This window comes from Elephas maximus, chromosome 10, assembly GCF_024166365.1.
Source record: "Elephas maximus indicus isolate mEleMax1 chromosome 10, mEleMax1 primary haplotype, whole genome shotgun sequence".
NCBI lineage: Eukaryota > Metazoa > Chordata > Mammalia > Proboscidea > Elephantidae > Elephas > Elephas maximus.
Window position 1 is genome coordinate 107,505,545 of NC_064828.1, and position 69,981 is coordinate 107,575,525.

The following is a 69,981-nucleotide window of genomic DNA, read 5'->3' on the forward strand; positions in this document are numbered from 1 at the left end:
CCTGGAGGTATAGGTAGTCGGAGTCGACTCCATGGCAGCTGGTTTGGTTATGGTAGCGTAGCTGAGCTGACACATAAAATAACCATCAAAGACACAGCGATCTCTCTCCTCCAATAAATGCCTACGGAACACTTCCCAAGGGACTCCACCTCCGCACCCTTTGGCTCTGGCACATAGTAGGTGGTGAATGGAATTGACTGGAAGCTGGGAGTCCCTGACACGAAGGGTGTGGATAAGCGGGAGGTGGGGTCAGCACAGCTGGGATGCCGGAGACCATGGCAGCGGCAGCAGACGGTCAGGAAAAGGAGAGGTTACAACCTCAGCTTGGCTGAGTCCAATCCAGCTTAAGTTGGCACCACTCACTTGCCTTTAAAAAAACTTTCCAGAACCCCTGCCCTGGCTTAGGGTGCACGAGTGTGAGATGGTGCTTCTTGCTTTCGAGGCCCCCACAGTCCAGAAGGAGCAGAGACAACTCTTGGTCAAGTACAACCATGGCAACAACAGGAGTCCTTTACCCAGGCTTGCCGTGGGCCGAGACCAGTCCAGTCGCCAGATGACAGGGATGACCCACTGGGCAGGATGTGGGGGAAAAAACATAAAAACACAAGGCGGAAGCAGCTGCTTTCAGGCCACAGGATAGATACTACTCAGTGGAGTGGGCAAAGCACTTAATTCATGATACTTTTAGTGAGAAGCTACTCTGTGCCAGGCCCTGAACACAGAGGTCTCCATCAAATTGCTCCTTATCCAGGGCAGAGGTAGTGGGTAGGCAGGTGAGAGACCACAGGGTTATGTGTGGGCTTAGGGGCAAACCCAGCCAGGTTGAAGAGCAAGGATGCAGCAATAAGATGAGGTGCGTGGGACAGTACGTGCTAGGGCAAGTTAGGACTGTTAGCTGGCCCCGTCTGGGCTCCTCATGCCTCTGAATCAAGGGGCAAGGAAGGGAGGTAGCGTACTAGCAAGGGTGATTGATCCTGAGGACCAAGGGGAAACTGGGCTATCACTACACAGCAGATGTAAGGAAAAGTACATCTGGAATACAGGCAATTCCTTCGGGCGTCTCTTAGGCCTAACATGCCCTGTGATTAAAGTCAAGGGAAAGCTGTAACAACCCAATTCAGGCAGGACTACTAATGGCCCAGACCTTTCAGGGATGAAGGTTGGGTCATCCCACCTGGCAAAGAACCACAGCCAGCTGAGGCTCTTGCTGAGAGCAAAGGGAATATGGAATGGGTAGTAGAAGAATGTAGTTATTAATACCAGACAAGACCTGTAATCAGTTGCAAAAATAAGGACTGTAATTGCTTAATTGTTATGAGTATTTCTTCATTATTTTCTTATGAATATATGTGTGTACACACACACACATTCATATACAGCAAACATCTTTGTTTTCTTCCCTCTATTAGCTCTTCCTTATCATATAACATAAGATGTCTTAACTTTACATCATAGTATTTCTGTTACAGGAAATCAAGGAGAAGAGTGAACACCACCCAAGGACTTTGCACCCTCTCCTGGGAAAGGGTTAGTGCGTTTTCAGTTGTACACAGGATCATTGTTTCATGTTGGGTGGAAGTATGGCTTCGGCACTGTCTTTATTCAGAGATGAAGTATGGTTTAAGGAGATGTGTACGGATGCCACGCTGATAAGGGGTGGACTGTGATGGTTAATTTTATGTGTCAACTAGGCTATGGTTGTTTGGTCAACCACTAGCCTAGATGTTGCTATGACGTATGTGTGATTAACATTTCAGCCATTTGACTTTAATTAAAGCAGATTACCCTCTATAACGTGGGTGGGCCTCATCCAATCAGGTGAAGACCTTAAGAGTAAAAACCGAGGCTTCCCAAGAGAAAAGAATTCCGCCTCGAGACTGTAACACAGATACTCCATTGGAGTTCCCAGCCTGCCACCTGGCCTATGGATTTTGGGCCTGCCCACTCTCACAATCGCATGAGTCAATTCCTTAAAATCAACCCATCTATCAATGTCTCTCTGTGTATGTATATATATATATATATATACATAATTGGCTCTGTTTTTCTGAAGAACTCTAATACAGGTTTCGACATTAAATAACATGACTTGCCCAGAGAACAACAAACACATTTTGGTTTGGCTAGAAAGAGGCGGTATGAGGGGCAGTGGTGAGAGGTAAGAACAGAGAGATATGTAGGGGTCAGATTACAAAGGGCCTTGCGCTCTAAGCTAAGGAGGTTAGACTTCTTTGAATCTATGAACATAGGTACGAGAGAGGGTGTTTTAATAATGCTGGGAGTTGACAGAAGTCTTTCTGGAGTACAGGGTGTTTAAGCAGGACCTTGTAGAATGCTGAGAGGACAGAATTGGCTGAGAAGACCTAACTGGGCCCAAAGATCAGAGGTTTGAGCCCTGCCTTTGGGTGTGCCACTTCGCCAACTGCTCAGACACAGGACCATAACGAGAGAAAGACTGTGGAAGGGTTCTGTAGAGTGAGGCATAAATATTATCACTGCTGTCTTTCCACTGTCAACACGGCCTAGCAGGAAAATGTCAGGAGCCTTCCCCAGCACGAGTCAGAGGCAGCCCCCAGAGGCCAGGTCAGAGCAAGGCCACGGATCAGGTCCCATTCCACCGTCCTTCAAGACACAGCTGCCACCTCTCTCCTCTATTTCCCATAGCTGTGGCTGTGATAATCCTGGGTCGAAGTTTGGAGTCAAGTTATGATGGTGGGAAGTGAGAGTTGAACAAAGGACTTACGTAGAAAATCTGGTCCCCAAGGTCTTCAAACCCAACAGCACTTAAACAGTGCCTGGCACTTAGTAGGAGCTCAGGGAAGCAATGTCCTGTGGTGGGACTATCACCGGTTTTCCATGCTGACAGGCCTGGGTTCAAGTTGAAGTTCTGCAAGTTATTAGCTGTGAGTCCTTGGGAAAGTAGCTTAGCCTCAGTTTTCCTGTAAAAGGAACCTCCTCGTGGAGTTGTCCTGGGCATCGAGTGAGATCGATCTTCCATGTGGAATCACAATCACAGCTCTTGGCACATAGTAGGTACCCAGCAAGTATCAGTTTCCTTCATTCCATTTTTCTCTCTCCCTTCCTCTCCTCCCCTCCTTTCTTCTTCCCTTCCGTCTCTCTTTCCTCAAAAGCGTTTGGTGTGAGAATGACTTATGTTAGGAGTTATGGAAAGACTTTTTAAGAGATATAGACTTGACTCCCATGGAGCACCCCAACTTGCTGGGGGACCTCTCCCTTGGCTAAGAAATGGAATGACGTTACGAGCAGACGAAGCCAGGATGGGTGGAAATGACTGCAGCTACAACGGCGTCTCGGAAAACTCTGTGGTCCGAGTGGAGAGGCTGGAGGTTGTCTCAATGCCCTGAGAAGAGAGAAGGTCTTTCAGAGGGGGCAGCCAGCATGGGCACAGACCCAGGGAGTGAGGAGGCCAGGGTGGGAGTGGGGCCGGCGGTGGTCTGGGCCAGTCTCCTAGCAGAGAAAAATGGAGGATCTAGCTCAGTGGGCTCTGGAGGATTCGACCACTAGTCTGTGGACACAGGCATCCCTGTGGTAGCAGCAGGGAGCCGCGGCTGGAGTCGTGCAGGAGCCTAACCTGATGGCCTTGACCCATCAGGGTGATTTCTTCTGCAGCATGTGAAGGGTAGGCGGGGTGATACTGCAGAAGAAAACCACCCCCAGTCTCAGGGGCTTGAAATGACCAGGGTCTGTTTTTCCCCCATGCAGAGTCGGCTGCAGGGGTGGGCTCCTCCCCAGGCAGCTGAGACTACCCACACAGGCTGCTCTGGTCTGACAGAGCCTGCACCTTAGCCTGTGTGTCCCCATTCCGCAGCAGGGCTCTGCACCAACCCTTAAACACCTAAACTGAGCTACACTTTGTCAGCGCTGGGCCATCTCCTCTGAACCCTTCATTTTGCCTGTAGGGACCCTCAGACCAGCAAGGGTGGCTTGGAGCCAGGCCACTGGGGACAGGTGCCTGGTGCCAGCAGAGCTGCCTTTTGGCCAGCAGGATGGGTGGGCCCACCACTCCTGGCTGAGCTCTTGGCTCTGCCCATCCCATACTGCCACCCTGGGTGGGGAGACCTCAGACAGGAGGCCCTGGCATTTCTGAGAGCCATCCCTTTCTCCCAGCACTTAGGAACAGGTTTGGGAGCAAAGGTGTGGGTGGATGTGTAGTCCACCTGCCACTCAGCTGTCAGGGGACAGGAAGAGAAGGAAGGTGGCAGAAGAGAGCGGAAAGGAAAGGGAGAAGACAGAGCTGGAGGAGGAAGGTGTGAAAGCCCCCGCCCCTGCCGGCTGGCATGGGGACAGTGCCCACAAGTATTTCCCAGGCTGCTCCTCTGCCTCGGCCTCACCTTCCTTCTGGCCTGTCCATGGGCAGGGACAGCAACCGGCTCCGACTCCTTGCTCACTCGGAGCGGCCCTGCTTGCGGCCCTGCCGGCGTTGGCACGGTGACAGTAGCCAAGTGTGCAAACTTGTGCCATTGTCCCCAGGCCAGGGGGAGCCATGGAGACTGGCTAATATGACACAGGAAAATGTTTGCTGATGGCAATTCTATGGGCTTTGTCCACCTCTTTCTCCATCATGACGACTCGATTTAAGTTCCTAACTGTTTGACTACAAATGCAAGGGGACCGTGCAACGCCAACCTTTTGTCCGGCCGCGCTGAATGGGCAATTCAGGCTTTGTGCAGCTCAATTGAGGAAGCAAACATAAAGACAAGATTCCAGAGAGCTCCGGCTCCCTTCCCATGGATATCCCAGGCCCTCGTTAGTCAGTCCTGCAGCGGCCACCTTTCCCGACTGCAGACTGCCTCCCTGGCCACCCCTCCAGTGCCCAGTCCACAGAGAGAGAAGGGGGAGAGGGAGGGAGCCACTCAACACTCAAGGACAGGGAAAGGAGCCCGCCCCGGCTTACCCTGTCCATCTGATTGTCCGTCTGCACTGGAGCATGGCAGGTGGAGGCTGGCAGTCTTTGGGGGAGGTTTGCAAGCCCGGCTTCACCGGGCCCCAGCCCCTCCTCAGTCCTGGACATTTTAAACACGCACGCAGGCGTGCACGCACACTCATACACAGGCACGCACGCACACTACGCCCTCGAGAAACCAGGGAACCGAGGTCAAGGGGAGGAGGGGCATGGAGGCCAAGGGGGAGAGTGGGGCTGAAGGCTAGAAATTTACCGGGAAATGATTGCATTTGGGAGCTGTCTTTTTTGTGATGGTCCCCATGGTGACAATTTGTGACGGCAAAGAATGTGGGAACGGGGCGCCGCCGCCTGATTGGGATGCTTTGTATCTGGAGAGGCGCTCCTGATTGGCCTGAGGGCCCCCCAGCCCCGGGGACTTGTCCTCCATTCAGCCCACTCAAGGCCTGCACAACTGCTTCCCGCGACGGAGCTCGGTGGCCGCGCGGGCCGGCCCAGGTCTGCGGGGGAACCTGCCGGGCCGCGTGGGCGGGGGCCCGGGACCCGCACCTCCGGTCAGTGTGGGGGGCCGGCCTGGCTGGGTGGGGGGTGAGGGGTGGGCTGGGGCCCCAGGGGAGGGCCGAGGTGCTGTGGGTGGTGGCCGAGGAGGCGTGAAATTGCTGCAGATGCTTCTACGGGGGAGCCCCGCTGCCCGCAGCCTGTGACCAGCCCTCAAGGCAGGTCTTGACTTGAGTGCCAGAGAGGGGTCCCGCCTGGTCCTGCGTGAGAGCTGGGGGTGGAGCGTGGGGACTGGGGTGGGGGACAGTGCTCAGAGGGCTGGGGGGGCGGGGTAGAAGGGAGGAGGGCACTACTGGGGAGGAAGGGGGCTTGGCCTTGCTGGAAAGTGGAGCAGTTGCTTCTGCTCATGAAATAAGACCTGGCTGACAAGTCATCCACATTGGCTGTGTTCCCGCCAGCAATGCCACTGGGTAGCTGGGCCACCTTGGGCAGGCTGCCTGACTTCTCTGAGCCTCAGATGGCAGAAGGTTAAATGAGGCTCTCTGTGCACCTGGCTCATTGCAGGTGCTCAGGAAAAGCTTAGCAGCTGGAGTGGGCATCCAAGCTGCCAAGGCTTAGTTTAGGGCTGCGGGATGCTGGGGTGGGCACCATTTTTGCAGCCACGTGGCCTTTGGGGAGTGTCAGGTGTGGTTGCTCACAGAGACACCGACGACCTGCTGTGTCCCCAGGTCAGCTCGGTGCCCTTCCCTGGAGCCACTGCCACCAGCAGGACCCACTCCCTTCATGGACAGCCCTGTGCAGTGGCCCTCTGGTGATGGCATCCGACAGTGACGTGAAGATGCTGCTGAACTTCGTGAATCTGGCGTCAAGTGACATCAAGGCAGCCCTGGACAAGTCCGCGCCCTGCCGCCGCTCCGTGGACCACCGCAAATACCTGCAGAAGCAGCTCAAACGCTTCTCGCAGAAGTATTCCCGCCTCCCGCGTGGCCTCCCCGGCCGAGCCGCCGAGCCTCACCTGAAAAGGGGGCCTGAGGACCGGCTCTCAAGGCTGCCCCTTGACAGCCATGATCCCAGCCCCAGTGGGGTTGGGGGCTGCAAGGAGAAGGCTCTGGGGAACCCTGGAAGGGAGGAATGTCTGTCCAGGCAGCAGGAGCAGACCCTGCAGGGGCAGAACCCAGAAGCTGCCCAGCCTGGCCAGGTGCCCATGAGGAAAAGACAGCTGCCTGCTTCCTTCTGGGAGGAGCCTCGGCCCACCCACAGCTTCCCCTTGGGGCTGGAGGGGGGCCTGGGCGCCAGGGAGGGGCCTCCCTACGAGGGTAAGAAAACATGCCAGGGCTTGGAGCCCTTGGGGCCTGAGACGGCCCCGGTTCCCATGTCCCCAAGGGCACTGGCGGAGAAGGAGCCACTCAAAATGCCTGGGGTCTCCCTGATGGGCCAAGTCAACGCCTGGAGCTGCTGCCCCTTCCAGTACCATGGACAGCCCATATACCCAGGCCCTCCAGGGGCACTGCCACAGGGCTCTGTGCCCAACCTGGGCCTGTGGAGGACAAGCCCGGCCTCCACAGGGGAGCTGACCCCCTTCTGCAAGGACGCAGATGGCCCGGGGCAAAAGGTGTACCGCCCAGTGGTCCTGAAGCCCATCCCCACCAAGCCCGCTGTGCCCCCACCCATCTTCAATGTTTTTGGCTACCTCTAGCTTGGCTGGGAGAGCCTCGGCCCCCACCTCAGGCTCCCCTAGTGAGGTAGGTGCGGACAGCGGGCTCTAAGCTGCTCAGCGGTACAGCCTCTCCCCATTGTGTGGGAGGGGTGAGGCAGGACGGGGCAAGGGCACCTCAGGCGGTCACTGACTCTGCCCTGGCAGCCCTGGGGGCCGAGGGGCTGGGCTCCTGCCTCATGCCAGAGTCCAACAGGTGACCTTGCGTTCCTGCTGCAAACCAGGGCGGCAGGAGGGGCCTTCGCCTGCCCGATGCCCTAGAAACCAGACTCCCACATCTGTTCATCTGCCACCACTGTGCAAACCAGCCTCAGTTGTCATTTTTGTTCTTTGTAAATACTAAGAGAGTTAAAAGAATAAAGACGTTTCTTTTGCAGTTTCCACATCTTGGGTGTCTCGAAGCTGAATGGTCCCCAGCCTGGGCCCCAGGGTTCCCAAAAGCCCTGGAAAATGCAGAGGCTGGTTTTCATGTGACGTGGGGCTGGGCTGTCCTCTCGGGGGCCCCTCGCTCCATCCGTAGGAAAGAGGAGGTGGGATGAGAACAGTCCCCTCTGCAGTGTCTTCTGGCTCCGCTTATGGCCTCAGAGCAGAGGGAGTGCCGAGGTGCTTCTGCCCGGCCCTTGGTCAGAGGGGAGAATCAGTTCAAACAGAGTTTCAGCCCCTTGTGGACAAAGTAGCAGGTCGTTTGACCGAATTATTCCTTTTTTAAGCGTAGCCTTTGATTCTATGTCCACAGACCAAAAAAGAAAAAGGAAGTGAAACTGTGTGGAGAATGCAGATTCCCAGATGAACTACGGCTCGCCCTCTCCAGGGCCTGGTACAGCACCTGGCACACACCAGGCACTCCACTGATGTGCCTGGGACAGTGCTCAGAGGGAGGCCCCAGCGGCAGGGAGGGGCCTGGGTTTGCCCTGAGGGGGCTCAGCTAGCAAGCCACAGAGGGCCTCTCCCTGCACGTGGGCCCAAGTGTGGGCCTGCCAGGGGCGCTGGCTGCTCATGGTGTCAACACACAGCTCGTAACTGACACACCCAGCACGGGGCCAGCCCTGGCTGGGACTGTGGTGCCCAAACTAGCAGTATGATGCTGGACAATTCCCCCCTCTGTACCTCAGTTTCCACATGTGTAAAATGGGGGACTAGCTAGGGGAGAGCAAAGAGAGGCATCTACCACTTCACCCCACAGGCATCACTGACTGCCCACGGGACTCCTCTGGGGCCCGAGGTGGCCTCAGAATCCTTCCTAACACAGGCGCCGGTGAGGGCTAAAGGCCTTTCCTACTCTGCCTTGTTTTTGCTCCAGGCTCCTCTGGAGCAAGGAGTCCCCATAGAAGGGGTGCTCACTCACAGCGTGGCCGGTTTCTGGTGGTTTCTGTCCCATGCCCTCAGATGCTCTGGAGCCATGGAAGCTGGTGCACCAAAGGCAGAGCTGTTTTGAGCAATTGTGTGGCACACGGGTTGGGAGGTCCTCAGGTGGGACTCTCAGCCTCAAACTGCTCTGGTCTTAAGGAGCAATGAGAGGCTGTCGCCATGGCGGCTCTTTCAGATCCATTCTGATGTGTCTCAGCCCCTCCTAATGCCCAGAGTTAGGAGCACACACCCTGGACCAGATCATCTAGGCTCGCATCCCAGCCCTGCCACCTACAAGCTGTGTGATCGTGGGCAAGTTCCTTAACCTGTGTGAGGAAACCCTGCACAAATCACAAGTGACCTGGTGGCGTCTGGGGGTCCTGCCACACACTGTCACAATCATGTTCGCAGACAGTGTGGCCCACAGAGACACAGTGCTCAGACCATCCAACCAGCCACACTCCCAGGGAAGGAGCCCAGCTCCCGAGAGGCAGGGCTTTGTAGGTGCTGCCCGAGCCTGGACTATCCCTCTCACCTACTTCTTCAGCCTCACATCCTCCAGGGGGCATCTCCCTGGGGCAGCGTCCCCCTCCGACCTCAGATGGGGAGAGATCCTGGCCCCTGCCTGTTAGGACTCCAGCATATAAGTGATCTGTGAAATGCCTAGTTTAAGGGTTTACCTGATACCCAGCCCACTCCAGTGCACCCCAAACAATCCCTTTCTGGCACCCTGTCATCCCCGCTGCAACGTCTGAGATTAAATGCTCTCCCCCTGAACTGCTGGGCCAGCAAGGCATTTTCCAGTCAGAGTCTCCTCCTAATCACACGCTGAACCCTATTTGGTAACATCCCCTGAGCCCTCGGGGCTGAGCACCCCCAGTGGCGGAGCGGGGGGAGATCCTGCAGGCTCTGCCTGGTCTGCAGCAAGGCCACCTGAGATTATGTCCCTGAACTAGTGGGCTGAATCCCCAGGGCCTGCTGTGTGTGCCCAGGCAAGCTCCCTCCCCTCTCTGGGCCTTTTTCTCATAGGTACTGTGAGGAAGTGGGTATGACGTGGCCAAGTCCCCGTGGCTGGGAAGTACTGCTTGATGGGTGTTTTCCTCTTCACGCAGACCCTGAGATTTATTGATTTCATGAAAACCCAGAATGTCAAAGCCAGCAAGGCCACTAGGGGCCACCCAGCACCACACTCTGCTGTAAACCAACCCAGTGCCGTCTCTGTACAGATGAGGAAACTGAGGCCTTAGAGGGGCAGGCCAACGGCAGAGCTGGGCCTGGAGCCAGTGCCCCTCACTCTTGCAGGCCATGCTCACGGAAAGAGGCCACGTGGTCAGCAGAAACTGCATCTGACCTCCTAAGGCTCTACCAGGTCCTGGCCTGACATGGCACTCAGCAAGGCGGCCGGCTCTAGCATCAGTGCAGAGCAGCCCAGACTCAGGGGGCTTTCAGCACACTTGCAAAGACTGCAGATAAGTCACTGTAGTTTCCCTAGAAACGGACACACCAGCTCCGGGACCTCGCTCTGCCCCAGCTCACTCTGTGCCCACAGAGGGAGGGGACAGGCTGCTCACACACCCAAGTTCAGAGTCTTTGCCGCGGCAATGATGGCCATCATTTCAGCACCTTTGCTCACAGAAGCATCCAGATCATTTTTATTGTTTTTCTCCCCCCATGTCTCACTTTTGTAGCAAAACAGGAGGAGCAGAAAGTGAAGACAGGGTGCCAAGGAACACATGTGTGCAGGACAACCCCAGTGTCGGGAGACCCTGCTTGTGACGAAGCTCCCGTTTCCATGGTGGCTGAACCAGGAGAGAGAGCCCCCCCACGCCCACCCCCAACACAAGCCAGCGGTCTCTCCTGGTGCGTGAAGAACACAGCCTCTTGCTGTTTCAGAAGGCCAAGCAAAGGTGACACGTAACTCTGCCCCCACCCCGCCCAGCCCCCACTCCCGCCAGAGGCAGTGCTGAGGACCACAGGCCTTGGGGGAGTCTGGCGAGGGGACTGTGCCAGGCAGGGTGTCACCCGTGCAGTGTTTATTGTACTGAACACAGCCCTCAGGGACCGAAGGCCTCCCGGCCCTGGGCTATGTCTTCATGGCGAAAGCTAAGAAGACAGGCGCAGGGTTTCACAAAGTGGGAGAGGCACCGGGAAATCTGCAGTGAGGCTGTCCAGGAAAAGCAGACTTGTCCCTAAAAGTTCTCCAACCGAGTTGGGGGCCGGGGGGGGTCCCCTGATGGTCCCCCTTCCTCAGCTGGCCTCTCTGGCCCCAGGATCAGAGGTCTCTGCCATTCCCAACGGCAGAGAAGGTCTGGGATCTACTCTCTGGTTTGAGAACAAACATGACTTTTCTTCTACTTGACATGGTCTGTCCTCTGCTCTGGGCAAAGCTCTGGCCCAGAGACCTTCCGAGACCACGGTGCAGCCCCAGCTGATGGGGAGGAGGCCTGCAGCCTCATCTATCCAGGTCCCCTCAGACTTGGGGATGCCACCATCCTGAGACTTAGCAAACACAAACTGAGATGCCACTCCATCGTCCCTACGGCGGCTACTGGGTGTTCTCATACTTCAGGTATCTAATCAGCCTGCCCGGCAGCGGCAAGGTGTCTAGGAGTTTTATCCGATACTTCCCAATGGCCTTTCGAACCCGCAGCCGGCAAAGGTGAGCCAGAGGTCTCGGAGGTTCTAGAAAAAGGAGGAAAAGAGAGATGCTGATTTGTTGATTGCAATCACCAAACGGCGTGCATTCACCACCCCGGCATGTGGGGCGGGTGCCTCGACTCCCCCCAGCCCTGAACCCCAGTCCCTGCCAACTGGAAACACTTGCAAAGCACCTTCCAACTTGTCACTCATCATATATCCCCACAGCCCACGGAAGTAGATGGGGTAGGTACCAAAACCCCACTTCACAGGTGGGGAAACAGAGGCTTAGCAAGGTGACAGGCCTTGTCCAGGATCGCACCGGGGATGGGAGCCGGCAGCTCCCAGCTCCCAGCTCCTCGCCCCCTGCCCTATCCTCTACACACAGCCTGGAGCCCCAAACATAGCCTTAGCAAGGGGTCAGAGAGTGGGACCTCTAAGTGCCCCACAGCATGGAGTTCAGCTCTGGGCTTTCAGAAGGTGCTCAGGGGCCAGGGTGAGGGGCTGGGCAGCTCCCACTGGGCTGCCTAACCTGAGGCCTCCTAAAACCAATTCCCATTGAGTCAATTCTGACTCACAGCGACCCTATAGGACAGGGTAGAACTGCCCCGTAGGGTTTCCAAGGAGCGAGAGCCAAGAGAAGACTGGGCGTACGGTGTGTGTGGAGCGGGTAGAGGCGCCAGGTGGCTGAGCATCCGCCTAGCTATCATCTGCGCTGTTCACTGGGCCCGGGAACTCCAGGCTGGGCCGGTGCCCACCACTATTGTGCTGCTGACACTTCTTCTGCCCTTCGATCTACCTCAGGGCAGACCTTCCCTCTGGGAAGCTCAGCACCTTTCCTGGCTGAGTTAAAACTGCACTGGTGGGACAGGGCCACAGGGGCGGCGGGTGTTCCTGCTAGCTACAGATTCTCCATGTGGTCCTGGGCTCATCAGGCCATCTCTCGGAGCCTCTGTCAGCCCTTCTGCCCAGAATAATGACGTCAGCTTCACTGCATTAAATGAAAACCATGTGGGAGGGTGTCTGCAGATGGAGGGTGGGCATAAAGTAACCAAAGTGGGTACTGGTTAAGAGCTACGTGTTCTGCTTGTTAATAAATGTTCAGAGCACACTGAGGATTCTCCACGGTTTTCCCTGGGACACTGTTTCGTTCTCAGAAATTACCCTTCTGCAGAGGGAGTCCCTGGGTGGGGCAAATGGTTAAGTACTCGACTGCTAACCAAATGGTTGGCAGTTCAAACCCACCCAGAAGCACCTCGGAAGAAAGGCTTGGCAATCTGCACCCACAAGGTCACAGCCTTGAAAACCCTAAGGAGCAGTTCTACCCTGCACACAAGGGGTCGCCGTGAGTCGGAAACGAACAACAACCCTTGCCTAGGGAGAAGAGGGGGACGGGGACAGTGAGGGGTGCAGCCGACATCTAGTGTGGACTGCTCCACCCTCTAGTGACCAAGGGTCATGGTTACAGCAACCAGCTACTCATTAGTTCAGTAATGTTTACTGAGCATCTAGAACTGTGCCCCATGTGAACAAGCAAGTAAATGCCCCTGCCCCCTGTAACCTTATCAAAGGCCTCGGTTCAAGTTCTTTACAAGCTTTTGGGCAAATGAAAAATCCTGTGGTAGTTTCGGGCTCAAAGAGGCGTGGGGATCAAGGAGGAGCTGCGGTGAGTCAGAATCAGGGCCTGGCGAGTGGAACACATGGGCAGGCAACAGTGGTTCATGCTTTCAGCCACCTGAGAGAACGTCGCAGCACTGGGATATAACCACGTGCTTCAGGTCGGTCTGGGGGACACGTGATTGACAAACACTTTGGAAAAGAGGACTGTGCCCTCAGAGCCGGAGAAAGCCCTGGGGGAGCTGAAATTCCCCTGGGCAGGTGCCTACTTCCCACCGTCAGCTGTGGTGCCTAGTTTAACTGTTTCTGACACCTCACCTGCCCAGGTGTGCTCACAATGCCTTCTCACCTTCTCGGTCTGACTCAGCCAGGCTGCCGCATCTACACTGAACACATTAGCTGGACCCTGGCCGAATCCTACTTCACTGTGCCAGGCCCACACATCTGCACACACCCAGAGCTGAGAAGCTGTGCCAGACCAAGACCTTATGACCCAACCACGGGCTGGCAGAGCAGGAAGGGAGCCGGACGCTGGATCTGCCCACCCTCCTCGCTGTAGATGAGGATGCTGAGGCCCGGACAGGGGCGGGCCTACAGTCACACAGTCCCTGGCAAGGCTGGGCTCCAAGCTCAGGGATTCTGCTCCTAGATCCAGGCTGCTCCAAGTGTGGCCCACGGACCAGCAGCAACGCACCACCTGGGAGCGTGCTGAAATGCAGACCCTCAGGCCCACCCCAGACCTGATGCATCAGAATCTCCATTTTTAACAAGATGCCTGGGTGCCTTATATGCACTTTATGGTTTGAGGCATCCGAGACCACTGCTCTCTCCTCTACTCCACCACACTGCCACCTGGTGACCCACAAACACAGGCAACTTAACCCCCTGGGACCCACAAACATGGGCAACGTAACCCCCCGGCTCTGATCCCCCTCATGGAGCTGGAACTGTTTAAAACACTGTGGGAAGAGTTAGTGGAAAAACCATGGATTGGGAAACCTGGGCTTGAATCCCAGCTCTGCTACTAACTAGCTGTGTGACCTTGGCCCTGGAGGTTCAATCTCTCTGAGGGTCAGTTTCCCCGTCTGTAAATCAAGGAGAGACTGACACACTGTACATGACACAGCACTGACCGAGCACATAATAGATGCTCATGAAATGTTAGTAAGTCATGGCCCTGGGTCCTGGGCTTCTCCAGTGAGCAGGGATGACCTGCCAGCAGCCACGGTGGCAGCCCTACCTGCCTTCTCCTTGATGACCGCCCAGTCCTCAAAGCTGTCAATGTGCTCCTTCAGCCGCGAGCAGAGCTGCACATTGCCCACGTAGTCCAGGAGCACGTCAATGATGGGCCCCGCCCAGCGGCTCACCTCCGGGGCCGAGAGGATCTCGCAGAACTGAGAGAGAGCACACGCACCAGCTTCAGGAGCTCATCCTACAGGTGAGGAAACCACCGAGGCCAGGGAGGGCAGAAGGCATGTCCAAGGGCAGACACTGAGCACATCCAAGTTAGGCTCCAGTTCTAGAAATCCTCCACACTCTCTAATCAAAACAGGCTGCTGCTGCCAAAGGGGAGATGGGCAACTTGGGCAAGTCATATCAATGACCTCTCTGTGCCTCAACTTCTTTGTCTATAAAATGGGCATACTAATACCAATTGCCATTGAGTCCACTCCAATTCATGGCAACCCCATGGGTTTCAGAGTGGAACTGTGCTCTATAGGGTTTTCAATTTTTTAGAAATAGATCCACAGGCCTGTCTTCCAAGGTGCCTCCGGGTGGGCTCAAACATCCAACCTTTTGGTTAGCAGCTGAGAGCGTCAACTGTTTGCACCACCCAGGGTCTCCATAAAATGGGTATACAAAGATAAACTTCTTTGCACACAGTACCAAAAAAAAAAAAAAAGCAAGCCCAGTGCCGCCAAGCCGATTCCGACTCATAGCAACCCTATAGGGCAGAGTAGAACTGCACCATAGAGTTTACTAGGAGTGCCTGGCGGATTTGAACTGCCGACCTTTTTGTTAGCAGCTGTGCCACTTAACCACTATGCCACCAGGGTTTCCACACAGTAAAGAACAAAAAAACCAAACCCGGTGCCGTCGAGTCAATTCTGACTCATAGCAGTAGGCACCCACAAATGATGGCCGTTAGCCATTATAATTATTCCAATAGAAGGAGGTTTCTAACTTCCCCTTCATCCCTAGTTCTGACTTTTTAAGTCAACACCACGGACAGGTCCTGCCTCTGGATCACTGACTTTCTGCACCTCTTCAGATCTTATTCTTACCTGCTCTCTTCCCCTTCCAGATCCCGGTCACTTAACATCCTATTCAAGCTGTAGGTTGCTGGGGGTAACAAGCTCTTCAATTACACAGAGTTCCCTGCTAATCCCTTGCCCCACTGTTGGTGCCTTAAGTTCTCAGAGACCAAAGACCAAGAAAAGGATTTAATTGTTCATGTGACTCCGTAAGTTCTGCCTACGTTGACTCCAAAGCATTTAACCACTAGCCCACACTCCCTCCAAGGTGGGTTAACCACCAACCTAGGCGCCTCAGAAACGGTTAACCACTAGTCTACACTGCCTTCAAAGTATGTTAATCTCTGGTCTACACTAACCAAAGTATGCTACCTCTTCAAGTTCACACTCTCTCCAAGGCATGTTAACTACTAGTCCACACTGCCCCTAAACCGGTTAACCACTAGTCTATGTTGCTTCTAAGGCTCGTTAACCACCAGGCTAAGCTGTCTCCAAAGCAAGCTAACCACTGGGCTACACTGCCTCTGAACACGTTAACCACTACTAGTCTTCACAGCTTCCTGAGCTAGTACCGCAGAGGTCCTTACACCTACAGAAGAGTTCAACAGACCCCGTGGCCCCCGTGCCCACCCACTTAGAACAGTCCAACCCGCTCCTGCGCCCTGTGGTCTAGACCACGCCCACTCTCACCCCGCCCACCCAGGCCCCGCCCCCGCGCCTTCCCCACCTGGGCCCCGCCCCCGCCCACCTGCACCACGCTGGGCCCCTTGTCAGTGGTGGGCGCGTCGCTGAAGCGGTTGGAGCGCGCGGGGGCTGGCGGGTGCGGGCCGTTGCCATAGAGGCACGAGAAACAGGGCTCGCCGTCACAGCCGAGGTCCATGAGGAACTTGAGCAGCGTCAGGCACTTCATGGCGAACATGATGGTGGCGGGGAAGGCGGTGGGGTGCGTGGCGATGTAGGCGTCGATGTTGGCGCCGTGGTCCAGCAGCAGCTGCATGGTGCGCAGGCAGCCGTGGCGGATGGCCACGAGCAGCGGGTTGAGGATGTCGCGGTTGGGGTCGGCGCCGGCCAGCAGGAGCATCTCGGTGGCGTGCACGTTGTTGTTGACCACGGCGAAGTAGAGCGCCGAGGTGCGCCGGTCCTCGTACAGGCGCGCGCGCTCGGGCGCCAGCGGCGCGTTCACGTCGAAGCCGGCGTTCAGTAGCCCCTCAAGCACCGTGTCGTGGTTGCGCTCGGCCGCCAGGTGCAGCGGGCTGATGCCACTGCGGCGCACGCGCGTGCGGCTCGTCACCGGCAGCAGCATCTGCACGATCCTGCGGGCAAGCAGGGCACGCGCGGTCACCGGGCTGTCGTCACGATGGGGCCGGCCGGCCGGCCAGCAGGGGGCGTTGTGGGGCGCAGCCCAGCCACTTCCCCAGTTACAGTGTGTGGAGAAGGGCCTGTGACGGCCGCCGACAGGGGGCGCTGAGGGGCTCAGCCCAGCCACTTTTCTAATCGCCGTGTGTGGGGAAGAGGGCGTGATGATCCTACCAGCAGGGGCCGCTGTGGGGCCAGCCATTCTCACGATGACCTTATTGAGAAGGGGATCTGTTGCTGCCTCCCCGTTACTGGAAAGTGAGGCTCAGAGAACTTCAACAACCTTCTCAAGGTCACATCGCCAGTAAAGGATGGGTCTGGGCTTCAGACCCAGAACACTTAACCTTCAAAGTCTGAGTTCTTATACGCCTCAGTGAGGGTGGACTGGGGTATCAAGAGTCTCCCACCAACTTGTTTTAGGCTCAGGGGTGTTGCCCATTCCTAGCTCAATAATCTGGAGAATTGACTGGAGGGTCCCAAAACTCAAGGTGTATCTAAGCTACTCCCTGCAGCTTGCAGTAGAATCTAGGTGAAGTTTGGAGGCAGACTCTGCCCAGGAGGGTGGGACAGTTAGGGAGAAGGCGTGGGAACACTCAGCCATATCTGAGAGCTCAGTCTGCCGGGAGCCTTCTAAAGACTTTAATCCTTACAACAACCCACAGAGCCCATCTCATCATTTCCATTTTGCAGATGGGAAATATTAAGGGTCAAAGAGCTTAAGAAACTCGCCCCAGTCAGGAGATCTGAACCCACCTCTGACTCCAGGGCTGAGCTGTCCTGTACCCTTGTGGCCTCGGTGGAGCAGCCAGCTTTTAGGGAACAGGAGGGGACAAACTTGTCTGGCCCAATCATTCCTCCCGAGCCCTGGACCGCCGTCCGTGACCATGACCTCACCTGCTCCCCTCTCCTGTGGGCCTAAATGCCTCCTCCCCTGAAGGCTTATTCTGCCTCTCCCTGCCTTTGGCCTGGACAGCACTGGACAACCACTGCCCAGCCTGAAGCCCCCTGCAGCCGCAGCTGGGCTCTCCTGCTGACTTGGCTACCACTTAATGTATATTAGTTCATTAAAACCTCCCAACAGCCCTATGATGTGGGCACTAGTGTTATCCTCATTTTACAGAAGAGCAAATGGAAGCCCAGAGAGGGTGTGTGACTTGCCCAAGGATGCACAGCCAGTAAGTGAACCACAGCTAGGCAGTCTGACTTCTCATGTAGCAGTCAGGGTGACAGCTGATATGTCAGGGACTTTGCAATCTTCACAACCCGGTAAGGTGCCTGCCACGTCTTACCATCCCTCCAGCCCCATGGGGAGCCAGAGCAGATCTGTGGCCTTCATTTTAGCATGTGTGGCTCAGAGACCTGGAGTGACTAATCCAAGACCACAACGCAGCTTCTGGGCTCGACCCTAGGGCCCTTGACCCCTTGTTTTTGCTCTCTTCCCCCAGGCTCCCTGCTGCCCACGAGGACAAGCCCCTGCCACCCTAATCTGTCTAATCCCTGCTGACAGGTCACCTTAAAGCCCTGCCTGGTGCTCCAAGGATGACGTGGCCTTGGTGAGGGAAGCAGGTGCCACCAGGCTGGTTCCCACGCCTCCTGGCATGCCAGCTTCCTGGAAATCCGATGCCAGCGACCTCCTGCTAGGATCTCAGTGGAAAGTATTATTGTTAGTGACTCTGTGTTTGGCTAAAATCAGCCTCCAAAACCTCAGAAGGAAATTTGCACACCCAGGGGGGCTAATTGCCTCCTAACTTCTATTTGTGTCGGTGCAGGAGGCCCGACCTCGCTTTGCAGACATGCTGGTCACAGGCAGGGCTGGGGCCTGGTCCTGGACCTCAGCCACCACCAACAAATGCTCCGTAACAGCCATAATGTGCCTGAGCACGGGAAAGAAGAGTGGGCAGGGCCGCCCAGGGATGCTGGCCAGATGGCTCTGGTATCTCCAGCAGGTCACAGCTGGCCAGATGGGGCTGGAATCTCCAGTGGGTCACAGCTGGTCTCCAGCACTTCCCTGGCCAACCAAAGGAAGGGGGCAGGAATGTGGGAACTGACCGGCCACTGCCTGGGGCCCCCGAGCATCATCGTGTTAACACAGTGCAGCCATCTTTGTGAGACTGCGCCATTCAGGAGGGGCTTCAAACCCTTGAAGATGAATGTGTGACGATGATGGGGCTGGAGATCAGTGTGGCCAGCCCTCCCATTTTATAGAGGGTGAAACTGAGGCCTAGGCGTGTGGTGGGGAAGGGAGTGAGGTCGGACAGGTAAAGCCAGGGCAGAATGCTGGTCTCTGGGCTCCTAGGGCAAGGCCTCCCCACGGTGCCCCACTCCTCCTAACTGAGGGGAGTGGTCGACACAGGCAGAGGTCTCCCCACTGCTCCCACGGAGCTTTGTGGCTCCAATTGCACCTTATGAAGAGGAACCAAGATAGCCACTACCCAATAGAACCCTATGTGTCTCTGAGACCTCGCTCCCTGTCTGTTCCCCCGCCCCATGCAGGGGTTGCGGGGCTGGCTCGCACCTTGGACCCCTTGCCTGTAACTGGCCCCCTGCCTTGTTCCAGGACCCACCAGTATTATCCAGGCCCTGGCTCCCCACCCAGGATCCCTGTCTCCAGATTTGATGTTCTGCATGAACTCCAGCCCTGCAGGGAATAGAGCAGAGAGCTGCCAGCCAAAGAGGCTGTCCTCAGCATCTTGAGGGCCCAGCATGGGGGCTCAGAGTCAGCTGGACCTGGGTTACACAGCCAGATCTGCCCATCAGTGCTGGGCCATCTCAGGCATGTGGCTTAACCTCTCTGAACCACACCTGCTTCATCTCTAACAGAAGGGTACTTAATGATAATGGTTGTAATGCTGATGCTATGATCATCATCAACATAAACTAGGCAAGTCATGAGTCAATTCCAACTCATGGCGACCCCCTGTGTGTCAGAGTAGAACAGCCTCCATAGGGCTTTCAGTGACTGATTTTTCAGAAATAGATAACCAGGTCTTTCTTCTAAGGTACCAAGCACGTTAACCAGGGACACCCAATAACTGTAGCCACCATTTATTGAGCTCTGTAAGTTGTTGTAAGCACTTTGCCTTCCTAAATAATAGCTACAATAATATCACTGCTGGTGACTGACTGTGCCCAGGCACTGTGCATAGCAAGTGCTTACACGTTTAACTCATTTCATCCTGGAAACGACCCTAAGAGCTGAGCACTTTATCTCGTGTAATTCTCTGTAACCCAGACTCATATCAGATCCCCTAAGTGGGATTCCTATAGATGTGGCATTTGGAGCAATTGAGCTCCTGCCACCTACAAACTGTGACCTTGGGCAAGCCACTCAACCTCTCTCTGTCTTAGTGTCCTCATCTGAAAAATGGAAAAAATAACAGCACCTGGCTTACGGAGTTGTTGAAAGGAGCAAATACGTTTACAACATAAAGTACTGGTAAGTGTTTGCTTACTTATTATACTGTTTGCTGTTTTTTATGACTGTTGCTGTTTTTGTAGGCATTCACTTCACGCTTGCTAACTGCTGAGAGATTTTCCCCTTTTCCACCCTAATGGCGCCCCTGGGCCTCCCAAGGGGAATCCTGTGGGCAGGTCAGTTGGAGAGGTGCCCTGAGGGCAGGGCAAGCTGACCTGTTGTTGCCCTTCTTGGCAGCCACGTGCAGGGGCAGCATGCCGTCCTTGTTGGTCTTGTTGGCGTCGGCACCCTGCGACAGGAGAAACTCCACCACCTCCTCATGCGCATTCTTGCAGGCCTCATAGAGGGCGGACGCGCTGTCGCTGGCCTGTGTGTTGATGTCCGCACCTGGTGAAGGAGAAGCGGACCATGACTGATCAGAGCCCACCCCAGGCTGGGCACCCCGTGCTAACCACCAAGATGCATCAGATCATTTTAACCACATTACAACCCTTGGAAGGAGCCCTGGTGCCACAACAGTTAAGCACTTGGCTGTTAACCTAAAGGTCAACGGTTCGAGCCCACCCATTGGCTCTGAGAAAAGACCTGGCAATCTGCTCCCCAGAAAGGCATATCTACTCTGTCCTATAGAGTCACTATGAGTCTGAATTGACTTGATGACACACAACAACGACCCTTGGTAGGGAGGCATACACCCTGAGGGCCCCAGCTCCCTCCCACAACATCGAGACCCAGGGGCCACCAGCCTGAACAGAGGCCTGTCTTACAGGTGTCACTATGATGCAGGCATATATCGGGCACTCAGGGTGCACCAGGCACTGTGTTTTCTACGTGTTGTCTGTGAAAAGCTAGCTAGTGAGGCCAGGTAGGATAAGGTGATTCTCTTACCTCCACGTCGCAGACGAGAACTCTAAAACAGATAACCTAAACAACGCTTCCCACCCCCTAGACCACCTAGATCATAAGCAAAGAGCTAGAACTTGAACCAGATGACCGATGGCTGAGGACACGCTCTTAACCTTCACTGTGTGTAAGATGGGGGCTTTCCCAGCCCCAGGGGAATGCAGAACCTTGGTAATAAGTTGAATTGTGTCCTCCAAAAAGATACGTTGAAGTCCTAACCCCTGCTGAACGTGACCTTGATTGGAAATACGTCCCTTGAAGATGTTGTCAGTTAATAGAAAGTCAGACTGGTGTAGGGTGGGTTCTGATCCCATCCAGTGGTGTCATATAATAGAGGACAGACACAGAGAGACACACAGGGGAAGATGCCATGTGAAAATGCATCTACAGGCCAAGAAATGTCAAGGGCTTTATCAACCACCCAAAGCTGGGAAAGAGGCCTGGGACAGTTCCTCTCTCAGAGCCCTCAGAAGGAATCGACATGGCTGATACCCTGGTTTGGATGTCTAGCCTCCAGAACTGTGAGACAATCAATTTCTGTTCTTTAAAACCACCCACTTGTGCTATTTTGTTATGACAGGCCTAGGACACCGGGGCAGCCCCCAGTAGAGGAAAAGTTTATTAATTGGGATTTGTTCTCTTCTGCCTTGGGGTTCAAAGAATAAGAGGGGACTCGCTTTCTGTCTCCTTTAAAGAAAACGCTCAAACCACGTTGCTGGGAGGAGGGCTGGAGCCTGATGCCAGCCTGCCAGCAGCCCAGTCTTCTACGCCTCCTCCATCTCCTGGGGGTGAAGGAGAGAGCTGCCACGCACACAGTTTTCTCTGCAAAGGGGCACAGCCTGCTCACTGGGCCCTCCTGACTCCGGAAGGAAATAGAACTGAAGCAGTTCAAAGTTGGTGAGGGCTGAAATCAAAAGCCTCTGTTAACCACAGCTGCTCTCCCCTGAGCGTTCTGCTTATCTCAGACATTCTGGTGATTTTTAAAATGTTCGAGGATGGTGGGACTGGCTCCCGGCCTAATGGAAAGACAACAGGACGTGGACCACTTAAAGTTTCCGTTTCACTGCTCACAAGCTGTGTGGCTCGAGCAGCCTTTTGGAGCTTCAGTTTCCCCATCTGTCTACCAGGAATAATAGTACCTACCTCTGGGGGTTACTGGGAGGGGTAAATAAGGCCACGTAGGTAACTCTTGCAGAGTGCCTGACACGGAGCAGGTGTTCAGCTCTTGTTGTCGTTAGTTGCCAGCAACCCCATGTGTACAGAAGAGAACTGTTCCATAGGATTTTTAGAACTCTGACCTTTTAAAAGCAGATCACCAGGCCTGTCTTCTGAGGCACCTCTGGGTGGGTTTGAACAGCCAAGCTTTCAGCTAGTAGTTGAGCACTTAACTTTTGTGTCACCCAGATGCTCAGAAAATGCCAGTAAATCTCCAGGATGGAGGCACCAAGCACGTGAGGCCAGTTCTGCCCTCCACCCCAGAAGGGGGCCACAAGCACTTTAACATTCCACCATGCTCTCAAAGTCATGCTCCCTGGAAGGCCTGGACCCCGCTAACAAAGCCGCCTGCTCCACACAAGAAAAATATTTGGATTTTAAAAGGGACTCGGCCCACGGAGGGAACAGACCCTGACTCAGAGCATCAGCAGGAGACCAGGTCAGATGTTAAGAGTTAGCTGGCTTCCCCCACACCCGCCGAGCATCCAGCCTCCTGGCCTGGGTTCCCAGGACCCTGCCCGTGCCCCTTTGTTCTCAAGCTGGTCAGTCTGCATTTGTCCCTGGCTGAAAGCAGTGCCTTGGGTCCGTTTTCCCAACTGCTCAGGCATGTGCTGAGAAGTCTGCTCATTGGGGCACAGCCCTGCTCTGGTAACTCTCAAGGCCCGAGGTGGGGTGATGCAGTAGAACCAACATGCAATTTGGAGCCAAGATGGACATGGGTTAGAATCCAATCCCTGTGACTGTGTGAGAGCTTTAGCCAGTCATTAACCTCTCTGAGCCTCAGTCTCCTCATCTGCAAAATGGGACGAGAACAGTATCTACCTCGTAAGCCTGTGGGGAAAACTCCATTCATCCAATCTGTGTTCATACTTAGCACAGTGTTTGACACACAGTAGGTCTCCAGTAAATTATGCCAATTCAGCCCCAAGGTCTGAGTTATTTTGGCCTCTCTAAAAATTTTTTTTTTTTTATTGCTAGAGAGGGAGGGTTGCTTCCCATGAAGAGGGAGAAGAAATCAGAGGGGGTCTTCAGGAGAACAGAATGTAATACTCAATGACCAAAGGAACATCAACCATTGCCTCGGGTCTTCTGCTACTGCAACACCATAATGCGGGCAATATTATTTTATCTTTCCCAGTTACATATGTAAAGATATTTCGCAGGCACAGTCCAAAGACCTGGGCTTAAATCCCAACTCTGCCACTAATTTGCTGTGTGACCTAAAACAAATCATTCTCCCATTCTGGTCCTTGGTTTCATCACCTACAAAATGAGGAGGTGATGTGAATGTTGTCTGAGTTCCTTCTGGCTCTGAATGTGACATACTGGAAACAGAAGTGGTTGTTGGGGTGTCAAGAGACCTGGAGTCTGCCTTGCCGTGCCACTAATTTGCTGCGTGACCTTAGAGAAGTCACTTCCCTTTCTGGACCACAGAGTCCTCATTTGCAAAATGAGGATGTTGGGCTAAATTGTTGTTGTTGTTGTTGTTAGGTGCCGTCGAGTCAGTTCTGACTCATAGCCACCCTAGGTACAACAGAACAAAACACTGCCCAGTCCTGTGCCATCGTCATGATCGTTTTTATGCGTGAGCCCATTGTTGCAACCACCGTATCAATCCATCCTATGGAGGGTCTTCTTCTTTTCCACTGACTGCCTATGTTACCAAGAATGATATCCTTCTCCAGGGACTAGTCCCTCCTGATAACATGTCCAAAGGATGTGAGACGAAGTCTCATCATCCTCGTTTCTAAGGAGCATTCTGGCTGTCTTCTTCCAAGACAGATTTGTTCATTCTTTTGGCAGTCCATGGAATAGCCAATATTCTTCGCCAACACCATAACTCAAAGGCTTCAATTCTTCTTCAGTCTTCCTTATACATTGTCCAGCTTTTGCATGCATATGGGGCAATTGAAAACATCACGGCTTGGGTCAGGCTCACCTTAGTCCTTTAAGTGGTAACTACGTGATATGTGTGCCCCCACTCCCCATGTCTGTCCTAACTGCAGACATCACTAATGGATCTTAGCATTATTTCCCACTGACCCCAGACACAACCTCAGAATTCTTAACCCAGCACTTGAGGAAAATGCTATCTTAGAGCTGATCTCTGAGGTCCTTCCCAGCCGTGCCCTGGGGACTCCATGACCCAGGAACTCTAAGTCACTCACCGTGCTTGGCCAGGAACCTCAGGGCCTCCAGCTGCCCACTTTGGGCAGCCACAAACAGAGGGGTGATGCCGTAGGCATTCTTGGCTTCCACCTTGGCACCTCCGCTCACCAGGATCTCCATAGCCTCCAGGTCATTGCGGGAGACGGACTCATGCAGAGCTGTCCAGCCTCGGTTGCAGCGATGGTTGGTGTCTGCGTTGTGTTGCACCAGAATCCTTACCGCCTCCACATTCTTGCGTTCACAGGCTGCACCCAGGAGAGAGCAAGACTGTCAGCAGGGTGGCTGGCAGGACCAGGCCGTCCAAAACTGCATCTATCAGTTCATTCACTCATTCTTCAGCCGTTCACTCAGCAAATATCCAGAGTCTTTGCTACCTACCAGGCCCTATGATGCCCCTAGGCTATAAAACTAATTGTAATACTAATGGTAATACTAGTAATAATACCCGCTGACATGTATGTAAAGCTAGCTATGTGCCAGGTACTCTGATCTAAGCACTGTACATCAGTTAACCAATTTAATTCTCCCAACTACCTTTAAAGTATGTACAGGTAGTCCCCCACTTATGACAGGTTACATTCGGATGACTCTGTCGTTAAATGGATTCTAACAGAAGTCAAATACTTTTTTTTTTTTTTTTTTAGTTTTCATTATTATTTCCTTTTATTATCAGTATGTTTACAAATCCAATCTTCGAACGTCTGCTAGTGAAGACCCGAGAACGATAATATCAGCATATTACACACTGCAACATTAAATGCAGTACATATTACTAACGATAAGGTGTACAAAAAAAACTAGACAGTCGTAAATGTGGGTCATCATAATTTAAATATGTCAGAGGTCTGGAACTATCAGTAGTGTTTATTATCCCCTTTTTACAGATGAGGAAAGTAAGTGACTTGCCCAAGGTCACACAGATTGTAAGTGGCAAAGCTAGGATTCAAACCCGGGTCATTGGTTCCAGAGTCTGTGCTCGTAATCACTATGTTGTGATGTAGAACAAGATGGACAACTTGTCTACCTTCCAATCACCAAACCCTTGGGTCTCAAGCAAGGTACAGGTACCACTGAGATCTTGTCAGGATCACTTTTAAATCACCTGTGGCATTTCCTCTTACGATATTTGTGTTATTTGTCACTTCCCTGCCAGGAGGCTGGCTTCTGTCCCCTGGAATGTTCCAGAATCTCCCTAACTCGCCTCCTCTTCCAGTGTTACCCACTTCTGCCCTCCACATTTCCAAGGCCAAAAGAATCTTCTAGATGAGGAGCAGACTATGTATACTCCTGCTCAATACCCCTCCTCAAAGACTATTCATAATCTGGGGTAAAACTTATCTTGCTGAGCACAGCTCGCCAAGTCTTTCTCAAGGTGCTCAAACCTCCGTTTTAAGCCCCATCTCTCTCTAGACCCCAAATGCACCCTTGGCTCTGGCCCAGAGTTATCACCAGGGAAGCTGCAGGGGGTGTCAGTCATTTGGAAGCTTCTCTGGGTCAGTCCAGGGAGGCTAACTGTGCAGTGTCTCAAACTGGACCACAGGCAGGCCCTCACCCTCTGTGAGGCTGGGTTTCCTCGCCTGTAGCGTGGAGATAATAAAACCTTCCTTAGAGGACCCTGTGGAGGCTCTGGGTGAGATGGTGCCTGTGAGGCCGAAGCATAGTGCTTGGCACATGGCAGGAGCACACTCACGACCAGGGCCCAAGCTTTTGGCTGTGACTTGTCCAGCTCCACGGAGCTTTCTTTGGGACACCTGAGGCTGGAGGCAATGGTTTTGGTGCCCAGGCAGGCATGGACTCTGGGGAGACCCGTCCACTGTGGGTCTGCAGTTGACCCGGATACCTGCCACTGTTCCTGCTTGCTACTGGATGTTCCCAGTGCCAGATACTGACGACCCACATGGGAAATTAGAGGTTTCCATGGTTTTTTGAAGCATAAAGGCATCAGTCTATAAGACCCGAAGCTGATTGCTTATGTGTGTAGGCAGGACTGACCGAAAAAAAAAGCCAAATCTGTTCACATCAAGTTGATTCTAACTCATAGCAACTCAATAGGACAGAGTAGAACTGCCCTGTAGGGTTTCTATCCTAGGTCTACCCTTGCTGGTGGTATGTTCCTGGGCAACTTATTTCCCATCTCTGTGCCTCAGTTCCTCATCTGTAAAATGGAGACAGTAGCAGTATCTACCTCTTATGTAGATGGAAATGAGAGTTAAATGAAATAAGAGTTCCTGGCGCATGGTAAGCACACAATAAAAGCCAGCTATTAGCCCAGAGGTACCTTGGAAGAAAGGCCTGGTGATCTACGTCTGAAAAAAATCAGCCATTGAAAACCGTATGGAACACAGCTGTACTCTGACACACGTGGGATCGCCGTGAGTCGGAATCGACTCAACGGCAACTGGTTTTCTTTATTAACATTATTCAGACCTTGAGTCTGGGCTTTGCTCAGGCAGCTAATGAATGTCCTTGGATGATGTCCTGAGGGAGACACAAGTTGTTTATTTTTCTTAAACAAACATCCCAGAGGCACAACATCTCTCGTACCTCCTTGCCTTTGCCTATGCTGTTCCCCCTGCTTGTCCAGCTGGTAAGTCCTTCCTGTTCAGGCTCAGCTCAGGTACCACCTCCTTGGGTATCTTTCCTCTGCACCTCTCCCTCTGCCACCCCAGGCAAGCTCATTGCTGTTAGATGACTGTCACATTGTCCACGTGTCTGTGCCTGCTGGACTTGGACGGCTGCACGGGCAGGGGCCACATCTTTTCATCTTTGGACCCTCGGCGCCCTCAGCGTGAGTAGCACTACTAGTAGGCACTTGGGAAATATTGGCTGACTGTGTGCACGAATGAATGATTCAATGACATGAATTGTGCATCCGAACCAGCCTCTCGCCTTACGTGCTTACGGGATGCCACCTAGCCTCTGGGCTTTTCCTTGGGGAAGTCCACCCAGGGCTCACCTTTATAGAGCGGTGTCTCTCGGGACTTGTTGGAGATGTCAGGCTCCGCCCCAGCCTGCAGCAGAGACAGGAGACAGTCCAGGTGTCCCCTGCATGTCGCCAGGTAGAGGGCCGTTTCCTCCTGCAGGGTGCGCTGGTCCACGGTGCCCGGATATGCTGGGAAGAGAATAAACAGGGAATTCATGAACTAGGAGGACTACTGTGCCCCCCAAACCCAAGGCATTCCCAATTCCCTCCCAGTTCCGAGGACAGAAGCGTACAGCATCCTCTGGCATTAACCAAACCCAGACTGCCCTCATCCTCTTTGTCCTCAACGCTGTCGCTCTCACTGGCTATTTCTGCTGCCCAGTCATAGAAGTCCACGCACACACCGCCTCCTCTGGGAAGCCTTTGCTGGTTGGCCCCCTTCTCTCTCTGAATGACCCTTGCTTTCCTTTTCTATCCCCCTAGCCACTACTGGAAACTTGCGGTCTCACGCAGCTGTCTCTGCCCTAGAGCCTGGGGGGCTGTTCGGGGTCTGTGCTGCTTGAGGACAAAAAGAGGAAAAAAAAAAAAAAAAAAACAGTTACCATTGAGTCAATTCTGACTCACGACAACCGCACGTGTGTCAGAGTAGAACTGTACTGATTTTTCAGAAGTAGATTGCCAGGGCTTTCTTCCGAGGCACCTCCAACCTTTGTGGTTAGTAATCTAGCACTTAACCATTTGTTCCACTCAGGGACTCCTTGAGGGGAGAAGCATGTCTTTTTCAGTCATTCAGGAAGCTAGGGGCCCTGCCTGTAGGTATTACCCATTTGGATCTGCCTCGGGGCTCAGGAGGAGGTGGGGCTACCCTAGGGTTCCCCAGAGGTGGGGCGGCCTTGGCTGCGCACAGGCACAGCTGCGTGTCTTCCACACCACATCTATCAGCCCCTGGAATCTTCATCCTGGAACAAGCTGCAGTGGCTCTCCAAAGGCCAGCCACCCTCATTCCTTTTCTAGGAACTGGCACCCCTGTCCTGGGAGGCCTGGAGAGGCGGCGGGGCGGGGGGGTGTGCTGGAGGGGGTGGGGGACAAGCCACTTCATCTCTCCCATCACAGTGACCTTAGCAGCCAAACAGGTGCAACAGTCTTGTCTTGGCCGCCTCACGGAGCTCTAGCAGGAAGGAGTTCCCTCCCACTCCTCCTGCATCCCAGCCCCACCTCAGGGGCCCCAGCCACGCTCTCTGCCCTCACCTCGAAGCAGGATCTTCAGGCAGCCCAGCTGGCCGTAGTAGGCTGCTTCATGCAGGGGTATCCAGCCCTCCTTGTTGGGCTCGTCCAGGCTCTTCCCTGCCTGGATCATGGCCTTCAGAGCCTCCTCATCGCCGTCCTTGATGGCCTTTATCACTGGGTCCCTGTGACAGCAGTGGGGAGGGGTTGTCACTCTCCCCCAGAGAGAAAGTGGGAACTGGAGGTGGCCAGGAGTGTGGCCGGCTGTGGGGTCACGCAGTGCAGGATTCTCGGCCTGTCCCTTGGCCCCCTGCAGCCCAGTGTCCTCAAGGTGAAAGGGGGAGGATGACTGTTTCTGACCCACACAGATGTACACTCTGAAAACTGTCCCCTCTGCCCAGAACTGGCCCTGACCTAGCCCCTCCAGCCCTCAGCCTACCTTGGCTTCCTCAGTCCAGAGGACCGCAAACTCCCTGACTAGGTCAGCCCCCTGACCAGGAGCCTCAGATGACCACTGGGCTTGACAACTCATGTTTCTCCCCCCACTGACTATGAGCTCCCTGAGAGCAGCACATGTCCCTCTTCATGCCTTACCGTTTCATCCCCAGGCCACAGTGTTCTTCTGTATCCCTCACCATTTTATTCCCAGGCTCTGGCTCAGTGGCTGGTCCACAGGGAGCGCTCAGAAATATTGGTCGTGTGAAAACTAAATGCGTGAATGAACGAATGCTGACCCTGGCATATGATAGGAATTCCAACATTTCACTCCTTTTCCCTTCCGTGTCCAAAAAGACCACCTCTTCCCCTACTAGAGTTGTGCTTGTTTCTTTGTGAATTATGTTTATTTACACTTGATCTTGTTCAAGAGGGAAGGAGCCCTGATGGCGCAGTAGTTAAGTGTTCAGCTGCTAACCGAACAGTGAGTGGCAATTCAAACCCACCAGCTGCTCCTCAGGAGAAAAATGTGGCAGTCTACTCCCATAAAGATTTACAGCCTTGGAAACCCTAGGGGGCAGTTCTACTCTGTCCTATAGGGTCGCTGTGAGTTGCAATCAACTCAACGGCAAGGGGCTTTTTTTGTTCGTTTGTTGTTCATGAAGGTAAATGTGGGGGCGCTGGCTCAAGTCTTATCCATCGCAGCCCCCTCCCTGTGCATGTCGCTGGACTCGGGGCTTTTCCACACCTGTGTCCCTGAGTTGAGCTCACATCGGGCACAGAGTGGACGCTCAGTAAAGCTCTGCTAGAAGCAGGCGGAAACATGGCAGGCGCCTTCTGCAGGTGGAACTGAGGCTCGCTTCTAGACAGAACTCCTTGGTGGCAGGAGGAGAATTTGGGGAGCCAGGCCTGCAGTGACTGCAGCTACTATTATACTGAGATCACTTCTGACAAAGAGGATTAGGCACACAGTGCCACCCTCCGAAGGGAGGTACAAATCCCTCTAGAGGAGGCTTTTTCAGCTGTCCAATGTCTGCCTGGAGCATGATGCCTTCACAGTTACAGGCATCCACCTTCGTGGGCCCAGGTGGGCTCACCAGCAGCTCCCAGACGAAGCCCAGACCCTCAGGTGAGGCCTCTGTTCACACTGCACATTTAGGGGGTGCTTCCCCCTGTCTTCCCAACTCGTCCCCTCACTCCCTCCCTCCATCCTTGCCCCCAGAATATTTAGCTGCTGAAAGACTTCAGTACTTGAATATGAACCCTTCACAATTTAAAACTTCTGAATGTCAAAGAGCTTTCAAGGCTAATGCGAATGACACATTCTTTGCTTGGCTCAATTAAAGCCACTTTGTTCATTCATTCATTCATTTATTCACTCACTCATTTACTGAGCTCTCCTGCCCCCATCCTCATCCTTGGAGAGTCAGTGAGGACCACAACTGCTGTGACTCCCAGGCACACTCCTGGGGAGGGTCTGCATAAATGGTCCCATTTCCCAGATGGAAAAGGCAAGGCCGGGGACTTACATGTCAGGGGGCCGGGTGGGATCTGAGGGTCTCCAGCGCCAGCCCCTACCCCCTCCCTGCAACTTCCTCCAGCGTGAGCGGCACTTCCTCTCAACTCTTAGCCTCTTCGGGTATTAATAGCATCAGAGCAAAGAAGATGCCGGTTGAGTTAGAGACGCAGCAAGGCCGATGGGGAACTGGGCCAGATATGCCCTGACATCCTGTCAACATCATCACTGCCACCTTGACCAGGCCCTCTGAAGAGTGGCCAGTGCAGTCCCTTTGGCATCAGGAAGAGGCCGGTGGGGTATGTGTCCCATCTCCCCAGTCTCCTGTGGGACCCAGCTGCAGTGAAGAGGGAGGGCAGGCTGTTCTCATGGTCTTGGGGGCTGGGGGAGGGACAAATGTCACGGGAACACTTTCAGGATCCCCCCCCCAACACACACACAACATCACCTTGCTTGGGTCTGAGTTGCCGGGCCAGGAGCCAGGAGCCCTCAGCCAAACTATCGGCTTCTCTGTGGCCTCAGCCAAAGTCCCCACCCACTTGGAGGAGGCTGCGGGGGACCCCAGGTCATCTGAGACCAGGACCCGGGAGGCCAGTTGGTCCACTCCAGCCCTGCCTCACAGAGAATGGGGGGCTCAGAGAAGGTAGTGGCTCACTGGGCATCACACAGGAAGTGGCAGCAGTGTGGAGAGCAGCACCAAGGCGCTGGGGGCAGGAGGAATGAAAAGAGCTAGGAAGGAGAACAAAACATTGGCCAAGTCCCTCCTGCCCTGGCTGCAACATAACTGAGCAAAGAAATAGGGGTTCCAGTGGCAGGACCCCTCTTTTGCTCTTAGCTGCTTCTAGGGTCAAATGGGGGAGTGGAGAAGGGAACAGGACAGGGCTATTTTCCAAGAACCCAGCTAGCCCAGGACCCCAGGGCCAGTCCAACAGAATCCCTGCTGTAGCTCTTTCTGGGTCTAGCACATGGTACTTAGCCCAGAAGGACCACAAAGCAAAACAGAACATGGGCTCAGATATACTATGAGTGGCATAGGTGACAGGGAGACAAGGAGGACAGACCAGAGGTGGAGCAACTCGTCAGCTTCTCTGAACTCTGCTGGGCCTCCCTCTTGCTGACCCCCAGACGCAGAGCCTCACAGGAGGTTATTCCAGCCCCCAGGCCCCACCCAGAGAATTGGAGAGAGAATCACACGCCAGGCTGACTGGCACTCATTGAGGACAGGGTCTGTGGCCACCGTGCCAACTCACCAGGAGCAGCTGGGCTGGAGAGGGACACACCTGGGAGGGACTGGCTCGAGAGGTCCCCCTCAGTGTCCCTGCTTTCCTGCACGCCGTGGGCTGTTTCCTACACCCCTGCAAGTCCAACTGGGAGAGTGCACTCGGACAGTCCCGGGGTGGGGGTCACTTACACTGGCTGGGATGTCTTGAACAAGCTGCTGTTGTATTTCTGCATGACCCCTTGGAACAAGCCCAAGTGGGCTGAGGTTGGCGGGCGCTCAGGCTGCTCAGCGGACCTGGAGGGCGCAGAACAGGAGTGAAAGAGAGAGAAGTACTCTGCATAGGAGAAGCGGGTCATGGCTGGAGGCAGGCAGGGGGAGCGCCAGGGCGAGAGGGGGCAGACAGACAGATGCGGGCTCTGCACCAGAGCAGATGGCCACGTCCTCTCTGTGCTCTGGACACAGCTGCTGTGTCTCTGGATTATTTTTGGCCCTTGGAGGAAGCCCTGGGAGAGTTAAATGACCATATAAGACAACAGTGAGGTTAACCTCACCCCCACCTCTCAGTCCCCTTCCCCAGCCAACCACACAGGAGGCAGATAGGAAGCAAGGTGACATTCTTCACCCCGGGAGGATATGAGAAGCGGTGGGCTGCAGGGCCCAGGGTGAACAGGCCTCGGGGCTGGACCAGGAACTCATGGAGAGCGGGTAACAGGAAGCAGAGCAGAGAGACCAAGCCACGTATGTGCCCCCGGCCCCACCTCACCAACTCCTCATGAGAGACTCATGCCCCTCACCCCACCTCAAGAGTTTGAAGCAAACAGTATATAGGTCACAGCAAGAAGGTCAGGAGGAAGGCACCCAGGGCTAGGGCTGCACATGGACACAGCCTCAAATCCAGGCTCTGGCACTTCCTAGCCACGTGACCTTGGGCAGGTTGAAACTCTGTGCCTTAGTTTCCCCGCTTGGAAGATGGCCTTGAGAACAGCCCTGCCTGGTGGGCCTGGGTGAGGCCTGTGTGAATGAGTGGTAGAGAGTGCACGGTGGACTACCAGGCAAAGAGGGGACACACAACACCTGTGACCTTTCATTTGTCATTGCACTTCTCTGGCCCTAGATGCCCCACATCCACCCCACTGGGCTGTTGTGAGGATGGAGGGGTTAAAGGGGGTGCAGCAGCCACACCGAGAACCTGGAATGAGACCCGGCTTGTGGCCCAGCAGGGACAGGCCCCGACTGTCTACACCCCAGCAGGCTCAGACAGTCTTGGGCCTGGCAGACCCTGTGGGATTGGAGGGCATCACTGCTGGCAACAGGCACCCTGGGGCATTGGGTGCTGGGATTGTGATCCTGGAAGGACCCATACTCTCCCAGGACAGGCCAGGACGCTCAGATTTATGGACATCCTTGGAGGGTCAGGGTGGGGAGGCAGAGAGAGAAGGTAGGACACACTGAGTCCTTGCTTCAGCTCATCTCAGGGCTGGCTCCAGGCCTGCCTGCCTCCACCATCATGCTCTCATTGCTGCTACCTTCTACTGAGCGTTCGGAGGGGACAAGATGCCACCATCAGCCCTTGGGTGTGTTAATGCTTTAATCCTCACAGCCACCCCGGAGGTGATGCTCAGGTCACTGCCCTCCTGCAGACGAGGCACCGAGAGGCCAAGGAACTGCCCAGGGCCCCAGGCAGCTGGTGGGTGAGCGAGAGTCAGAGCTGGCCTCTGCCAGAGCCCTGGCCGCGCTCCCTCCTCCAAAGGTGCAGACCTTCCTGCCTTCCCGGTTCCTTCAGATTCCTCTCCCCAGGTCTGCAGCCTCCACACTCACAGACCTGCGACTCCAGGCCTCAGTTTCCTCATTTGCTAAACAGGGGCAAGACCCGGCCAGAGGGCTCCTTGCTGCGTTCGTAGCTGTGGAGCCTTAGCAGAAATGAGCTGTATGGGAAACTCAGCGTGTAAAGCTGGCCCAGTGGGGCTGTCCTGGTCGGGGGTTGGAGGGTGCAAGCCTGGCAGCCAGAGCTCCCCCAGGCCCTGGAAGTGCTGAATTCAGTGTTCTCCGAGCTCGCTCTACCCAAGTAAAGGGGACAGCCGGGCAGGGGTGAGTGGAGTGCAGGCCCTGGCCAGCCACCCTCCAAGCTCTCCAGCCCTGCTGCCTTAACAAGGCCCTTGGTGTCTTTTCCCCTGTGGTCCCTGGGTCTTGGCCACCCTCATCACTGTCCATGCATGGAACCCAATCGTTTACTGTGGTTAGAAAGTTTCAGTAAGGTAATTTTGTGGTCAGTTGACATCAAATGGACCCCGACTCATGGTGACCCCATGCACAACAGGACAAAACACTGCCTGGTCCTGCGCCATCCCCATGATCAGGTGTGGGTCAGACTGTTGTGATCCATAGGGTTTCCATGGCTGATTTTTAGAAGTAGATCACCAGGCCTTTCTTCCTGGTCTGTCTTAATACAAAGGGCTGCCCTGAATCCTGTTCAGCATCATAGCATCACATAAGCTCCACTAACAGACTGGTGGTGGCTTTAAGTGAGGTGCATTGGCCAGGAATTGAACTCAGGTCTCCCCCATGGAAGGCAAGAATCCTATCACTGAACCTCCGCTGCCCCAGGGAGGTAATAAGGACTGGTGAAAACCACCACACCACCCCAAACCAGGACCTGTTTCTGATGGTATAATAACAACAACAGCGGCAGCAGCAACAGTGAGGCTGATAGAGGTGGTGAGATGATGCCGCGACCACATCCCTGCCCGACTGTACACGGCTAACGTTCACAAAGCCCGTCCAGGCCTCGCCTTGTTTCCATCCTCCCCGCTGTCTGATGGAGGCAGCGGATGTATTGTTCCCATTTTGCAGATAAGGAAACAGAGACCCTGAGTTCAATTCAGCAAAGGCATCCCAGCTACTGCTGGGTGCCAGGCCCTGTGCCAGGGGCCGGGGCTGAAGATCCGTAAGGTACTTCTCTCTGTTGGTCCTCTAGGTGCTCAGAGGCCAGTGGGGTAGGTGCAAGGACACACACAACCACAGAGCTGCAGAGGAGGAGCTGGGGTGGAGGCAGGGGGGCTCCTCCCGGGAGCATGGAAACTGGGGTGCACTAACTTGGTTTTGGGGGCCAGAGGGATGACTGCTCAGAGTTACTGAGTTGTGAGTCTCTGAGCTGAGTGGGGAGCCAGGCTCCAACATCTTTCCGATCAAAGCTAGAGGCCCCACTTCCCCTGGAGGCCAAGAGCAGGGGAATTCCCAGCAGAGCAAACCGCAGGCTGAGTCATCAGAGGTGAGAAGGCCTGGCTGGGGCGGGATGCGGACAAAGGTCATGACCTGGAAGCAGCCCCCATAGGGCCCATGGCCTCTGGGCTTTTCGTGTCGGCAGGCAGGTCTGGAGGTGGGACTGCAGCCCACCCCAGCGTCACCATCACCCCAATCCTGGAGTCTGCTGATCCCAACTTCAGAGCCAGGTCAGGCTCAGTGAGGGTGGTGAGCAGGGCTGAGGTGCCATTGCCCCCAGATCCTGGGTGAGCCAGCAAATGGGCTGCTCATCAGACCTCACCGGGAGCCCAGGCCAGCCCAGGACGGGCAGAGTTGGCGTGAATGCAGACGGCAGTAAGCGTCTTAACAGAGAGGGGAGTTAGCAAATATGGAGCGTCAGCTCCAAGCGCCGTGTGCCAGCACCCTTACCTCTGCTCCTTCCACTAGCCTCACACCAACCCTGTGATGTGCACAGGTGTCACCAGCACAGTGACTGGCCCACAGTGGGAACTCTATAAATTGTAATGAAGACAACCGCCAAAGGGGTAAAACCCTATGTGGTAATCTTGGTGTTGTGTGGTTTTGTGCCAAGATCTCAATTGCTGGAGAACCAGCGCCCTGTCCTCTTGGGTAGAGAGGCAAAAGGCTGACAGTTTATAACGAACCTAGATCCCCATTCCTGCAGGGTCTCTGGGCTCAGCCCCCCACCCACAAGAGTTCAGTTTTCCTCTCACCCACTGGCCAATCCATCCCTCCAGGCCTGTGCAGAGAGGCATCACCTGGTGAGAAAAATGCAACTCCCACGCTGCGGCAACTTCTGCCTTCCCACCCGTGCCGCAGTTCACTAGGTGCTTGCTACTGGCCAAGCCACATGGCAGGCTCATTGCACAAAGCCTCTCATCCACTCTGGGAAGGAGGCTCAAAGAAGCTCGCTTCTTCTAGTCTGTGGCAAACTCCTATTTGTTCTGCAAAACCCATCTCCTCAATCAAGGGAATCAACCCTTTCTGAGTCTCTCCTCTGAAACTGGATCGAGCCCATTGCTGCTTTCTTGAGGGTCATGATGTGCCTCTGGGCCTTTATCCCCACTAACGGCGAGCCTGGGGAGGGCAGGGCCCAGGTGATTCACATCCAAGTGCCAGGAAGGCACCTGGCACATTACAAGTGCATAGTGTTGAGGGTGGAGTGATTTGCAGCTGTGCAAACATTAGCCTAAGCAAGTGCCTGCTTCATCTTTTCCTGCTTTGTCTTCTTAGAAATGTAACCATAAATAAAATGCAGAAGTTTAAAGGATGAGAAGACCCAGCTTCCTGAGCCTGCTCTGATTGGTCCAGCCAGGGTAGCTGGCGGCTCCCTGCTTCGCAGATGCATGGACCCTACTTCTCCACGGAACACAAAACCAGGTCTACCTTGAGAAGCCCTCAGTGGGCCAGTGTTGACAAGTGGTCCTCACGCGTATTTCCAAGGTTGTCCCTTACATTGTGGCGAGAGAGGAGCAGTTGCAAAATGGCTTTAAGAGGGAACATCCTGTCTTCTCTGGGATGCTGATCTGGCTTTTGTTTCTAGGACCCCAAAGACTCAGTTGAATCTTTACATCCACTGTCACCATCTTGGTTACAAGACGAAAGCAATCAATTACATTTCTAAAGCATTGTATTGGCTTTCAAATACACTTAAAAACCCTTGCTGTCGAGTGGATTCTGACTCATAGTGGCCCTATAGGACAGAGTAGAACTGTCCCATACAATTTCCAAAGAGTGGCTGGTGGGTTCAAACTGCTGACCTTTTGGTTAGCAGCCAAGCTCTTAACCACTGTGCCACCAGGTTTCCTTCCAAGTGCACTTGTTTGCCTATAAGCATTTACTGGGCACCTAGAATGATCCGGGCTCTTTGCTGGGCGTGAAGGGTACAATAATGAATAATATCTGCTCATTGTCCCCAGGGAGATCACAGTGTAGCTGGGGACACCGTCAGGAGGCCAGACCATGCCTGCCCAGGGTTGCAAGTAAGCTTGTCTGGGAAGCAGAGAGTACCACAAAGGTGGGCACAAGGGGGGAGGTGGGGGAAGCCCACTCAAGCTGCAGCGGGTGAGGAAGGCTCCAGCACCTACCTCATCTTGTTTGAGTTCCATAAGAATACTGAAAGGTGAGCAAGGCAAGTGTCTGTTATTGCCATTTCAGAGATGAGGCTGTGAGGGCTCAGAGAGATTAAGTAACTTGCCTAAGGTTGCACAGCCGGTAAATGATAGAGGAAAGATTTAAACCCCAAACCCACTTCTCCTTCCACTTTGACTCTGCTGCCTCTTCATTCATTCCTTTGTTCACCCATTTATTCGCTCACAGATTTCTCTACGGGTTTTGCCATGGGTCAGGCCCTGGGCTAGGTACCGAGCTACACAGGGAGGCAGAAAGATGAGGTCCCTGCCCTCAGGGAGCTTCCTAAGGATGGGAACAGGTGGAAATGAATAAAAAATTCTGAGCTGTCAGGCTCAGGGCCATGAAGGAAACAATAAGGCAAGAGTGAGTCAGGAGTGACCCACCTAGCCTGGAGGGTGATCCGGCAGGACTGTGAGGAGCTGGCAGGACCCTGCAGGATGAGGAGGTGGCCAGGTGGAGCCCCGGGGACATGAATAAATGCCCTTTTCTTAGACCTCCTCTGTGTCTCTTTGGATGGGAACTGCGATACTCAGGGATAAAGCTGAACCAGGAACCCGTCCTTCCTGTGATGTCTGGGCAGGTGAGAGCTCAAGTGTGTGTGCCACACATCTTCCGGGACCCCAAATCTCCATGGGTGGGAGGTGGATGTAATGAGACCAAAACCCTGCTTAAAGGGGGAAGGAGGAAACAGAAAGGGGCCTTTGCTGAGCAGCAGAGCCTGGCTAAGTGTCTGAACTTCACAGCAGGCCAGACTTCCTGACTCTGCTGAGCATGGTTCATCATCCGTAAAATGGGTGCATTCTCAATGGGAGGCTCTTACAAGCATAAAGTAAATGGATGATTGCCAGCCCAGGTGTTTGCAATCACTTCATACGCATGCAAAAACCAGACAACAAATAAGGAAGACCGAAGAAGAATGGACACCTTCGAACTGTGGTGTTGGAGAAGAATATTGAATATACCACGGACTGCCAAAAGAACGAACAAATCTGTCTTGGAAGAAGTACAACCAGAATGCTTCTTAGAAGCAAGGATGGCAAGACTGCATCTTACATACTTAGGACATGTTGCCGAGAGGGATCAGTCCGTGGAGAAGGACATCATGCCTGGTAAAGCAGAGGGTCAGCGAAAAAGAGGAAGACCCCCAGCAAGATGGACTGACACAGTGGCTGCAACAACGGGCTCAAGCATAGCAACGATTGTGAGGATGGAGCAGGGCTGGGCAGCGCTTCATTCTATTCTACATAGGGTCGCTATGAGTCAGAACTGACTCGATGGCACCTAACAACAACAGCCCAGGGGAAGCGCTCTGTGTGCTCTTGGGGGAGGAGGAGAAAGGACAAGGACGAGAATTGCATTTCGAAATCCCATTAACAGGGTTGGCTTGCCTAGCAGGGCCTAAGCACCTCCGGCTTCCAGAGATGAAGGGGCAGAACCGGACTTGGCGGGGGATTCGGGTCACATCAAGAGTGAGAAGATGCACACTGAATCCTCCTCCCCCCACCTCCCCCCCCCCCCGCCCCCGCCACATTCCTTGTGCCTGGGTCTTAAAAGAAAAGAAAAAACGTGAGGACAATATGACCTTGGATAAGCCATTTCCCTCCTCTGTGAGACCTTTGTTCCCAGGAGTCTGGATAAATGCCCCACTTGGGGTCCCTATGTGCTGCCCACTAAATGGAGGAGGAGGCCAGGGGCTGGGCCTCTGGGACACTCAGCTCTGGTGATTTTAAGGGTCCTGGGAACTCTGGGTGGGCTCCCCCACAGGGGAGCAGACTTCAGATGCCTCGGGGGATGTGCTGGCTGTCTGTCTTCCCAGGGAGGATGCCTTTACCCCAACCTGATCCCCTCCTGAGAAAGAGGAACCTGTGGTCTGACTTCCGCTGAACCAGCCAGAACACGAACCAGGGCCTTTCCAGCTCAGGCCACCATGAACGAAGTCCTTGGCTCTGGGTTCTGGTTTCTGATTAGGTTGGAGAATGGAACGTCCTCAGGGGCAGCGCAGGGTCCTGGAGCCTCATCTTCCTTCCAGCTGCCCAAAGATGCTGCTGCTGCCTCACCATCAAAAAGAGCCTCCTCAGCTCTGGGCAGCCCGGGCCTTTTCCTAGCCTACCTGGCAGAGGTGGTCCAGCCTCACCAAGAGGCAAAGTCGTTTGGGAAGAACCCTGGTAGGTTCCATCAGGGGAGAGGGCTAGGCTGTACCATCACCCACCTTCATCCCCTGTCAACTGTAACTGGATGTTTGAAACAGTGTGTTTATTGATGTTATTATTTCCAGAGAAGGAAGCTGAGGCTCAGAGAGGTTCAGTGACTTGCCCAAAGTCGCACAGGAGTCAACTGGCTGCTGGGGACAGTGAGATTTTTGGCCCACACCCCAGGGCAACAGCAATTACACTTGACCTTGGCTCAATCATGAGCAAAAGCATTTTTTAAAAATGCGTGCCTTTCTTTTCGAAAAGCATTTTAGAATAAAACATTAATTACCTCTCTGGCTCCCACTTCTAACAAAGAAAATGTGCTTTAGACCTGAGCTGTCCAGCACAGTACCCACAGGCCACAGGTGACTAGTGAGCATTTGAAATGTGACTGGTCTAAACCGAGATGTGCTATGAGTACAAAAAGGAGCCTTGGTGGCACAGTGGTTAAGCGCTCAGCTGCTAACTGAAAGGTGGGCAGTTTGAATCCACCAGGTGCTCCACGGGAGAAAGATGTGGCAGTCTGCTTCTGTAAAGATTGCAGCCTTGGGAACCCTCCGGGGCAGTTCTATTTTGTCCTACGGGGTCACTCGGCAATGGGTTTGGTTTTTTTCAGGTGAGCATAAAATACACGCTGTCTTTCAATGACATGATGTGAAAAAAATTGTAAAAATCTCATTACTAATTTTTATGTTGATCACATGTGGAAATGATAATATTTGGACATATTGGAGTAAATACAATATATGATTGAAATTAATTCCACTTGTTAACTTTTACTTTTTTTAATGTGGCTAATAGAAAATTTTGAAGCCCGTGGGTGGTGTAAATGATTAATATGCTTAGCTGCTAATTGAAAGGTTGGAGGTTTGAGTCCAACCAGACATGCCTCAGAAGAAAGGCCTGGCGATCCCCTTCTTAAAAATCAGCCATTGAAAACCCTACGGCACACAGCTCTACGCTGACACACGCCATGAGTCAGAATCGACCCCACGACAACTGGTGATGGTAGACTAGGAAATTTAAAATTGCATAAGTAGACTGCAGTTCTGGCTTGGGTCATTTCTATTGGCTGGCACTGCTGTAGCTAGTCCTGGGGCTGGGATATGAGGGGGTGCTAAGACAGGGAAGCCTGGCCAGGGGCAAGATGACTGCTAGGCAGATGTCCTTTACTTTCCAGGCATGTTTTCCCAGGGAGACTGCATGGATAGGGTTGGAAGTGCTGATAGGACTGAAAACATCAGTCCCACCTCATTCAAACCTAAAACCATGGTGCAAGGTGAGAACATGGCCTTCAGAGCCAGACAGTTCCAATCTCTGCAGCCCTACCTACTAGCTGTGTGATCTGGGACACGTTGCTTAGCCTCTTTGAGCTTCAGTTTCCTCATCTGTGAAATGACAATATAGCATAGAGCCTACCTCGAGGATCCTGAAGAAGATTAAATGAGACGAAGTGCGCACAGCACCTAACAGCACTTGGCACACTCAGGGCTCAATAAAGTTAGATAATAAATGTAAATCATGAAGGTGCTTAGAAGGTCCTGGATACGGGGGTAATTTACTGTGGGATTGACAAAGGTTGGGATCTGTACCTTATGGAATGCCCAGCTCACCTCATTGATCCCCTTGCTCACCTGGTCCACGGGTAGGAATGGGCGGGTGGGTGGTTGGTGGCACCAGCAGGTACGGTGGGCTCAGCAGTGGTGGGGCCCCGTGTTTTGTCAGCCAGGCTCTGCTCGATGGCCATCTGGACCAGCTCATCCTCGCTCAGGCTGCTGTACAGGCTGTACTCCTCATTCCCAATGACACGCTGTCTATTCCGGGCACTGATCTCCGTGGCCATCCTCCTCTACCTCCCACCCCGGCCTCCAGCTGAGATACTCAGTGGGGGGAGGAAGCAGCAGTCAGAAAACCCTGTGAGGAGATCAAAACCATCCTGGTCACTAAAGATTTTGTACATTTAGCAGTCACACATTCACTCTTTCATTCATCCATTTGGTCATATGATCCACCCAAACACCCACCCATTCATCTATCTGTCCATTCATCTGCCCATTTACTCTCCATCCATTTACTCACCTACTCACCAGTCCATTCCCCATCTAACCGTCCTCTCCATCCACTCATCCATCCTTCCATCCATCCGTCCATCCACCTACCAATTCATCCATCTGTCCAACCATCCAAACTTCCAGCCTCCACCCATCCATCTACTTATACATCCTGTCGTCTATCCATCTCTCCACACACCCACCCATCCATATATTCATCCTCTCATCCATCCATTCATCCACCCACCATTCATTCAGCCAACCATCCACCCACTCACCTTTCCACTCCAGACAGCCACCTGTGCACCCACCTGTGCATACATCCACTAGCTGGGTAATTATTTGCTGAGCACCTATTCTGTGCCAGGCACTCTTCTAAGCACTGGGAATATGACAATGATCTCAACACATAAAAACCCCTGCCCTCTTGAGCTTAGAAGCAATGTTTGCATTCTTTTCTTCCTGTCATCCAACACCATCCTATCCGGGCATTTCTCCATTTCTCTGCATTGTGCTAGGGCTGAGAATACTAGAGATGAATTAGGCAGGCCCACCACTTGAGATGGTAAAATCAATCATTAAAATAATTTGCCACATTAATTCCCGGGACTTTCTTCTAAAAAAAAATGCCTGAAGGGAGAACTGAACTTTGGCTGAGTTGACTACTTTTAGGAAAGGAAGTAAAACCAACTAAGCCTGGTTTTTGCTTTGACTGACTGGTGTGCGGTGTGACTGCTGGCTGGTGGTTCTGTCATGTGAAGTCTTTTATAAGTACCCCAAATACAGTGCTATCATTCAGTTAGTTCAGCATATATTCACCCCACCCCCACTCCCTGGAGACAACGTATCCCCTCCTCCCCCTTGATGTTGAACTTGGCCATGTGACTTGCCCTGGCCCATGGATGTTGGTGGACATGATGCAGGCAGAACTTGACATGGGCTTGTGAGATGGGGCTTGCTCTCACTCTGCTGCCGTCACCAAGAGAGGAGCCTCCCCTTCTGGAGTCACTGCCCCTTCAGCCTGGGCCCCAGAGTGAACCCAAGAGGGGCAACTTGAGCCCACCCTGCCTGAAGGAGCCCAGCCCAGCAGGGCCTGCAGCCTGGATGTGAGTGTCCCAGCCAGGGCTGGCCTGGACCAGCTGGTCTGAAATCAGCCTACAATCAACCTGACCATGAGAATCAATGCTTATTTAGGGTGTTTGTTTTAATGCAGCATTCTCTAGTTAACTGATCCCCAAAGGACTAAGCCAGGTACTTCACAAAGTGGGTACTTCACAAAGAGGGCCTCCAAATGGCCAAAAAACAAGCACAAAAGTGCTGAACTTCATTAGTGTTTGGGCAAATTCAAATGAAAACACCAATGCAACGCCTCTATACCTTTCAGATGGCTCAAATAAAAGATGGAAAATATCTAGCTCTGGGGAGGATGTGGTGCGACCAGAATTCTCACCACCCCTGGTGGGAGTGTAAAATTGGTAAAACCGCTTTGGAAAATTAATGATATTTGCTAAAGGGGAAATACACATGCCCTATGACCTAGAAATTCCACTCCTAGCTATATGCCCAAGATACATCTGTACCAAAAGACAAGCACAAGAATATTCATAGCAGCGCTATTCATAATAAATCCAACTGGAAACTACCCAAAGGCCCATTTGAATGTCCAGTGGAATGAACGACTTCACTGTAATACGTTCCCAGGGTGGATAGCATGTACCAGTGAAGTGAACAAACTCTGCCTACACACACCAGCAGGATGAACCTCACAGATAATACAGAACACCTATAGATGATTTGGGGAAACCCTGGTGGTTTTTTTTTTTTTTGGTGGTGTAGTGGTTAAGTGCTACAGCTGCTAACCAAGAGGTCGGCAGTTCAAATCCACCAGGCGCTCCTTGGAAACTCTAGGGGGCAGTTCTACTCTGTCCTATAGGGTCACTATGAGTCGGAATCAACTCGATGGCACTGGGTTTGGTTTTTGGTTATAGATGATTCGGAGCCCTGGTGGCGCAGTGGTTAAGCGTTCATCTTCTTACCAAAAAGATCCGCAGTTCGAATCCAGCACCCACTCCTTGGAAATCCTATGGGGCAGTTCTACTCTGTCCTGGAGGGTCGCCTTGAGTCAGAATCAACTTGATGGCAATGGGTTTATTTGATACATGATCCAATTTATATGAAGTTCAAGAATAGTCAACCATAAAGAGAAATGAAGCCCTGATGTATACTGCAACATAGATGCCCCCTGAAAACATTACACTGAGTGAAGTAAGTCAATCACAAAAAGACAAATATTGTATGATCTCAATCATATGAAATAGCTAGAATAGGCAAAGGTATAGAGACCAAAGCTTATCAGTGGCTGCCAAGGGCAGGAAGGAGGGGGAAAGAGGGAGTCATTGCTTAAGGAAGCATTGTGTTTCTGTTTACCGTGATAGAAAATTTGGCAATGGATATTGGTGGTGGTGGTTGTACAATGTCATTAATGTAATAGGTGTCACTAACTTGTACATGTGAAAAACACTAAATTGGCAAATGTTGTGTGTTATGTATATTTTTACAACAATAAGAAAACAGGCAAAACTGATCTGTGGTGATAGAAGTCAGGATGGGGGTACAAAAAAAACTTTTTTTTAACTTTTTTTTTTTTTTTGAGGGATTACTCACTGGGAACGGCCACACGGGAGGCTTCCAGAGAGCCAGGAGTGTTATATTTCTTGATCTGAGGGTTTCCTCAGGTGAGGAGCCCTTCTTAAGGATTCCTGGAACTGTCCACTCAGAATCTATACACTTCTCTGTGAGTATGTTATACTGTAGTAACATAACAAAACCAAACCTGTTGCCATCAAGTCGATTCTGACTCACAGCGATCATAGAGGACAGAGTAGAACTGTCCCATAGGGTTTCCAAGGGGCGCCTGGTAGATTCGAACTGTTGATCTTTATATCAGCAGACGAGCTCTTAACCACTGCATCACCAGGGCTCCAAAAAAAATATGGAACGCTTCACAAGTTTGCGTGTCATCCTTGGCACAGGATTTTAAGTAGTAACATATTTACTGAAAATAAAAAGTATATAAAATCTGTTTTAAAAAAGTATCAGCGCTTGGGTCCCATCTCAGACCAATTAAATCAGAATCCCTGGGGGTGTGTCCCAGTATCAAACTTATTTTGAGAGCTCCCCAGGTGGTTGGGAATCACTGCTTTGGGGAAAGACAAGCCAGAGGGGGAGGTGGGACACCCTGAGAGGCGAGGGGTGGCGAGGGGTGAGACACACGTGGGAGGTGGAATACACTTGAGGAGATGGGGACGAGAAGTGGGACACTCATGGGGGGTAGGGGAGTGAGGGGTGGAACACCTGTAGGAGGTGGGCGGAGGGCTGAGAGGTGGGACACCCATAGGAGCCTGAGGGTGGGACCTGTGCTGGGCCCTTTATCGAAATCGTTTGGTTTAGTCCCTATAACAGCCTTAAGAGATGTTATAGAAGAATCGCTCTGCAAAGCTCTATCAAATGATAGTTGTGATTCCTAAGCAAAGCTGGGTTATCCCAGCACAGTGAGAGGAGGCTGTAGGCCTTGAAGATAGCAGGTTGGCACTGTTAGGGTGTTTGGGAGCCGTGCTCCATTCTCTGCCTCAGACCCTCAGGTCTGGATGTCAGGAGCCCTAGGCCTAGTTTCAATTCTGCAGCTTCCTAGCTGTGTGACCTTGGGCAACTCACTTCCCCTTCCTGGACCTCAGTTTTCTTATCAGCAAAAATTGAACGAGACAGTCTATCTCATCGCTGGGTAACTGTGGTGGGGCACGGGTCAGCAGTTCATAAGGGGTAGAACAAGTATCTAATGGGGACCCCTCCAGCCTCTCACCTCTAGGCAGCTGCTGGCTCTGCAGTTGGAGGTAGGCCCTTCAGAGGCTTGTCCACAGGACCTGGCTACAGGCCCCTTCCCTGGCCACACACCTTACAGGAGGCAAAGGTAGCCAAGGACAGCCTCCTGGAATCACGGGTCTCCTGCAGCTAATTCCAGACTCACCAGGCTCTTACTGAACCCCCTTGTGGGTCAGTCACTGGCCTAGTCACGTTGACATTGTCAGCTCCTTCGTGTAATCACTCTCCCGACAGCCGTGAGAGGTACAGATCCTGTCCATTGAATTAACTTTTTAAGTCTTCCACGCCTTAAAAACAAATCAAGCCAATTGCCGTTGAGTCAATTCCAACTCATAGCAACCCCATAGGACAGAGTAAAACTGCCCCATAGGGTTTCCAGGAAGTGGCTGGTGGATTCGGACTGCCGACATTTTAGTTAGCAGCCATAGCTCTTAACCACTATGCCCCTAGGGCCCCTTCTACACCCCAGTTATCTTCCCAAAGGAGCTTAATCCAGCTACATTGTGCCCATACTACAGACCAGAAAATTAAGATTTGGGCAGGGGCAGGGGATGAGGGCCTATGTGAGCTGTAGGTTGGAATGTGAACCCCAATCTTCCAACCTTCCGGGAATTCTGGAAACGTTGCTCCAAGTAGCTGGCATGTGTGTGGGTGCTGAGGGGGGAAAGCTGTGTTACCTCTTCTCACCCCACTGTAGCCAGCTGTCCACTGGCCCCTGTGCCCAGTGGCCTGTATCTGGGCTAAACTCTCAGCCCACTGAGAGGAGGGCACATGCAGATGAGGGGGGGCTGACCTTGAAGGGACCCCCACTCCCTGTGGGCCCAGACATCTCTTGCATTCCCTTGAGGTCCTCTCAGCCTATGAGGGTTCTGGGAAGTTACCCATCTTTAGTTTCCTCCCGTGTGAAGTAGAGTAAGTAGTGCTGCAATTATTAGGGGTCGGGGGTAGAATCCAAAGGTCTCAAGCACGTGCAGACCGACCTCTGGGCCTGGCTGCTAGCAAGTGTGGGATACGGGGCTGCTTCAGGAGAGGAGATGACAGGCTGGTGATACCTGCCAGGATCTGTGGGGGCATCTCGAGGGGGTGGCGGCCAGGATGAAGCAGCTGGTGGTGTCAGCATGACTGGGCTTCATCACAGCTTTGCCAATTATTAGCTGTGTGACCTCTCAGAATCTCCATTTCTCCATCTGTAGGGACATGTTATCTGTAGGGACCAGTCCCTGAAGAAGGACACCATGTTTGGTAAAGTAGAGGGTCAGCGAAAAAGGGGAAGACGGATTGACCCAGTGGCTGCAACAATCGGCTCAAACATAGCAATGTTTCGTTCTGTTGTACATAGGATTGCTGTGAGTCAGAACCGACTCGACGGCACTCACAACAACAAGATGGGATGATAAAAAAGTACGTATTTCATAGAGGTTGGGGGTTGACCCTGGGTGAGTCCATGTCCTTCAATGGGTCTTAGTTTCCCCTCGACTCTGGGCTGCTCATACTGATTTCTGAGGCCTCTGCCTGGGGCGGGGCTGCCTTCTGGGCCTGAGTCCTGGAGGGAGGCCAGCAGCCCCAAGAGGTCTTGGGAAGGCTGACTCAGATAAAAAACAGCTCTTTCCCAGGGACAGCAGCAGTCTGGTGGGTCTCACCCTGCAACACTGTCAGAGAAAGTGGTGTTCAAGGGCTGACCAAGCCAAGGCTCACCTGGAGCAGGTGGGGCCACCCTGGAGTCTCCAGGAGCTCCTTTCTTACCTTCTTTGCCATATCCAAAACCTTGACTCCTGGGTGGTTTAAGTGGTTAGTTAATACACTTGGCCACTAACCAAAAGGTTGGGGGTTCAAGTCTACCCAGAAGCACCTTGGAAGAGAGGCCTGGAAAACCAACTCTGAAAAATCAACCACTGAAACACCTATGGAGCACAGTTGTACTCTGGCACACAAGGGTCACCATGAGTTGGAGTCGACCCGATGGCAACTGGTTTTTAATGTGCATAAAGTGTGGAGAACAGCCCCTGGCATGCAGCAAGTGGCTGGGAAAGATTTGCTGGTCTTGTTCTGTGGTCCCCAAGAAGCTGAGATCCTCTGCTCTGACCCCAGAGTGTGGGCGAGGGAGCCTAGACCCACCCCTGCCTGCAGGATCCTTGTTGGGACTCATTCCTATTTGCAGTTTTCGCCAGGCTCAGTCTGGGGGTGTGAACCCCCCACACACACTGTACCCTATTAGGAAGAGCATGAGCGAAGACTAAAGCAAGTTAAGGAGCCTGGCCTTCTCTCCACAGCTGTGGGCAAAGGTAAAGCCGTGGCTGTTGGCTCCCCAGGCTGTCCTGGTCAGCCCTGTGGCCCCCCCCCCCCCCCCCCCCCCCCCGGCAAGCACCCGGCTCAAGTTTTCTCCGGGGCAGAAAAGGGATCAGAGCTTGGGAAGGAGGGAGAGCTCCACCCCCTCCCCAAGCCAGCCTTGGGGCTGACTCTCCCAGGATTCTCCCAGGGCCCTGCTGCCCTCCTCCTTTCCCACTCACAGGATGGAGCTGCCATCCCAGGCAGTTTGGAAGGACCCGCAGCCCATTCCATTCCACTCCATTTAATCCTGCCCGGAATTTCTGTTCGGAGCAACCGCCTTCAAGTGACAGCCGTGGGTATTTGTTGCTGTTGTTAGTTGCCACTGAGTCGCCCCCAACTCACAGTGACCCCACGCGTAATGGAACAAAACCCTCCCGGTCCTGCACCATCCCCGTGAACGGTAGCAGATTGGATCCTTTTGATCCACAGGGTTTTCACTGGCTGATTTTCAGAAATAGATCACCAGGCCTTTCTTCTGAATTTGTCTTAGTCTGGAAGGTCCACTGAAACCCGGCCAGCATCATAGCAGCAGGCAAGCCTCCACTGACCGACGGGTGGTGGCTGGGTGTGCGGTGGGTGCCTTGGCCAGGAAATGAACCCAGGTCTCCTTCATGGAAGGAGAGAATTCTACCACTGCCCCACCACTGCCCCCAGTGGGTGTTTAGTGAGCACCTAAGTCATCTAAGAGTGCTGGCACTTAGTAAGTGCTACATTAAAGATTTCAGTTCGGGTTAACTTGTACCTTACAAGTGCAGGAAATGGAATATGACTGTCCAATCTAGCTCCTGAGTGAAGTCCTGTGATTCAGACCCATCCACCCCTCTCAGATCCCTGCTGCTCCCTACGGCATCATAACCATGGGGTCTGCTCTTGGGGTTAGTGTATGCCCCCACATAAGATTTTAGTTTGAGCCGCGTGATAAAAAGGTATTGTTCCCATTCTACAGATGGTGAAACTGAGGCTCGTCCAGGAAGAAAGTGAGAAGCCAGGGACTAGAGGCCATGTCTCCTGACATCACACCTTGTTCCTATTCCATGTAACTAACAGCAACCCAGTTGTTTTTTAAGTTTTGAGTAAAGGCCTGAGTTAAACTGAAGACTGAGTTCAACCTGTGAAAGCCGGAACTTGTGTAAGGCGGAAACCTGTCAGGGAAGGAAAACTCAAATATTTTCCACTAAAACATGTAATAGAAAAGTGGTAAGACTACACACTGTCAAAGGCGGAAATCTTTCGAGACCTGGAAAAATAAGGCAGTTCTGGCTCTCACAGGTTTCACTGGAGATATATATATATATACACACGTATATATATACATACATGTGCGCATATATATGTACATATATACATCCAAAAAAAAAAAAACGCACTGCCGCCGAGTTGATTCCGACTCATAGCGACCCTGTAGGACAGAGTTGAACTGCTCCGTAGAGCTCCAAGGAGCGCCGGGTGGATTCAAACTGCCGACCTTTCGGTTAGCAGCCGTGGCACTTAACCTCTACGCCACCAGGTTTTCCACATATATACATATGTACATATATACATAGTCAATCAAAAAGACTATACATGTGTATATATATATGTTATATGTGTGTGTATACTCCATCTATCTATCCACCCATCCATTCATCCGTCATCCATCCATCCATCATCCATCCTTCCCTTCATCCCTCCATCCCTCCATCCCTCCATCCCTCCATCCATCCATCTATCCATCCATCTCCCATCCGTCATCCATCCATCCATCCATCATCCATCCATCATCCATCCATCCATCCATCCATCCATCCATCCATCCATCCATCCATCCATCCATCCATCTATCCATTCATCCATCCATCACTCGTCTATCCAACCATCCATCTATCCATCTATCTATCTACATTCCAAAGCTTTCAAGATCTTCCAAATATCACATGCCTGGGGCCACAGAGGAAGTCGGAAATTAACCCAGGCTGATCCTTGGCCCCCAGGGCCCTTAACCCCACTCCTTGCAATGCCCTCTTTAGCTCCTTCTTGTGTCAAAACTTATTCTGATTTGCCATTCCCCCAGATTCTAGATGATTCCTGGACAATCCCATAAGCCACTTGCAGCTGGAGGGTCTATGTCTGTAAGGCAGGCATTAAAGTATCCTCTGCCTTCCAGAGTCCTCTTTGCATTTACCAGGAACACTTTCGAACCCAAGCAATACAAACAACTGATGGCTGTGGGCCCCTGTAGTGTTCCCTAACCACTTTTACTCACTGCAGTATTTGACTTTCTTGGTAGTACGTCTTGGGTGTTGTGAGGATTATTCTTCCCATTGAGCAGATGGAGAGACCAAGGCCCAGTTATCGAGCAGCAGAGCATGTTTAGCCCAGGGCTGTCTCTCCCCTTTTCATCAGACTCTCTGACACTGTATTTAGGGCAGCTGCAAGTTACTCTGTGGCCCTAAACCTTGCCCCTGAGGAAGTTTTCTGCTGGCTACAGAGTGAGCAGCCCTAGGGGTGGGTAGAATCCAGGCCATCTTGCCCTTGTCGCATAAGAGAGGACAAGGTAGAAGCCTCAGGTATGCCTTTGGCAATGGGGCTGGGAGTTAGAGTTTTGTCCTGACTAAAGATTCTGCAAAGCCCCTCGCAGCTCTGCCTTTGATGCTGGTTGGAGGCTCCTGGCCGCCCTCAGGTTTCAGGGCCTCAGGGCTTCTGAGGCTGAGCCAGGGATGCTGGAGGTTACTGAGGGGATCTGCTCAGGCTGCAGGCCTCGGCAGAGCCCACCATGCAGGGCCCTTTTCCCATTTTATGGAGCAAAAACTGAGAACTGAGGGGGGTGGGACCAGCCAGAGGCCACCAGGTAGCAGGTGACAACAAGGGATTTGAATCTGCCCAAAGCTGGCCCTGTTCCCTCTACACTTGGCACTCTGTGCCCACTGTATGGAAGAGAAGACCAAGGCTCCGAAATGGAAGTGGGCACTCCACTCTGGCCTGAATCTGGGTGAGGCTCTTTTTCTCCAGTGTTCTGAAACCCTGATGACAATCTTGGTAGTTTATTTATTTATTGGTGTATTTATTGGTGAAACCAAACCAGCTGCCATCAAGTTGATTCTTACTCATGGCAACTATGTGTGTGTCAGAGTAGAACTGTGCTCCATAGAGTTTTCAAAGGCTAGGGTCTTTCAGAAGCAGATCACCAGGACTTTCTTCCCAGGTGCCTCTAGGTGGATTTGAACCGCCAACGTTTTGGTTAGTAGCTGAGTTGCTCTTGAGTCGATACCAACTCATGGCCACCCCACGTGTTACGCAGCAGAGCTGATCCACAGGGTTTTCAATGGCTGTAATCTTTACAGAAGCTTCCCAGGCTTCTCTTCTGTGTTGCTTCTGGGTGGGTTCAAACTGCCAACCTTTAGGTTAGTGGTCAAGTGCAAACCATTTGTGCCACGAGGCACTTTGAGGAAGCCACTCCAAAGAAAAAAAAAGAAAGAAACACGGAGAAAGGGAATAAGGAAGAACAAAGAAAAGAATCTCTTTCCTGGTTTTCGTGGAAAATATTCCGCTCCAAGGAGAAGCATAAATTCTGCAGAGGCCCGAAGGCCCACCATCCGAGGCGGTGCCATGAGCACCACCAAATAAGAAAAGCACCAAAGAATGCCAAGTTTCCATCTTATTTCTTCAGGTCCTGAAACTACTGAGTCCCCAGGCTTGTGGGTCACTTTCCCTTCAGCCTCCCAGCCAGCCCCCTCCCACTCCCCTCCCTGCCCACCTCCCTGCCCCCTTTCCACTGCAGCCAGACCCATCAGTGAGACCAGTCCAGATTCAGGTGGGGCACAAGACCCCAGGTCCCAACCCAGTTTCTGCCCAGCACTCCGTGATACCAGGCTCTGCCTTCCATGCCAGCAGCCTGGGAGGGGGTGGGAGCAGGGCTCTCTGAAGAGGTCTCAGTCTCCAACAGCTGCAGCCTGGTCCCTCCCCAGCCCTCTCTGCAGCACAGCCCTGGTCTGGGCCATGGACACCTTGGTCCCTGGGTGGCAGGACACACAGAGGGGGTTATGGAAGTTCTGGCCCTAGGCTGTGGAGCTGGAGGGCACAAGTGGTAGAGGGAGTGCCCTCCTAGACCCAAAAAAACCCAAACCTGTTGCCATCGAGTCAATTCCGACTCATGGTGACCCTATAGGACAGAGTAGAACTGCCCCATAGGGTTTCCAAGGAGCAGCTGGTGGATTTGAACTGCAGACCTTTTGGTTAGCAGCTGAGCTCTTAACCACTGTGCCACCAGGGCTCCTAGCTCCTACAGCCCCTCCAAATCCAGCTCTCAGTGCTGTCTGGAAGTCCTGTCACCTAGGTCACAACAAGGAGTCCCTGAGGGGTGCAAACGGTTAAGCACATGACTACTGGCTGAAAGGTGGGTGGTTCCAATCTACCAAAAAGTGCCTCAGAAGACTCGCCTGGTGATGTGCTTCCAAAAGGTCACAGCCTTGAGTCAGAATGGACTCAGAGGTAACTAACAACAACAGGTCGTACTAACTTCATCTAGGACTTCCCTGCTGCCTTTTCCCCTCTCCCTCTGGATTTGTTTTCTTTTCCTCTCTCCCACCTTTATTTGAATTTTTCTCTTTTCCTCTCCATCTGCCCTGTCTTTCTCTCCTTTCTCCTCTCCTCAATGTCCCTGTCTCTAAACATCTCAGGGAGGCGATGAATCCATTCATATATACGTCCCCACCATCTCCCCAGCACGTTCCCCTCAACCACAGAGTCTTCAAAACCTAGTTTATACTCCTGGTTATTGATTATTCCAAAAGAAAGGAGCCAAGGATATGAACCTCTCCTGGGACGCCACCTCCCCCACTGCCTGACCTAGAGATGGAGGGACACTCGGGCAGCCCAGAGACATTTTGGTGCCTCCTTCAGGAAGACTATCTTGTATCTAGCCCCTCCACAATATACCAGCACCCTGTGATGCCTTGGCTATGCCGGGGACATTTGTCCCAGGTACATGGGTGGCTCTGTTTACCACAGCCCATCCCCTGGGAGCTACCAATGTGGGCACGGAGGCCATGAGGCCGGGGGCTGATTCTTCCAATACCTCCTCTCTCTATGGCCCTCAGTTTCCACATCTGGAATGGGAGTAACAATCACCTGAACTCCTGGTCCCTTGAGGAGAGTCAACGAGAGCCATCACCCCCAGCCCATGGCCTCAGCGCCTGGCTGGTAGGATGTGTTCAGTAAATGCTTACTGTTACTGATTGTGATTATTATCAAGTCACTGTGGATGCCTGATAGGCCCTAAGCCCAGGGAGGAGAAGGAGGGTGCAGCCCCGGGAGGCACCCATGCCTGGCCTGTTTGTGTATGATGGATGATGCAAACCCCAATGGTGTCAGGTGGGGACAGTGGCCAGTGCCACGAGGCGACTGTGCTGTAAACAGGCCTCTCCACCAGCTGTCAGGGCCTTCTGAGTGTTTTGGAAGGGAGCGAGTATCTGCCGAGGGCTGCTTGGCCTCTGCTGGCAAAGGTCCTGGGCTGCGGCTGATGTGTGGGCCCAGCTGGTTCTGCCTTGGCCGCTGTGAGCCCCCTCAGTTCCTGCTCGCCCATTCTGTGCAGGGCGTGGGGGCTGTAGTGAGCCTCTGCCCTGGTCAGGCCTTCCTCACTCATCCTTACCCTTCCGCCTGCCTCCTGGATCCCTCACTCATCCTCAGGGTTTCCCGAGGTGCTGTCTGAAGCCAAAGCCAGACCTGCCCTCCTATGCTCACATCAAACCCAAACCAGTTGCCTCCGGTCATTTCCAACTCATAGCTACCCTACAGGACAGAGTAGGACTGCCGCATAGGGTTTCCAAGGAGAGGCTGGTGGATTCAAACTGCTGACCTTTTGATTGGCAGCCAAGCTCATAACCACTGTGCCCCCAGGGCTCCCTCTGCTCAAAAGCTGTCGGTAAATGTTCAATCTTCTCACCTGGCATCATGGCCGTGCAGCTCCCCTCCCAGCTTCACCCCTACTTCCCACCTCTGTGGCCCTTCAGGCAGCTGCCCCACACTTCCACCAGCACCCAGGCCCGGGCCGCCCGTCTGCCCCTCCATCTGGAGATGCCTCCCCGCCTCTACCTGAGGTTGTCCACCTATCCTTCCAGAACCTGCTCGAAGGCCATCTCCTGCTTGACCCTGTCCTGTGCCCCTTCCCTCAAGCACACACACAGAGGAAGAATTCTTTGTCCTGGTCCTTCCCACAGTGTTCTGTTAAGTCTTGCATAGTGTTTCTCCATCTTCACACTGTCTCGCGTGTTTTTGTTTGCAGCTTCTATTTCTTCCCCTGAGCCCCAACCCCGTTGCAGGTAAAGCCCAGGGCACCCCAGTGGCTAGCCTCCCTCCTCATTGCCGTGCACATGTGAACACTTCATAAACATTCACTTGTCTTTCTCAGGCATGGCAATGCCTGTTTGCCTGACCCAAACACATTTCTGAAAGTTGTTTGTCTGACGCAGATCTTGCCCAAGGCCCACGGCACCAACAATAGCATCACTGAGGGCTCCTGCCGTGTTGCCATTTTTAGACGTGCACATCAGAGTGACACTCTGAGCCAGAGTCCCCCGAAGGATGGACAAGCCCATGCAAATTGCCGATTCCATGTCCCCAAAGCCAAGATGAAAAGCCACCAGGAAACTTTACAACTCAAGCCAAAAGGACAGAGACGGAGAGGCAAGAATGTAGCTTGACCCTAAGAGCTTTCAGCTAAGCAGTGTAGTGGTAAGCCCCAGCCAGCCAAATCACCTTTCGCAAGGTCTGTACAAGAGACTTGAAAGCATGCATTACCTGCTAGGCTCTGAAACAAGGATACAACTCAGGTGTAATAAAAGGATTTTCTTGAGACTGTCCTAATTCAGAACGTGCCCCTGCGTTTTCTCCGCATCTTGGCTGCACTGCCAGGCAGCTCTGAAACACTCGCCTTTGAAGCAGGGAGTTTATTTCGGGCCCACCGCATGACCAGTGATGACAAGCCAAACTATAAGATGTTACGAATCTCAGATTTCCTGTTTGAAGATTGCACTAGAAAACGGCGGTCCTGCCTTCAGCTCCTCTCTCAATGCATCAATTACAGACTCTCACTTCATAGAGCATCTTGGAGCTGAGCCTCCGGCTGACCCCCACGTGACGTCATCATTTGTGATCCTTGACATGGAGGCCATATATGGGTATGTTTCTGGAACTACCCAGGAGGGAGAGAGAGGGGAGAGGAAGGAAGAGGAGAGAGACAGAGGGTAAGAGACAGAGAGACGGGGGAAGAGAATGGAGAGACAGAGAGTTCGGAGAGAAAGAGAGAAGTGAAGGTGAGAAAGAATGTGTGGGAGAGAGGAAGAAAGAGAATGAAGTGGGGGAATGAAAGAGGTTGATGGAGAGAAAGAAAGATAAGGAAGAGGGTGGGAAGAAGAGGGGGAGGGGCTAAGGGTAAATGGAGACAAGGAAGAAAAGGAGAAAGGAAAACAAACACTGGGAGGAGAAGGAGAGAGAGGAATGGTGATCTTCTGAGAGACGAAGATGGGGAAAGAAAAGGAAGTGAGACAGAGAAGAGCATGGATGGGAGGAGACAGGAGCAGGCGAGGGTGGGGGAAGGGAGGTGACTAGGAGAGGAGCAAAGGAAAAAGAGAGAGGGATGGAAAAGAAGGAATTAGAAGGCGAAGAAGAGGACAGAGGGACTGAAGGGAAACTGAGCACTACCGGGAAGAATGGGGAGAAGTGGAAAAAAGAAAGGGACGGAAGAGAAGTAGGCAGAAAGGAAGATGGAATGAAAGAGAGGGTAAGAGGGAGGGAGAGAGGGGAAGAAGGATTCCATGTAAACAGCCTTTGGAGAGCCCCCCAGTCGGTACTTGGGTGCAGAGCTGCAGCAGTTGGCAGAGCCTGACATTTGGAGGCACCAGGTATCCAGATGCTGGATGCTGGGGAGACAAAGGGCAGGGATGACAAATAGGCGAAGGGCAGTGCCAGCTCGGGGCCAAGGCACACAACAGAAGGGCGCTTTTCTCCAGGTCCAGGGAAGAGTGTTCCCTGCTTCTGGAAAGGTCAAATGGCACGATATGTCAGCACCAGGTGGCAAAGACCATGGCAACAGCCACACTCATTGGGCTTCCCATGTGTCCAGCCCGCTGCCTGGTGAGCATAGGGTGTGTGATGCACCCCACATATGCTTTCAGTCCCAGGCGCAGAGTCAGGGGCAGGAGATGTCTATGTCGCTGAATGAAAATCATTCCAACTTCAAGAGCCCATTCCCCTCAGAGGATATTGGGTTTATAACAGCCATAGCCTAGTTTCTTATCAACTCCAGCTCAGGAGAATTTCAGCACACCTTTATACTCACTTTGAATATCCTACCTGAGAATAAATCCCAGTGTATACAGGGTGCCCTGGGGTTGGGTCAGAGTTCTGGAGGTCTGGTCTGGGGCAAGGATGGGAGAGACATCATCAGTTCCTGACAGTCTCCCAGCTACTATGACACCTCCTGGGTCTTCCAGGCAAGTGCTATCTTCACCCCCATTTTACAGATGATGAAACTGAGGCTTGGAGGGAGGTTGGGTCATTTGTACACAATCAGTGGCTTGGCCACCCGAACCAGATCACCCCACCTGAGAACGTCCCCCCAGGCCACTGTGGCTGGCTGGCCTCTGAAGCCCAGGCTCAAGCTCAGCCCCTTATAGGCCTGTCATTTAGCTGCTGCCCTGAGCCATGGCAGGGATGTGAGAGACTCGGGGAGGGGGACTGTTCAATGCACTTGACTCTTTTGGGACTTTTCTTGGTAATTCGAAGTTCTAGTGGAGCTCCGTAAGGTGTTCATCCGTGCTCAGATTCTCCACCTATCTACCACCACCGTCTCCCCAGAACTGGCCTGGGTGGGGTGGGTGTGGGCAAGGCACAGGCCCTTCTCAGGGATGTGTACACTCTGCCTCCCTCTGACTTGCCCCTCCCTCCTGGTCCAGACAAACCTCTTGAAGTCAAGAGAGCCAGCGAACCCACTTTCCAAATCCTCTTGTCTTATGCCTGGACTCTGTGTTTGCAAATCAGAAGTCCCCATTGTCCTCTTTGGTCTCTGATTCTGCTGCAATGGCCCTTCCCGGAGCCCCTGGGATATAAAGAGTCACAGGGGAACAGGAAGTGCATTTGGGGTGGGCAGCATGGAAAGGAGGATGGCCAGGCACCTATTAACGTATCAAAACATCATCCTGCTGCACTCCCAACGACGTTCCAAGGCAAGGACTTTCATCACCCTCACTTCACAGATGAGGAAACTGAGGCTCAGAGAGGTTGGGTCATACGTTCACAATCCTGCAATTCATAGGCAATGCCTTGGCTTCCTGAACCGGATCTGCCCAACCTGGAAGCCAGTGCTTTTAGCCATAGCTCTATCCCCCATGTAATGGGCAATCCAGATGGTGGGGCCAAGCAAGAAGACCCGCAAGGCAGTATGGGACAATTCCCAAAATGCTGGGGTGCTGGATAGCGGGTCCTTTGGGAAAAGAACCTGCTAGAATTGTTCTCCACACACATATTGTCCTGTAGACCAGTGGACAAGGTACCCTCTGGACTAGTGGTTTTGTTCCCTCCCATTCTCCCATACCAAGGTGAGCTGGTTACTATTATGTGTCAGCTTGTCTAGGCTACGATTCTCAGTGGTTTCACAGATACTAGGCTGGGTGCTCTTCCATAATGTAATATAATGTAATCACTTTTCATGATCCGATGTGACCAAGACAATTAGTCGAAAGGGAAGTTTTCTTGGGCTGTGGTCTGCCTCCAATATTTAAACAGATGTTCTGCAAAGCTTGCTATTTCTTCTGGTCACCTGACCTCTGGGATGTAAGCCTTCAGCAGTCTTGGCCTGCCACCTGACGTGCAGAGTTTGGATTCGCCAGCTCCCACAACCCCATGAGCCAGCAGAGGCCTCCAGCCTGCCGCTGGACCCATGAACTTGGGACTTGCCATGAATTTGGGACTTGCCAGCCCCCACAGTTGCGTAAGGCATTTCCTTGAGGTAAATCTCTCTACGTATATTTATATATACTTTTCAGTGGTTTTGCTCCTCTAGAGAACTCAGACTGACACACAGGCACCTGGTATACCCCCATCTCCTTCTCTTGGCACCGATCCTGCTCATGACTCATCAGCAGTGGGGCCTTTTGCTGGGGTTTCAGCCAAGGCCATCATTTCAGGCATGAAAGATCTTTGCGGGGTGTCTTAGTTATTAGTGCTGCTATGATAGAAATACCACCAGTGGGTAGCTTTAACAAATAGAAATTTATTTACTCACAGCTAGGAGGCTAGAAGTCCGAATTCAGGGCACCAGCTCTAGGGCAAGGCTTTCTCTCTGTCAGCTCTGGGGGAATGTCCTTGTCTCTTCAGCTTCTATTCCTTGGCTCCTTGGTGACCTTCATGTGTTTTGGCATCTGTCTTCCCCCATCTCTGCTTGCACAATCTATTCCTTTTATATTTTGTAAGAGATTGACTCAAGAGATTGACTCAAGACACACCCTACATTAATCCCACCTCATGAACATAACAAAGACAACCCATTCCCAAACCGGATTATAACCACAGGCATAGAGTTTAGGATTTACAAACATATTTTGAGGGGGCACAATTCAACCCACAGCAGGGGGTTGCATCATCTGGAGATAGAACCTTGCCAGGTACTTTCACATTCTGGTCCTCATCTGAGACGTAGAACAGGTGTCAGGTGGACAGGAATGGGAGTGTCATTCCCAGGGTCCAGATGAGAGTACCAAGAGTGTGACGGTGGCAGAGCCAAGGCTTGACCCTGGAACCCTGGCTCCTCCCATGAGCCACATCCCCACTTGAGCTATTCCACAGAATGAGAACTACAGGCCATGAGAGAGGTGTGGGGATGAGCGTGGAGGGCCCACCCCTGGGGGAGTCAGCCGGCACTAGCCAAGACCCAGGACCCAACACTCCACGCCAAAATAAAGGAGGACTCAAGGTCTTACCCAAGCCTTTCCCCGTAGTCATCACCACCCCATGTCGTAAGGAATGAGAGCTGTGTCCAGAGTTACGTATGTACTTCCTAAAATGATTCAATTGGAACACAGCCTGGGAGGAAAGGGATTTATCAAGTTAAAATGAAACATACAGGGAAAAGGTCACAATATGTTAACCAGTTGCCATCATGTCACCTCCAACTCATAGCGACCCCGTCTGTGTTAGAGAAGAACTCTCTCCACAAGGTTTTCAATAACTGATTTTCCAGAAGCAGATCACCAAGACTTTCTTCCAAGGTGCGTCTGGGTAGGCTTGAACTTTAAGCCTTTTGGCTAATAGCCTAATGCTTAAACATTTGCACCATCCAGGGACTCCCAAAATATGTTAAGTGGGAAAAAAATACAAAAGGATAAAGAGTAGCCTAATACCATCCCCTCTTTTTATACAGTGGCGCATAGAAAAATGTAACATGTTAATAATAGACATCTCCACGTCTTCCCAATTTTCTACACCCACGATGTAGGGGAAAGGGCAGCATTATTTAAGCAATTGCTCAGGTCTGAGTTTATGGTTGGACAGTAGGACTCAGCTTGGGCCAAGATGGACCATTCACAAATGTGGCATCCTAGATCCTATTTCAATAATTCCTATTATGAAGTAACGCCAGGTGTGGTTATGTCAGTGGACAGGACAGCCCTGTCTTGGTCTCAGGTTTGTAGACCTTTACCAGCAGCGACAAGCCTCCTAAGACTGGGATGGGTCAAGCACCAGGGGGAGAAGCTAATACTCACTGATACGTTGTGGTGACTGATCTCCAAGATGGTGGCCATCCATTCCTCCAGGGAGGGTTTTTGTGAGGACGGGAAGGGCAAAAGGTGAATAAGCGCAGAGGCAGAAATCAAACAATTGGCCACCTTGCAGGGGTGTGGGAAGAAGGATGGCTCACTCCCAGCACCAGGGTTGCTGCTGCCCTCCTGATCCTAAATAGAACTTCCCTTCTCCCCCACTCTCTAGCTTCTTAGAGAGACAGCTGCTGTCAAGCCGGCTCTAACTCATGGAAACCTTGTATACAACAGAACAAAATGTTTCTCAGTCCTGCATCATCTTCATGATCACCAGGGTGTTCAAGTCCATCGTTGTGACTTTTGTGCCAGTCCATCTCACTGAGGGCCTCCCTCACCCTGATTGGCCTTCTACTCCACCAAACGTGATGTCCTCCCCTACTGATTGATCCCTCTTGATGACGTGTCCAAAGCAAGTGAGTTGGACAATGTTCTCTTGTGATCCATGAGGTTTTCATTGGCTAATTTTCATACAGAGATCACCAGACCTTTCTTCCTAGTCTTAGTCTGGAAGTTCTGCTGAAAGCTGTCCACCATGGGTGACCCTGCTGGTATTTGAAATACTGGTGGCATAGCTTCCAGCATCGCAGCAACATGTAAACTGCCGCAGTATGAGAATCCTACAGACAGGTAGTAGCTCTAGCCTCTTACCTGTTTTTACTTCTCTCCAGAGCACTCATCATCCGCCTCACCTGTTCTCTATTTTCATTTGTTTATTCCCTGTCTCCTGCATCTAGAACACTGTCTCTCTGTTCCCTGATGTGTGCCAGAGCCTCCAACAGTGCCTGGCACACGGTGGGTGCTTATTTAATGACTGTTGAATGTATGTGCACACACTCAGGCATTCAGCCCTGGGGCAGAACTGAGGAGGGCCTTGGTGCTGCTTGCCAGCCCAAGCCTGACCCTCAACAGGCAGACACACATGCACACACATACGCACACGCACACACACGTGTGCACATTACATACACACCCAGGCCTTAGGTCACGAACCAATCACATCTCCATACTCCGCTTCATCTGAACCCCGTGAATAAAGGTGTGTGTGCTTGGCGGGGAGGAGGCATAGAGATTCACACCCAGTAGGGACTGGAGAGAAAGCCAAAACCAGCAGTTTTCCTTGTGACAGTGACTCCTCTTCCAGGAAAGAGGGAGGGGGAGGGGGCCGGGCCAAGGAAGGGAGTGGGGGAGCTGGACGAGAGTCAGCAGGAAGTCCTGGGGGGACTCTAGCCCAGGAGGAGCCTCACCTGCTAAAACAAGCACCCCTGCGGCCTGGCCCCCAGCCTTGGCTGTCTCCTGATGTCAGTTTATTTTGGTTTCAAGAGATAAAGAACGAGCCAGAGTCTGATCCCGGCTTGGGGCAGGGCTCTGGGGAAAGCGTGACAGCAGGGGAGGGGCCAGACAAGGCCCAGGCTCTGGGAGGGAGGAGCACCCATGGAAAGTGAGGAAGAGGAGCAGGAGGAAGGCAGCAAGAACCCCCCGACTGTGCTTTCTGTCTTCAACAGGAGCTCTTCTTGCCCTCTGGGTTGTGACAACCAGACAGGATCTTTCCTCCTGAGCAATCCAGATCCCTCTCCCACTCACCTTCCAGCTCAGGGGCCAAGGCAAAATCAAGGGAGAGGAGACAGCCTTCCCCATTTACAGAGCATGAACTAGATGTCATAGCCTGTGTTGTGTTCCCAAAATATGTGGAAGTTCTAACCCCTGTACTTGCAAATGTGACCTTGTTAAGGAATAGGGTTTGTCTTTTGCTATGTTAATAAGGTCATACCTGAGCAGGCTGGGTACTAAAGCTAATCCCTTCTGAGTGGCGTCAAATAAAGGGGAGTAGAGACACACAGAGTGCCATGGTTAAGCACTTGGCTGATAACCTAAAGGTCAGTGGTTCAAACCCACCAGCTGCTCCGCAGGAGGAAAGACCTGGCAATCTGCTCCTGTAAAGATTTCAGCCTAGAAAACCCTATGGGGCAGTTCTACTCTGTCCTGTAGGGTCACTGTGAGTTAGAATCAACTCACTGGCACCCAACAACAACAACAGAGACAGACACACACAGAGGGGAGACACCCTGTGACAACAGCGGTAAGCACTTCTACAAACCCAGGAACGCCAAGGGCTGCCGACAGCTACAGAAGCTCAAATAGTACAAAGGAGGACCTTCCTCTAGAGCCAACACCCTGAACTGAGACTTCTTGCCTCCTGAACTATGAGAAAATTAATTTCTGTTTGTTAAAGCCACCCACTTGGGGTATTTTGTTACTTGGTCCTAGGAGAATAAGACACAATGGCACGATTCTAACCTCTCGGGTCAGGGAGAAAAGGAAGGTTTGTCTCACACACTGTGGGCATCTGCGCAGGAGTGACACCCAGTAGGATCATCATCCAGCATGGGCCCCTAGGGGAGCTCAGGGGAGCATCCAAGCCTTCCCCACCTGTACCTCTTGCTGTGCCCCGGCCCCCCCAAGGCCTGCCTGCTCCTGGCCCCCTTGTCTCCAACGCCCCACATACACATGAACAGGAGAACCAGAGGGATCTTATCGTGATTTCCACCAAAATTAGTAGTTCTGAGGCGCAAATGCAATGGTGGGACATAAGGCAGTTTGCAGCAGGCTGGGGAGACTTCTGGAGCCGTGACTGCCCTTCAGATACAAGGTGCTGAGGCAGACCAGCAGGACAGAAAGACAAGGTAGAGCCATGGCCTTGGCTGGCCTTCCGGCTCCCTGCTGCAAGCCCCACTCACTCCCCCTTGCAGAAATCGTCACCATCACAGTTGGTGGCTGTTGTTGTGCCGTTTGAGTCAGTTCCGACCCCGACCCCGACCCCGTGTGTTACAGAGTAGAGCTGCTCCACAGGCTGTAGTCTTTACAGGAGCAGGTTGCCAGGCCTTTTCCTCTGCAGTGCTGATGGGTAGGTTTCGACCACTAACCATTCTGTTACCAGCTGAATGCAAACTGCTCATGCCACCCAGGGAGGTGCATCATGGTTGGTAGCTTGTCCAATCTAGTTGCTGAGTTATCTCTGCCCAGCTGTGCATAGTAGGTTGTCTCTCTCCACTCCTGGAGTTCTCCCCGAAGAGGGACCCATCTACAACAGAAACCCTGTACACTCCAGGACAATCTGGTGCTGAGCCTGACTTTCCTCAATGGGTGTCTTGGCCCTGGAGGGTGGCCCAGGGCCTGGTCAAGGGCACGCTTGGACAGCCCTGTGCAGAAGGCACCTTCCTTGCTGAAGGCGTCACTCACATGCAACTCCATCAGTGCCACTGACCTATCTCCAGCAGGGGCTCTGGGGCCAGTAACCCAGCCCATCCCCACCCTGTGCCCTGAATCTGTCTTATCTTCCGAGGGTTTGAAGAGGGTGAGATGAGATGCTGAAGCCCCAGCAGCCCATCCAGGGCCCAGCTCTCAGGAGGCACACATCTGTCGGACTGCTTCCGCCCCGCCTGCCAGCTGGGAGGTGTGTAGGAGGGCACCCCCATGGGACCTGGAAGGCTCAGGGAGCTGGCAGGCCTGGGGGCTAAAATACGTGGAAGCTGCTCGCAGTGAGCTCTGTCATTGGCAAACTACTTGGCACCCTCCAGGGCTGATCTCAGCCTGCCTTGGGAACTTGGGAAGAAAGCTGAACCCTAAGTCAGCAGCTGGGAACAGTTTTTCCCTGGACATTCATATTGAGCAGAGCTGGGAGCTTTCTAGTGCCCTTTCAGGGGAGGAAAATGCTTCTCCCAAACAGGGCCGGCCTGCAGCAGACACAGGGTCTCTGCCCCAGGGTTAGCCCCTGGCTGGGTCAGACATGCAGGCCTGTGGATACAACTGCTCCTAGACCCTCCCTTCCAAGCTGGGGCCAGGTCTGCATGTCCGTCCCCTCTAGCAGGGAGGGAAATGAAGATCCCGCTTGAACGCAGCCCCAGCTGCTCCAGAGGCCAAGCCTGGAGGGAGGGGGCTGCTCCATGCCTGCAGGGGCCCCAGCTGAAAGGTGGCTGAGCCCAGGTTTCAGCTTTCAGATTTTTCCCTCTCCCTCACTCCTTGGGAAATCCAGAGGGCCCAGTGACATGTCGCCTTGGGAAATCCAGAGGGCCCAGTGACATGTCGCCCCACAGGGGTGTCAGCCAGGCCTTGGGCCCAGACAGGGGCGCTGGACCTGCTCTGATGAGGAGCCTGTGGTTCCTGGTGTGGGCAGGGGTGGGGAGAGGTTCCATATCTTGAGGGGCGGGTGCATCTCCCCTTTTACATGCAGGGAGGGGAGTGTACCCACGTTTCCTGCCACCCCCTGGGGTCCCACGGTGGCTTGGCAGTCCTGTGCCTGAGGCGTTATCATCCTGAGTTTACAGATAGAGAAACTGAGGCCCTCATGGAACTTGCCAGAACTCGGAGAAGGCGAAAACTCTGACCACACAGCTGCTGCCCACAGAGAACTGAAAGATCAGAACAGGGCAGGAGGTCCGAAATGCAAGGTCCCTTTTTCTGCAGAAAGGGAAACTGAACCTGGAGAATCGAGAGAGACTTGGCAAGGCTTGGGCAGAAGCAGTGGCCAGCCAAGGCCAGAAGCCCCAGCCTCCAGAATCCATCCTGTGCTCTTCCGTAGCTCCATCCTAGGTTGACAGTGTGATCTTGTCAGCTGATAGCCACATTGTGCCACAGGCCCTAAAATCCAAGTTGTTGGACCAAACTGGCAGGAATCCCATCACACCCGAGGCAAACAAGCCCAGTGTGAGGAGGGTAAGGCAAGCTGGACTCTCTCATGGGTACTCTTAATATGCCCTCTACCCTGGGGCCACTCAGAACTACTTAGAGTGGAGAGATTCTAGTTTGCAATGGACCATGAACCGTGATGTCATTGTGCCTCATTGCCCCACTCACAGGAAGTCAGGCTGGGGCCACTCTGGGCAGACGAGTGCTTGTGAGGTGTCTGTCCCAGATGCCCTGCAGAGTCCAGACTCTGGAGTCATCTGCTGGCTCTACCACTTGTATCTGTGTGTCCTTGAACAACTTACTTAACCTCTCTGAGCCTCAATTTCCTGATCTGTAAAATGGTGAAAAAACAATAGGACTTGTACTTCATAAGAAGGTTGCCAGGATTATATCTATGTGTGTGTACATATAAATATATATGTGTATATAAACCCATTGCCATCCAGTCAATTCCAAGACAAAACCGCATAGGGTTTCTAAGGCTGTAATCTTTGTTTTATATATATATACACACACATATACATATATACATACAAGAATGTGTGTGTGTGTGTGTGTGTGTGTGTGTGTAATGGAAACCCTGGCGGTGTAGCGGTTAAGAGCTATGACTCCTAACTAGAAAGTCAAAAGTTTGAATCCACCGGGCGCTCCTTGGAAACCATATGGGGCAGTTCTACTCTGTGCTATAGGGTCACTGTGAGTTGGAATCAGCTGGACGGCAGCCATGGGTTTTTGGTTTATATACATATATATATACACATGCTGGGTTTGGGTTATGTATATAACCAATCGCTATTGCATCAACTCTGCCTCACGGCGACCCCATGTGTGTCAGAGTACAACCGCTCTATAGGGTTTTCACTGGCTGATTTTTCGGAAGTAGATCAATAAGCTTTTCTTCTGAGGCCCTTCTGGGTGTACTTGAAATGCCAACCTTTTGGTTAACAGCCAAGCACGTAACTGTTTGAATCACCCAGGGACTCCATACCTTAAAACAGAGTCATTCTATAAATATTAGAGGTTGTTATACCTCAAATGTCCTGATAGAGATAGAAGAAACGGTGGTTCCTCAGAGGCAGTGGTTCTCAACAGGGGAGGGAGGGGAGGATTTTGCCCCTCCCAGGAGATATCTGACAATGTATGGATGCCTTTTTAGTTGTTACAACTCCAGGGAGATGCTACTGGCCTCTAGTGGGTTAGAGGCCAGGGATGCTCCCTCTATACCCTACAATGCACAGGACAGTCCCCACAATCTGGAATTATCTGGCCCACAGTGCTGACATGGAGAAACCCTGGTTGGAGGAGCAGAGGGTGGAGGGAGGAGGGCCTGTGGGGGCAGAATGAGGCCCAGAGCTGACTGAGGGGAAGGGGTGGGGCCTGCCTTCACACCCGGAGGGTGGCTGTGGATTTGAGGAATGACTGCAGTCAGGAGGAGGTCCTGGTGTTTGGAATCCAAATGCCTTGTGACTGTTACATAATGGGATGGCTCATTAGCGGCTCAGAAAGCAGCTCTGAAGGTCACCGGTCAGGGAAACACAGCCAGGGTTGAGCAAAGCCGAGAAACAGGCTTTGTGGTCCCCAAGAAGTCGGGGTTCTCCTTTAAGCAGGAAAGGGGGGCCTCTAGGTGGATCTCAGCCGCGGTAGGGCAAGGCCACCCCGCTGCCCGCTGGTCTGGTGCCTTCAGACACACACACACACACACACATGCACACACACAGGCAGGCACACAACCATAGCTCACTCATGGCACACACACGGTTTACATTTTTTAAGTGAAGAAAACAGGTGAATTTAATCCACCAGTTGGCAGGGCAGCTGACTGGTAAATTTGTCTTATGCAAATATTAAGTAACGGTTGAAGTCTCTTGTGTTCTAAAAATAAATTTCTCCGTCTCTTTCTTGGTGCTTGTGCGTGCAGGTCTGTGTGCATACGTCGGGTGTATAAACTGTCTAGGCAGGGTCATGAGGCACATCGCAAAGATCTTGGGCCTAGCCATCAAGGGGCTGGTCCTGGCCCTTCTGGAAAGTTCTACGTGACCCTGTGCAAATCTTTCCCTTCTCTGGAGCACTGAGAAATGGAGTAAGGGACTACACCACAGAGCCTTTAGAGACCGAAACCAGGATGAACAGCTATGAATCACTGTGCCCATGTATCTATTTTCTCTGAGAATAAACATTTTAATGGTCAGTCAGTTAGAATTGAAATCAAGCCTACATAAGCATTGTCAAGAACTAATTATTTTGGAAGAGTCTCTACCCTGGGATGCAAACTTCCATCACCCATAGTTTCAAAATAATTCTGTTGTTGGGCAGAATTCAGTTCACGTTACGTATTTGCTGTTGGTCCTTGGCACGTGGGCTCTCTCGCACACATCCGCACACACGTGCTCTTGAACATGCCCCAGGTCACGAGGGGTCTCCCTCCCCAGGTGAGGCCGATCCAGGGAACCTCTCCCAACCCCAGCCTGAGCTGACACGTGGGGTGAGAAAGGCAAGGGCTTGAAAAGAATGGCCCTAAGGAGTGGATGGAGACAAGCAGTAGTTCAGTGGTAGAATTCTCACCTTCCTGCGGGAGACCTGAGTTTGATTCCCGCCAATATACCTCATGCCCAGCCACCACCTGTCCATCACTGGAGGCTTGTGTGTGGCTATGATGCTGAACAGATTTCAGAGAAGCTGCCACACTACGACAGACCAGGAAGAAAGGCCTGGTGATCTACGTCCAAAAATCAGCCAATGAAAACTCTACAGATCATAATGGCTCAGTTCTCGACTGATCGTGGGGTTGGTGCAGGACCGAGCAGCATTTCATTCCAGTGCACATGGGGTCCCCATGAGTCCAGGGCCGACTGAACAACAGCTAACAAGGGGTGCATGTGGCCTTTCTCCTTTCCACAGACAAGGAGATGGAGGCTCAGAGGCTTTAAGATGTTTCAAGGCCACTTTCTAAGGCCACTCTGACAGGACAGGGTCAAGATTTTACTGTGTTTCTCTCTTTTACATGTAGATACTTTATTTCTCTTTCTTCCTTGTCTCTCTTTCATCCTCATTTTCCTGCCATGCCAAAGCTGACATCCCCTCCAAACTGCACTGTCATAGTTCCTGGCTGGCCCTGAAGGTATGTGGCTGGGTGGACACGCCCTGAGCTGCCCACAGCCAGGGCCGTGCTGCCAGGGCGGGGGTGAGGGGTGGGCAGATGCAGTGCAGGACACCAGGCTCTGCCAGCCCCTGATCTCCTGGGATGAGAGTTGACTTTCTGGTTGAGGCAGGGGTGGCGGCCTGTTCCGTGGCCCGCCTGGCTGGCCAGCTGGCCTGTTTTCACCCTGTCCTCAGGGCCTCTGGGCCTATATTTAGTGTCAATGCCCAGCCCAATGGGATCAAGTGTCTGTTATACCACACGTCTGGGGAAGGGACTGCTGGGGTCTTAACATCATCTCCAGGCTGTGGTGTCCAACGGCCTAGTTTCTGACCCAGACAGCCTGGTACCTACTGGGCCACGGGTGGCTGCGGCCCAGAGGGCAAGAAACGCCAATCTCAGGAGAACCAGAATGGCTGCTCTTGGTGGTATCATGCTCAGTCTTCTTGGTACGGCATTCGAGGCCTCTGCAGCCTGCCCCAAACCACTTCCGCTCCTCCTCCCTCACCCCACCTGTCTGCACACTGATGCTTTCAACCCTTTGGATCTGACCTGTAATGGCCTATCCCTACTGACCTGTCTGGACAAGCTCTGTGGAGCAGTGGAAGCTGGGCCCCTTGGCTGGCTTCATGCCTTGCCCTCCACCCCTTGACAGAGGCAGGCAGTCTTCCTCTCGCCTCAATTCCAACTCATGGCAACCCCATGTGTTACACAGTAGAACTACTCCATAGAGTTTTCTTGGCTGTAATCTTTATCGGAACAGGTCGCCAAGCCTTTCTTCCACAATGCCGCTGGGTGGGTTTGAACCACCAACCTGAGCCCTGCTAAGACCAAAAGCAGTGTCAGCTACTGGGATGTATACCCCCTACCGGCAGAAGGCAGGGCCCCACAGAGAAGGAGGGGTGGGGGGCTAGGGAGAACGGAGTGAGAGGAAGAGGGGGGTGGGGAGTAGCGGTAGGAGGGAAAGTGGGGGTCAAGGAGGGGGAGCAGGAGGGAGGATAAAGTTGGAGAGAAGCGGGGAGGTAGGGTAGGGCTGGGGAGGACAGAATGGAAGGAAGGTGGGGGCTGGGGAAGTGGGGACAGGTAGGAGGGAGTGGAAGGAGGGACAGGGGAGGGAAAGGCAGACAGAGAGAACTGTCTTTGTTGAGAAAATCCTTGGCTGAATGCCAGAGGTAGGTGTGAGTCTTCCCTCACCCTGGGCCTTCAGAGGAGGGGGCTGCAGCTCCACACATGTGAGGGAAAGGACTTGGACCCCAGGAAGGAGGGGAGTGGGAGTGGGGAGGGTGGGGAAGACACGCCTTGCACAGGGGTGACCCTTCCTTGCCCACCCACAATTCACAAGTGGTCACTGAAACTCTTGAGTGATGGGGATTGTAGACAGTGTACTGGGGGTAGGGGGTACACTCTAGGCGGAGACAGCTCGCCTGGAGCAGGGCCTTGGGGGGCAAGAGAATATAAGCAAAAAAAACCAAGCCCTGGGAATTGGTGGGAATCCTGGGAGAGGCTTTAGGCTTAGAAGGGCAAGAGAACCCAATGGGGCTGGAACCAGGTGGATCAACACCTCGAGTGCAGGGAGGCCCCAGGCCCTGCCTGGCTCCGTGCCACACGGGTCTGGCAGAATGTGGAGCAACGAGCACACTTTCGAAATGGAAACCAGGGGCTTTTAATCCCCCTTCGGTTCTGTCCCCTTGGTGATACTTACAGAAGACCTTCCCTGCCAGGAGGGGAAGGGACGGGGCAAAGTCACAGCTGCCACACACAGGCCCCAGCCCTCCAGCTGCCTCCTTTGAGCAAGAAGCACGAAGAAGTCGGGGCCAAGCAGATATGGCCAGATGTCCATGGGCCTCTCGCCCCTCAAAGTGTTGCTCCTTTCCCATGCTCAGTAGTGGGAGGCTTCCCTGGGGACAAGAATCACAGCCTAAAGATGGGAAGATGAGGGGACTGGACAAGGAATCTCCTCAGTCTCCTGGTATTGCCCCTAGAATCCCCCAGAGCCACAGGGAGAGGTCTTCCAGGCCCTGTTGCCATAACTGGTCTTGGCCATTGGCAGGGACGTGGCTGAATTCTCAGCACCAGCCTTGAGGTCACGACAGAGTCTTGAGGGGTTGGGGTCCAGGACAGAGCTGTTTAGAGGAGAGGGAGCTAGAAGGCTCTGGAGTCCTTCTGTGGACTACAAACTGGGTTCAGATTCAGCTTGAATTCCTTCTGCCACCACCTAGCCATAAGACTCTGGGTCTCATTTCCTTATCCACAAAATGGGAACAGTGATTCCTACTGGGCAGTTTGTGGTGAGGTTAAATGACCTGCTCCTGGCACCCAGGCCATAAATAACAAGGCAGGATTGATTGAGTCTGCTCAGCTCCAAGGCTCAGCTTCTTGCTCCCTGAAACAGGCAAGATAAGCTGTTGTAACAAATAAACACCAACACAAACAATGGCTCAAACACAACAGAAGTTTATTCCTCCCTCTTGAAAAGCCTACCCAGGCTAGTGTACTTAATCAGCAAATGACTCTCCCCCCGGTGGTGATCAAGGGACCCAGACTCCTTCTCTGTGTCTCTGCCATCTTCAATATGCAACTTCCAAGGTCACCATGTCCGTCTGCATTAAGGTGGAAAATCTGTTGCCGTTGAGTCGATTCTTACTCATAGTGACCCCACAGGGCAGAGTAGAACCGCCCCATAGGTTTTCCAAGGAGCGGCTGGTGGCTTCAAACTGCTGACCCTTTGGTTACCTGTCAAGCCCTTAACCACTGCACCACCAGGGCTCCATTAAAGTGGAAGAGAAAAGAATATAGAAGATGGCAAGTGGAAAATTTTTATTGGCCAGGCCTGGAAGTGGCACATGTTACCAACTCTCCCGTTGTACGGGCTAGAACTTAGTCACGGGCTGCTTCTGACTTCAAGCAGGCTGGGAAATGTTTTTTAGCTCTGTTCCCAGGAAGAAGGGGAAATGGAGTTGGTGACAGCCAGCAGACTTGGCCACACTCCCTTGCCCCAGAAACTGATACCATTGACAACACCCAGGAAAGTTTGCAAGGAGGTCCCAGGAGAAGGTCCCAGTTAGCTCCGAAGCCATAAGGCATGATGGTGAAATGTCAGACAGGGTCTTAGTTTGGGTTCCCCCAGAAGCAGGCCCTGAGACAAGGATTTGAGTTCACATT

General features: G+C 52.9%; 2 protein-coding genes and 1 long non-coding RNA gene across 5 annotated transcripts; 2 read left to right on the forward strand and 1 right to left on the reverse strand.

The window, feature by feature from the left end:
- Nucleotides 1-5,309: 5,309 nt before the first annotated feature.
- On the forward strand, nucleotides 5,310-7,118 carry FAM181A (family with sequence similarity 181 member A). Its single transcript, XM_049898397.1, has 2 exons — nucleotides 5,310-5,475; nucleotides 6,148-7,118. Exon 2 carries the CDS (start codon nucleotides 6,234-6,236, stop codon nucleotides 7,113-7,115), a length of 882 nt encoding a protein of 293 aa, XP_049754354.1. The 5' UTR covers nucleotides 5,310-5,475; nucleotides 6,148-6,233; the 3' UTR covers nucleotides 7,116-7,118.
- Nucleotides 7,119-10,378: 3,260 nt separating this feature from the next.
- On the reverse strand, nucleotides 10,379-54,300 carry ASB2 (ankyrin repeat and SOCS box containing 2). 3 transcript variants are annotated; one of them, XM_049898305.1, is made up of 10 exons: nucleotides 54,119-54,300; nucleotides 40,588-40,867; nucleotides 31,557-31,661; nucleotides 28,219-28,379; nucleotides 27,004-27,159; nucleotides 24,047-24,292; nucleotides 19,976-20,147; nucleotides 15,738-16,302; nucleotides 13,975-14,128; nucleotides 10,379-11,162 (listed from the first exon to the last, which is right to left on the reverse strand). In XM_049898305.1, exons 2-10 carry the CDS (start codon nucleotides 40,794-40,796, stop codon nucleotides 11,026-11,028), a joined length of 1,905 nt encoding a protein of 634 aa, XP_049754262.1. In that variant the 5' UTR covers nucleotides 40,797-40,867; nucleotides 54,119-54,300; the 3' UTR covers nucleotides 10,379-11,025. The 3 variants fall into 3 exon arrangements, with proteins under 3 accessions (XP_049754262.1, XP_049754261.1, XP_049754263.1); XM_049898304.1 differs by having other exon boundaries at nucleotides 53,986-54,300; XM_049898306.1 differs by lacking the exon at nucleotides 54,119-54,300 and adding an exon at nucleotides 49,454-50,899.
- LOC126084087 (uncharacterized) lies at nucleotides 30,290-36,559 on the forward strand. The gene is made up of 3 exons (XR_007518924.1): nucleotides 30,290-30,444; nucleotides 35,862-36,008; nucleotides 36,548-36,559. It is a non-coding gene; the product is annotated as an uncharacterized LOC126084087 (long non-coding RNA).
- Nucleotides 54,301-69,981: the final 15,681 nt, after the last annotated feature.

What these genes read in the sequence shown, in the direction of transcription:
- ASB2 (XM_049898305.1), bottom strand. Translation starts at nt 40,796, where the DNA reads ATGGCCACGGAGATCAGTGCCCGGAATAGACAGCGTGTCATTGGGAAT. An exon ending in TTCAAGACATCCCAGCCAGT is followed by an intron (nt 28,380 to 31,556) that starts GTAAGTGACCCC and finishes CTGCTGTCACAG; the next exon opens with GGACCCAGTGATAAAGGCCA. An exon ending in AGAGACACCGCTCTATAAAG is followed by an intron (nt 24,293 to 27,003) that starts GTGAGCCCTGGG and finishes TCCTGGGTGCAG; the next exon opens with CCTGTGAACGCAAGAATGTG.
- FAM181A (XM_049898397.1), top strand. Translation starts at nt 6,234, where the DNA reads ATGGCATCCGACAGTGACGTGAAGATGCTGCTGAACTTCGTGAATCTG.